Source organism: Pan paniscus, chromosome 7 (assembly GCF_029289425.2).
Source record: "Pan paniscus chromosome 7, NHGRI_mPanPan1-v2.0_pri, whole genome shotgun sequence".
NCBI classification, from domain to species: Eukaryota; Metazoa; Chordata; class Mammalia; order Primates; family Hominidae; genus Pan; species Pan paniscus.
The window spans coordinates 94,988,401-95,060,489 of record NC_073256.2 but is presented as its reverse complement, the minus strand read 5'-3'; the positions used below and the strand labels follow the sequence as shown (position 1 = coordinate 95,060,489).

The following is a 72,089-nucleotide window of genomic DNA, read 5'->3' as shown; positions in this document are numbered from 1 at the left end:
TGGCCTAATCACCCACTAAAGGCCCCACCTCAATTCCATCACCTTAGTGGTCAAGATTTCAACATGCAAATTTTGGATGAACACAAGCATTCACACCATAGCAGCTTAGAAATGATTTAGATTAAAAAAAGATGGTGGTTGTGTAATCACTGGCACCCAGCCTCTTTGCTAGGAGTAACTTGAGGAAGGAATTTGATATTATTTTGAAGATGAAACTTAACCTTCACATTCATGAATTAGTGAAAGTATCAAGTATTGCGAGACCACAAATGCTTTGATGCAAGAAAATCTGCTGCAAAGAACTCTTTCTAAAAGTAATGTTTTGAGGTGACTGTTGAAATTATCCAAATGTGTGTCTCCTTGGGATAGTCAAAGCTATGGTTTGAATTGTGTTTTTCCCCAAATTTGTATGTTAAAATCCTAACCCTCAAACCTCAGAATGTGACTTTATTTAGAAATACAGTGATTGCAGATATAAGTGTTTAAAATGAGGTCTTTAGGATGGATCCTAATCCAATATGACTGGTGTCCTCATAAAAGGGGAGAAATTTGGACACAAATACACACACGGATAACACCATGCAAAGATGAAGGCAGGGATAGCCAAAGAATGAAGCCAAAGAATGACAAACATTGCCAGCAAACCACCAGAAACTGGGAGGAAGGCACGGGGCAGATTTTCTCTCACAGCCTTCAGAAGGAATAGACCTGGATACACCTTGATCTTGGACTTCTAGCTTCCAGAAATGTGAGACAATAAATTTCTGTTGTATAAACCACCTAGTATGTGCAGTTTGTTATAGCAGTCCTAGCAAACTAATATACCCAGTTTAGAAAGCTTCATACTCATTGATTCACTCTATTGGAACAGCCATGGGACTGAAAATGTTGCAGCATTTCCCCAAGAATGGACATACGCAAAGGGCTTAGGACAGGTTGGGACACAGTTTAGGACACTTATTATCTTATTCCCCTAAGATAATGATCAGTATAAGGAAAGCAAACAAATAAAGCAGCTTAAACATACATCTAGAAAGTGAAATGATGTCATAATATAGTTTTTTTCACTTAAAACATATATTGACAGTATCTTAAAAAAAGTATTGAAAAAAATACTTCTTTGACCTCCTGATAAGGAACTATCAAGATAATAAAAGATAATAAAGGAGAATTCAGCAGCGCTGTATAATTCCACAACCACAATTTCATCAGGAAAGGAAAGCGTAGCATATATAACACTCAGAAGATAAAGAAAGTGATGTTTATAAATTTTTTTCTCATGTTTTAATCTCTACACCAATAATGGCAAAAATGCAAGGGTCAGGGAAGGTGGAAAAAGGAACAAGGAAATACATTTGAGGTCAATAAAGGTGATTCTTTGCAAGGTCACTATCCAGCCTTCTAGAAAATCAAGCCAGCAGAATTCTCTTTGATCTGCGGTTACTTTGTACTGATTCAGAAATCAGCGATTTTCACAAATTATTTGAAAAAGCAATTTTGGGAAGATGGAGAAGCTTGAATAGATTTTCTGACATAAAATTATGGCGCTTTCAATGACCTATTTTCTTTGCCAGGTTGGTCCAATCTCTTGCCAGCTCCTCCATATTGTTGCCTTTTGTCTTCTTTCATTTAGAATCAGGGGACTGTTCAGTCCCTTCACCTCACCCCTTCACTTTCTTAAGTGAACTAGTGAGTAAACTAGAAAAGGGAGGTGAAATATGTTGCATTTATCTTAGGTCCCTGAATTATTTCATCTAAGTAAAACCTCAATATGATTTTCCTCTACATGACATTTTCCTTAGCCAATTGATGGCATCCATTTGTCCGCAGGGATGCGTTGTGCATGAGAGTGAGAACAAATTGTTACAATGAAATTAAAAACATTCAGAACAGTATTGTGCATCAGGAAGACAGATTTGAAAGGCTTTCCGTATATGGAGAAGATCTTCTGTATTCCATTTGCTGTGTACCTCAGCATACTGGTGGATTAGGAATGGGTTATAGGCATGTGAAAAGGTTTATTTGCTCAGAATTGCTGGGTGTCAGGAGCACAGGGGTTAAAGTAAGACCTGGGGTCTGGAATGCACGTAGGCAAAACTCGTTAGGATTAGACTTTCAGACCCTAACCAAGACAAGCAAACATGGACCTCGAGTTATACAAGCTGCTAGATTTATTCCAGCAGGCTGAGCAGCAACCTGGAGAGCAAAGAATGTCACCATGGAAACCAAAGGAATTAAAGGATAGTACGTGGATTCAAGATTTACTTTACTCTTTCTCTTTGAGGTCACAAAAGCCACAAACCTCCATCAGGAGAGGAGATGTGGAATCTGTGAGATTACATATTCTACCTAAAAGCACTATTTAAATTATTGTACCTGGCTAGTATTTCCAGATTGGGCAAATTAAATGTAGCATTTTCCCCCTACTATCCAAGATTTGTGACTTTTGAGGAAAATAAGAACAGTCGTAAAGAATGAAGGAGACATATTCTTTTTGCACATCCCTGTTACAGTGTGAGTATATCTGCTAGTCTACTTAATTTTGTTGACTTTGCTCAGTTTCTTGCTTGTTTGATTTTCAGGATGAGATGGACCAGGAATTAGATGCCAGTGACCAAAGTGAAAAGGATATGAACAGGAACATTCTGTTCTCTCAACGGTTTCTCCCACTGACTAGCTAGCTCTCTTCCCTTCTCAAGAGAACTGATAATCTGTGAGTGCTTCTGCAGTCATGAGGGGCTTTGGGTCTCTGCAAAACTCTTTTCTCAGGTTTATTATAATTGTGGGTACCGATTTTTCAGTGCTGTAGGCTCCTGGGTCCACTGAAGGCAACCTGGTGGCTCAAAGAAAATTGATGATTGAATCAGTGGTATTGTTCTTCTCAAATGATAATATAGGTCTTAAAAATTCCAATGTGACATAGGTAATTTTATAAAATACATTAAAAATGAGTCACTGAGGTTGAGAAAATTTCAGCCTGTTCCTGAAGATCATGGAGCATTGTTGGTAGCACTGATAAATGGCAAAGTTAGGACCTTAGCCCAAATTATTTGCTCCTAAGCTCATTGGGTTTACACTTTTGCTTTTCTTTAGATTCATAACTATTGCATTAAAGACAGTTATCTTACACTCTTCTAATCTTAGGAAAAAAGAAAAATGTTTGAGACAGATTGGTTAAGCATTCAAAGCCAGGGTCTTGCACTGGATACTGTATAACCATTAATTAAAATGATCCAGTTTTGTTTAATCAGAGTTTACATAGAAAGGAGTAATGATTGGGGAACGAGCTTTGCATTTAGATCATGATACATTAAACAAAAATGCTTCAAAGACAAACAAGGAAAATATTGAGGGTCTTTGTTTTATAAATGACAGTGCTGCATTAAGAATGCTTCTGAGTGTAGGTAACTCTCCTAAAAAAGAAAATCATGGGTGGTAGAAAATTAAAACTCTTAATTGTGTTAATTTCAAGATTCTGAAAGGTAGGAGACATTTATCTTTCAATATAAAAGACTGAACATATAAAAAGACATTTAAAGAAAAATGTTAATGGAAATAAAAACAGGTGGTATGTAAATTGCTAACAATAACCTCTGTAATTTGATGTATTAATATAAGTTTCAGGTGAGTAGGAAAACAGAACAGTTAGTAGAGAATATGCTGCATTTGTTAGCTTAACTGCATTGGGCTCCATTAGCACTGAAGAAAGTATTGGTTTCTATTTTATCTTTGGTTTTAAGAAAGGCTGTTTTTCCAGGCTTTGAATTAATGTTAATAGGACAACTATTTCACTGGATAACTACAAATTGCTTACTTAGGTGTTCTATGGTTCAATAACTAAGCATGGATGAATATGTAATTAGCTTTTAAACACTACCCTAAAAGGCAATATACAATTGCTGTTCCATAGAACATGCTCCCCAAAAATGCTAAATAGAGTGTGTTACCTGGTATTTGCCTCATTGCAGTGAATTTATCCCCCAATAGGCACAAAATCCATATAAATGTCTGAGAAGAACTATTTAGTGTAGTGGTATAAATGCAAAATCTGTTATGGCGACTAGAATACACAGAATATCAAGGAAACAGAGGAAACAGCCATATAGCTGGAAAGTCTTCACATAATTCAGCTTCATTTGAAGATGCAATATAAAGGACCAAATATAAAATGAATATTGTTTTAGAAATAATGTAGCAAACACTTAAGTAGGTGTTTGCTAAAACGTCTAGAAAAAGAAACTAGGAGCCGGGTGCAGTGGCTCACGCCTGTAATCCCAGCACTTTGGGAGGCCGAGGTGGACGTAAGGTCAAAAGTTTGAGGGAGACCAGCCTGGCCAAAATGATAAAACCCCGTCTCTACCAAGAATACAAAACTTAGCTGGGCGTGGTGGCGCAAGCCTGTAATCCCAGCTACTCTGGAGGTTGAGGTAGGAGAATCGCTTGAACCTGGGAGGCGGAGGTTGCAGTGAGCTGAGATCGCGCCATTGCACTCCAGCCTGGGCAACAGAGCAAGACTCATTGTCTCAGACAAAAAAAAAAAAAAAAAAGAAAGAAAGAAAGAAAGAAAAAAGAAAAAGGAGGGGTACCAGCTGAAGTTCAGTCAGGAAATTGTTAGAGTTTATTAAAAATTCTATCTAAAAATAAGAATGTCTCTGAAATTGTCACAAGGAAAATTCTTCCTCCTCCTGAGAGAATTTTTATGGATGGTGAGATGCTAGAAAAACTTTCTGAAACATGTTATAATTGCAAGAAAAACATAAAATAGAAAAATACATAATACAAAGTTGTTGTTTGAACTACCATTAACATAAGGAGAAAACTAAAGATTGCCCACTGATTGTTCAATTCAGTACTTGGATTAATACTATAGTGATGTCTTTTCAGCCTATTAATCAGTATTTTACTGGATTCAGGAAGGAGATTGCATGATCGTTTTATAGAAGGATCAATAATTCCTGTAACCCGTGGGCTCTGATTTGTGGCATCTTTGTACAAGCTAAGCAGGTTCAGGGGCTTTTGAAAAAATCTCTGCTTATCCATAATTAATAATAGAAAATGATCAATGAAAGATTGTTTCCAAATGCATTCGGTAGGCTTGTTAGTGAAATGACTTAAAGTAAGAAAAACTGTCGTATTTCCATTTGATTACCCAGCTATAGTCCCGGTTCACACATCTGTGCATAAAAGACTTTTTCATTTTATGTCTGCATAAAAATAGGTTTATTTTTAATTCTGAGGAAAACTTTCTGTTATTCTATTTTTTTTGGATTTTTACTTTATGATTATTTTCTTCATTGTTACTTGTTTTTTGCTTATTAAAATAAGCATGCTGTTGGCATAAAACTTAGAAGTACAGAGATGTTTATGTGGACTCCGCGTTGTACACCCTACTCTGGGAAGGTCACTTTTGAGTGAGGGTGGACTTGGATTGGGAGATTTAATAAAAAAGGATTATTGGAAGTAGGAAATGCATGAAAGGTAGTGAATAGAAATAAAAATAATTAGCTTGATATATTCAAGAGAAACTCTAAGGGTTTCCAGACTTAGTAAAGAGAGAGAGAGAGAGAAAGAGAGAAAGAAAGAAAGAAAGAAAGAAAGATAGATATGAGAGAGACAGAGAGAGAGAGAACAAGGAGGAGAAAAGGCAGAATTATTCCATGGCATTTTGGTCCCTAAGAATAATTTTCATTTATAGCTAAAACTGGGAATGCCCTACCCCCATTTCCCTGCAATGGATGTCTCCCTAGGCCCATGACATATGCACTAATTTTTACAAAATACAAGAAGTAATGAAAGGTTGAGCTGCAATAGTCTAATTAGCTCCACCATGAAGGAATGTTTGGGGGAAGAATTTGGGAGAAGTTTGTGATACAAACCAGGAACTAGCTCATTAGCATTATCTGAAAACTGTGAAGGAGCTTCTGGATACTAGCAATATATTTGCTTCTCTTCTTGTTTCTACAATTAAAGATTATCTTCGCTTCAGTAGCATTATGTAGAAGAATCATGGACAAGAAAAATGCAGATGTTCATTCTCCTGGTGCCTTTCATGGTTGATCTGGATGCTGAGCAATCCTGGCAACTCTCTATGAAAAATGCTTCTCTGTCTTTCTCATCACCCAGGAGGCTTGTATCTCTAGGAGCAGGAAAAATAAACATAAAAATCAATCAGTAGCTTCTCACTCAGAAGCAACATAAGCAATATTGTCGATGTATATTACATTTTTTTCTATGTATTTTTTACATAGCTGAGAGTATACTGTATTATGTAATCTTGTAAAAATGCTTGCTTTTGCATATATATGCATACCTGTGTATTTACTTATGTATTTTATATCATAAAGCACTCATCAAAACATGATTTTAGTGGTTGCATTTTTGCTGTTGTGAAAGACTTAGAGAGTTTATGTTAATACAGTAAAAATTTTCTAAATATTATTTCATATTGTCAATATTCTTAGCTTTCATAACTATTCTCATCTTAATAGAAGAATAAATCATTTCCTTGTTTCACAATTACAACCATGCTGCAGTGAAAACCCTCACACATTCTTCTACATATGTATATCTGTACATGACAGGTATTTAGATATGTGATTATTCGATTGAGGAGTATGCACATTTCTTGGATAAGTCCCATAGAACTGTGCTGAAAAGTGTTTATTTAAACTTCTCCTTCAATATCGTTGCATGCACTGTCACCACAAGCCTTACAAGTCGTGGAAGGTTCACTGATAGGATCATGGTCAAGAAGTCATGCCAAGAAGGAGCTTCTTTCATCTTCACTGTCTTCCTCCCCAAGTTCCTTTTTTCCAACATGCATCGGTCTCTCAAAATGCCTCTATCAGGTGCCCCTCCCTTCTCCTTTGGGAAACTCTATTCCTCCCCACAGAAAGAGAAAACTTATCTTCCTGATGTATTTCAGTATCCTGCAAACTTAAGTGGTACCTTAAGATGGGCACTTCGAGGGGGTCTCCTCTGCTTCATCATAACAAGCTCTGTGCAATGCAGTGGGCTCTAAAATTTCTGAGTGTTCAGTTCTAGTTCAGACTTTTCACTGAAATACTCCCCTGTAAATTAGCCATGACTGATTTTCTTACGAGGTATCATGTTTACTCAGAAATAATTCAGTCTGTATTTGCATTAAGGAAAGGAAGCTTTTCCTGTCCAAATGGCCTTGTCCTTGATCTTTTTAGCATAACAGATTTTGCCATAATTGTACAAAGCCTAAGCTCAGCTTGCAATACAAGAGAAACAACACTGGATATGCATGTTGCTACCCTGTAGGAATTATACCATCTCTGATGACATCCTTTTGTTCCAAATTTAAAGGGATATATGGGAGAAGGCAGATTTTATATTCATAACTCTACATGTGCACATGTAATTTAACTCTCACATCTTCAGATGGGATACTGAAGTCTGGAGTGGCTAAATAATTTGTTTAAGATCACAAAGGGAATTCAAAAGAGCAGGGGTTCATCTAACTCTCTGAGGCCATGAAGTTAATTCCTAGTCAAGAGCAATAATAATACAATAACCTTTAAATCATTTCACCGTGTGTTAGTCACAGTTTGAAATCCTTTTTACGTATTAACAACACTATGAAGTAGACTCTTTTATTATTGTCACCTGACACAATTCTTTAAACGGTATTGCTATAGCCATTTTATAAAGGAAAAACTGGTAACAGAGAGGTTATACATGTCATACATCTAGGAAGTAAGAAACCAGGATTTGTGATAATTGTCTTTGTGCTTAAACTCTGCATCGTATTATTTCACATTCACAGCATAACTTCTTCTGCTTTTATTTTAGAAAATTTGGTTTGTGGCTATCATATTGGACACCTTTAAAAAAACCTAAAAATTATTTCTGCAGTTCTCACATCTGCCATTTTTATAACTACTACCGTTTCCACTTGACAGACATAAGAGAATACGGAGAGTTAAGCTCACAGTCCTCTGGAGTCACCAAACTGTGACTAATGTTGAATGGACAGCCAGCTCACCTCCTCTTGCATCTCTTTCCTTTTCTCTGTCTCTTTTGTTGCTTCAATTGCACTAATGCCTTTTTCTTTTTTTGTAGTTCTATTCACTTCATGAAGAAGAAAAGAAAATACATTGTATTTAAAAAATACATTCTTTCTGTTCTAGCTAGTCCTGCCAAGGCCAATCTTTACTGCTTTCTAGTTGCCCATGTGGAAAACCTTTTTTTCCCCTTTCTATTCACTTCTATCCCTCTTTTCCATTTTACCTTTTAATAATTTGCATAGATCATTTTGACTATTTTTCTTTTGCTAGTATCATCCCCATTTGCTTGAGATTATCTAATTAGCATTTCTTATTCTCTTTTTCCTGTACATACAATCCTCGGCTTATGATGGTTTAACCCATATTTTTTGACTCTACAATGAATGTATCAGGAAAGTGACCCCATGTTAAGTCGAGGAGCTCCTTATGTCTTATTATGAGGTTAGACTTTCTACCAAAAGAATAGTACTTTTGCACCATTGTAAAGTCATAAAAACATATGTTGAATGGTAATAAGTTTGAGGTTGTCTGCTGTGTTGCCAGCTTCAAATGTATTTTCAATTTATATTTTCAACTTGTGAAGGGTTTATCAGGATGTGACCCCATCATCAGTCAAGGAGAATCTGCACATCTATTTTCTATTCATGTTTATATGGCTCCTAATTTAACAGCTGTCATTCATCGCTTGGTAGCTCATTGTATGTCCTATTAACTGGTACATGAATTTTTGCTTTTAGTAATTTTTTTCTCCAACCATTTCCTAGGTTTCTTCCTTTTAGCTTGAACAGAAACAAGAGCATGTTTACTAGAAACAAAGAAAATTATTGTTTCACATTTGTCTACCTAAGACAGGTTTCCAAGTTCCCTATGATGACTTTTCCTAGTTTGGTTCACCTGAAGAATTTCTAGAAACCTTCAAGACTCCTTTACTCATTTCCCCTCAGAGCCTTCTTTGACCCTCATTATTTCCTATTTTAATAGGATTCCATTATCTGTATGTACCTGTGTATTTGCTTCCCTGTATTATAATTGTTTTCCTTATCGTCCACGTAGTCTCATTCCCAGATTGAGAACTCCTTGAGGACTGATGTTTTCAGCTTTATCTTTGTATTCTCTAGCCCAGAAGAATCCTTAGGCAGGCCAAACCAAGCACATGATAAATGAATGAATGACTAAGGATAGAACAAAGATTAGATAAACTAATCTTTGCCCTTACTACTTTGGAGTTTCTATTATCCTGGGTTCTCTAGAGAAATAGAACCAACAGGACAGGGGTCCCCAACCCCGAGGCTGCAGACCAGTACCAGTCCATAGCCTGTTAGGAACTGGGCTGCACAGCAAGAGGTGAGTGGCAGGCTAGCAAGCATTACTTTCTGAGCTCTGCCTCCTGTTAGATCAGCAGCTGAATTAGCTTCTCATAGGAGCGTGGACGCTATCGTCAACTCTAGGTTGCACGCTTCTTGTGAGAATCTAACCAATGCCTGATGATCTGAGGTGGAACAGTTTCATCCTGAAACCATCCCCTCATCCCGGCACCCAACCCGCGACCCCCACCCACGAGCCAAGCTGTTCATGTAAAAATTGTCTTCCACAAAACCAATCCCTGGTGCCAAAAAGTTGAAATACTGGGGACTGCTGCAATAGGAGATTTCATGTGTCTGTGTGTATGAAAATTTCATGTACATGAAATCTCCTCTCTCTCTCTCTCTGTGTGTGTGTGTGTGTGTGTGTGTGTGTGTGTGTGTGTGTGTGTGTGTGTGTATGAATTGGCTTATGCAGTCATGGAGGCTGCGAAGTCCCAAGATCTGTAGTCGACAAGCTGGAGACTCAGGAGAGCTAATGATGTAAGTACCAGTCCAAGTCTTAGTCTGAAGGCAGAAGACTGATATCCCCCCTCAAAGACAGTCAGGAACAGGGAAAGAACAAATTCTCCATTATTGAACCTTATTTAAAAAAATTCAGATCCTCAATGAATTAAATGATGCCCGCCCACTGTAGGGAGGGCAATTTGTTCCACTCAGTGTATAGATTCAAATGTTTATCTCATTCAGAAACACCCTCACAGACACATCCATAATGATGTTTACCCAAATATCCAGGCATCCCATGGCCCAGTTAAGTTGACACATAAGTTTAATCAAAACAAACTTTATGATGAAAGTAAGATTATCACAGGTAACAATGATGAGAAAGTAGTATCTGGCAATAAATACCCATATCTAAAAACAAAAATTGACAAGTGGGACCTAATTAAACTAGAGTTTCTGTACAGCAAAAGAAAATATCAACAGAGTAAACAGATAACCTATAGAAACTACTAGAAACTCAAACAATTCAACAAGCCAGAAACAGATAACCCCATTAAAAAGACTAAAGAAATGAACAGACACTTCTCAAAAGAAGACATACAAAAAAAGACCAATAAACATATTTAAAAAATGCTTAACATCACTAATCATCAGAGAAATGCAAATCAAAACCACAATGAGATACCATGTCACACCAGTGAGAATGGCTATTATCAAAAAGTCAAAACACAGATGTTGGCAAGGCTTCAGAGAAAAGAACACTTATACACTGTTTGTGGAAATGCAAATTAATTCAGCCACTTTGGAAAGCAGTTTGGAGATTTCTCGAAGAACTTAAGACAGAACTACCATTTAACCCAGCAATCCATTACTGGGCGCATACCCAAATAAAAATATTCTACCAAAAAGACACATGCACTCCTATGCTCATCGCAGTACTACTTACAAGCAAGAACATGGAATCAACCTAGGTGCCCATCAATGGTGGATTGGATAGAGGAAATATGGTACATATACACCATGGATTACTATACACCCTTAAAAATAATGAAACCATGTCCTTTGCAGTAACATGGATGCTGCTGGAGGCTATTATTGTAAGTGAATTAATGCAGAAATAGAAAACAAAATACCACATGTTCTCACTTATAAGTGGGAGCTAAATATTGAATATTTATGACATAAAGAGGGCAACAATAGACACATGGGACTACTGGTGGGGAGAGAGAGAAGGGAATAAGTGTTGAAAAACTATTGCTACTATGCTCACTATGTTGGTGATGGGATCTTTTGTACCCCAAACCTTAGCATCATGCGATATACCAATGTATACCACAAACCTATACATGTACCCCTTGATTCTAAAATAAAAGTTGGAATTATTTTTAAAAAGCAAAGCAATAAAAATGAAATAAATAAATAAAAAATTCATGGACTAAACATTGCCTGCCTGACTTATAAGCTTGATGTAAGATTTTAAAATAATGTTTGTTTTGCTTATTATAAAAATTATATATGTACACTACAGATAATTTGGAATAAACAAAGCATTACAAGTAAGAAATAAACCTGCTTGTAATATCACATCCAGAAATTCTTTGTTAATATTCTGTTGCATTTTTTAGTTTCTAAAAGTATAAGTATACAAAGTTGGGGTCTGTTTTTTAGTCCCTACATCCCAATTACATCTTTTTAAAAATAATATTTTAATATTTATAAAGTTGGTTCTGGGCACTTCAGACTTTGGGAGATGAGTATCAGGGGAAGATACACAACTTCTTATATTTACTTTCTCACCAGGTTTGGGGGCATACATTTAAGTGTGGGTATTTTTCCCTACAATCCCAGATTCTATCTGGCTGTGACCTAGTGCTTTTGCACATAACTTTATGTAGTGCTTTCCTCCTGTCAGCTCCTGAGCATCCACTGAAAAATTACCAGTGTTCCCTGGGGGCATTTTGTTGTGCATCGTCTCTGCTGGTGATCGTTAACCAAACACTTGTGAATCAGTTTCAAAAGCATAATTTTTTAAAGCTCTTTTTGGTTTATTGAGCTCATGGGTAGACAGACAAAGCAATTCTGCTAGAGCTGGTGTTTACCATTTGTCATTCCACAACCTTTGCTTGGCCCTAATGCAGGAGAGGGACCACAGCCTGCCTGATCATCCTTGGTTGAGAAATGTAAACCTAATGACAGTGTTTCAGCATGTGCAATGAACTGCTTTTTAAGGAGACTAAAGTGATGGAATCAGCCTGTTTTTTCTTGAGTTAAAATCCTCATGTAAAATCTAAACTCTTTATTCAAACTTTATTTCAGGAACTCTTTATATTACTTTAATATAAAATATATTATTCTCTGTATTTTAATAATAGATGCTAATGCCTTTAGTGTGCTTATAATGTACCAAAAATGTCTTAAGCACTTCACTTAAGTTACTTCATTTAAGCCCACAACGCAGTCGTGAGGCAAGTACTATATGATGTCAGATGAAGAAGAATTGGGGAGGTAAAGCAACTCACATAGGTCACTGTTCTGGTTAGCAGAGAAAAAAACAATGACCTCTGATTCCAGTGTCCATATACCTAACCACCATGCTGTACTGCCTCCTACCAGACAGCCAAGGATGGAGAGAAAAACAACCCTTCTGTGAATATTTGACACTCCTTGTATAAAGCTGTTAATACATTTAAGCTAACCTAGTCTTGAAATTTAGGAAATGTGTCTTATTAGTATTGTATTGAGCTTAGCATCTCAAATCAATGACCACAAAAACTTTCAAGAAGGTAACAATCGAGTGATGTATGTAAGATGATATTAATAGAACAGGAATTTCTACTACTCATCCCTTGACAGAAACATCAGCTTGAGCACATTAATCATCCAAGCATGTAAACACCTTCACAATTCCTAAGGGATCTAAATGACAGATTACAGTATCTGGGTAGAGCACAGAGATAAGAAGATGCATTGAAGAGGAGAGAAAGTATAGTTTTACATTACCTATGCCACTTCTCCTCAACCCCAGGCAGCACAGGAAGGAAAGACGTACCATCTACTTGGGGAAAGAAAGAGAGATGAGCACTGGTCTTCAACACGAACCCCCCCAGCCTGAGGCTGCCCCAGTGAATGCTAGCTACTGTAGATTCAGTCTCCAGGCCTGCCCCAGTGGCAGGCTGGTCCATGTGGGATTGAATTCTGTAAAGTTGAAGAATACTATATTAACATACAAAAACTAGTAGAGTTTCTATGCACTAACGACAAATTACCTGAAAAAAGAAATAAAATCTGATTTGCAGTAGCAAAAAACATTCCTGAATAACTTATACATTAAAAACTATAAAACATTGGTAAAAGAAATTGCAGAAGACACAAATATATGAAAACCTATCACGTTTATGGATTGAAAGAATTAATATTGTTAAAATGTCTGTGCTACCCAAAACTATCTACAGATTCAAGGCATTCTTTATCAAAATTTCAATGACATTTTTCACAAAAATAGAAAACAATTGTAAGATTTATATGGAACCATAAAAGACTGCATAGCCAAAGTCATCTTGAGCAAAAAGAACAAAGCTGGAGCCTTCATAGTACTTGATTTCAAAATATACTGCAAAGCTATAATAATCAAAATAGCAGTGTACTATTGGAATGGGATAGAGAGCTCAGCAATAAATTCACGCATCCAAGGTCAATTGATCTTCCACAAAAGTGCCAAGAACACACAAAGAGGTGATGGAAAAGCTGGATATCCACATGCCCAGAAGAAAATTGGACCCTTATCTCATACTTCGTAAAAAACAAAATTAAATCAAAATAGATTAAAGACTTAAATGTAAGTCCTAAAAATGTAAAAGTATCAGAGAAACATAGGGAAAGAGCTTCTTGACTTTTACCTTGGCAATGATATTTTGAATATGACACCAAAAGCAGAGTCAATAAAGCAAAAACAGATAAATGAGATTGCATCAAACTAAAAAGATTCTGAATAGCAACAAAAAGACTCAGAAGAATGAAGAGACAATTACGGAATGGAAAAATATATTTGCGAACTCTACACATCCAATAAAGGGTCAGTTTCCAAAATATATAAGGAACTCAAACAACCCAATAGCAAGAAAACAAATAACCCAATTTTAAAAATGGACAAAGGACCAAAATAGATATCTCAAAAGAAGACATACAAATGGCCAACAAGTATATGAAAAAATACCCAAGGTTGCTAATCACCAAGAAAATGCAAATCAAAACCACAATGTGATAGCACCTCACACCTGTCAAAATGGCTGCTATAAAAAAGACAAAAGGTAAGTGTTGCTGATGATGTAGAAAAAGGAAATCCTTGTCACTGTTGGTGGGAATGTAAATTAGTACAGTCATTAGAGAAAACAGCATGGAGTTTTGTCCAAAAAAAAATAAAAATAGACTTAGCATATAACCCAGCAATCTCACTTCCGGGTTTACAGCCAAAGGAAATGAAATCAGTATCTCAAAGAGATATCTGTACTTCTGTGCTAATTGTAGCACTATTCAAAATAGCCAAGATACGATGTCAACCTAGGTGTCCATAGATGGATGAATGGATATATAAAATAGCATACAATGGAATATTATTCAGCCTTAAAAAAGGAGGAAATCCTGTCATCTGTGACAACATGAATGAACTTGGAGAATGTTATGCTAAGTAAAGCAAGCCAGGCATAAAAAGACTAAATATTGCTTGCTCTCACTTACATATGGAATAGAAAAAAGTTGAACTCATAGAAGCAGAGAGTAGAATGATCGTTGTCAGGGGCTGGTTGAATGGGAGAAATGGGGAGATGTTGGACAAAGAGTACAAAGTTTCAGTTATGAGGATGTATCAGGTCTGGAGACCTAATGTACAGCATGGTGACTATGGTTAGTAATACTGTATGATACACTTTAAATTTGCTAAGACAGCATATTTTATTTTGTTTATTTTTAAGACAGAATCTCACTTTGTTACACAGGCTGGAGTGCAGTGGCATGATCTTGGCTTGCTGCAGCCTTGAACTTCTGGACTTACGTGATCCTAAGGGAGTAGATTTTAAACATTCTCATCACCACATACAAGAAAAGTCAACTATGTGAGGTGATGAATATGTCAATTTTCTTCATTGTGGTAACAATTTGACAATGTATCTATATATCAAAACATCACACAATATGCCTTAAATATACATAATTTTTATGTCAATAATATTTCAATAAAGCTGGGGAAAATTTTTTATAAAGTTTTTAAAAAATTTATAAAATTTTATAAAAAATTCAAAAATATTTTTCTATATTACCCATTTGACCAGAATTTCTCTCTGTTAATTTTCATATTTCATTCTAAAGTAATGCTTTTTTTTCCCCTAGAGGATATATGTAGATGATTATTTCACTCGGTGACGATTACGTGCTAGAGTCTAACTGACTGAATATTTTTGCCTTTAGATATTCATTCCTTTGCATTCACTTATTAAATACACACTAATTTTGTGCCAACTGTTTGCCAGGCACTCAAGGTATTGGAAATACATTGATAAACAAAATAGATAAAAATACTTGTCCTCACAAAACTTGAGGCAGCAGAGGTGGATAATAAACAGCTGCTCAAGTAAATCAATACTTAACATAATTTCTGATAGTGATAAATGTTATGAAGAGAATAAAACAAAGACAAATGGGTGAATGTGTGTTGTCAGAGATGACCTCTTTGAGGAGACAGCATTTAAGCTGGTACTTGTGTGTCCAGAATCGGTGGGTTCTTGGTCTCACTGACTTCAAGAATGAAGCCGCGGACCCTCGCGGTGAGTGTTACAGCTTTTAAGGTGGCCCGTCTGGAGTTTTTCCTTCTGATGTTCGGATGTGTTCGGAGTTTCTTCCTTCTGGTGGGTCCGTGGTCTCGCTGGCTCAGGAGTGAAGCTGCAGACCTTCGCGGTGAGTGTTACAGCTCTTAAGGCGGCGCGTCTGGAGTTGTTCGTTCCTCCCGGTGGGCTCGTGGTCTTGCTGGTTTCAGGAGTGAAGCTGCAGACTTTTCGCAGTGAGTGTTAGAGCTCGTAAAAGCAGTGTGGACCCAAAGAGTGAGCAGTAGCAAGATTCATTGCAAAGAGTGAAAGAACACTGCTTCCACTGTGCGGAAGGAGACTCCAGCGTGTTGCCATTGCTTGCTGCGGCGGCGTGATTTTATTCTCTTATCTGGCCCCACCCACATCCTGCTGATTGGTAGAGCCGAGTGGTCTGTTTTGACAGGGTGCTGATTGGTGTGTTTACAATCCCTGAGCTAGACATAAAGACTCTCCACATGTCCACCAGACTGAGGAGCCCAGCTGGCTTCACCTAGTAGATCCCGCACAGGGGCTGCAGGTGGAGCTGCCTGGCAGTCCCGCGCTGTGCGCTCGCACTCCTCAGCTCTTGGGTGGTCGACGGGACTGGGCGCCGTGGAGCAGGGGGTGGCGCTCGTGGAGGAGGCTCGGGCGGCACAGGAGCCCACGGAGAGGGTGGGAGGCTCAGGCATGGCGGGCTGCAGGTCCCGAGCCCTGCCCCACAGGAAGGCAGCTAAGGCCCAGCGAGAAATCGAGCACAGTGCCGGTGGGCTGGCACTGCTGGGGGACCTAGTACACCCTCCGCAGCCGCTGGCCCGGGTGCTAAGCCCCTCATTGCCCGGGGCGGGCAGGGCCGGCCGGCTGCTCCGAGTGCGGAGCCCGCCAAGCCCACGCCCACCGGGAACTCCAGCTGGCCCGCAAGCGCCGCGCGCAGCCCCGGTTCCCGCTCGCGCCTCTCCCTCCACACCTCCCTGCAAGCTGAGGGAGCCGGCTCTGGCCTTGGCCAGCCCAGAAAGGGGCTCCTACAGTGCAGCGGTGGGCTGAAGGGCTCCTCAAGTGCCACCAAAGTGGGAACCCAGGCAGAGGAGGCGCCAAGAGCGAGCGAGGGCTGTGAGGACTGCCAGCACGCTGTCACCTCTCACTTGGATTACAGGACAGAAATCCTGGGGAAGAGTATTCCAGGCAAAGGAAACAGTAAGTGCAAAATCCCTGAATTGGGATTAACTTCCATGTTCTTGGATAGAAAGATGGGGGCAGTGAGCAAAAAGAGGAGTGTATAGTTTGGGGAGGTGGAGAGCAAGGCAGATGACATGGGGTTTTGGTCTCGGCCAGGAGTTTGAATTTGATTGTAATTACAATGGGAACCATCTGCTATATAGTAGGTTAGGTAGTAATATCATATAAGGAATACTTCAGTTGGATCACTTTAGGTGCTATGTAGAACCAAAAAGAAAGTTCACTTGTTAGCTGTTGCTATGTATTCCAAGAGTTCAAGAGACTCGTTGCAGCATCAAAAGTGAGTAATCACAATAACTTTCAGCTGTTTCTATGTATGGGCTATATTCCTTGAAGTCAGTGATTTGGTTCCAAGCCTTCTTTATGATCTCTAAAAATAAGGCAAAGCTAATAAAAACTGAAAATATTAAGTATATAGTCTTATCAGTGGAGTGTGTATTGGAGTTAGGGAAAGTTGAGTCATTATTTTGAAGGGACACAAGCACTTTACTATCCTTATGATTGTAATCAAACACCATATTCTGAGCTCCTGGATCATGAAGGTTCCTAGATGATCCTAAGGGTTATTGCTTTCTAGTAGTGCACATAATGATTCACAAGCTAAGCAGACAGAGACTTTATCACTTGATATCTTAAATAAACAGTTTAAACAGGCTAGACCTAGAGTCATGCATCCTACATTGGTCAAGCATCTAAAGACAATTATTTCTGAACAACCATTAGTATTAAAATTATATTTGGAAGTTAATTAAAGGTAGTTTCCTGGCTGTAGACGTTTATGAGCTATTTTTTTCTTTTACCCTGCAAATCTGTAATATGTGCCGGAAATTAACAATATATTAACTTTTAAATGCATAGACTCATAGTTAAAATTACACAAAAATCCACTTAATGAGCAACTTAAATTCATGAATCTCAGGTACATTTATTTTCTAAGTATATCACACCTTAGAAGATTTTAGTTTGTTTCTCTTGTATTCAAGTATGTCTTCGAGAAAGAAATTTCAGGCATGTCTTTGACACAGGAATTTTTTCATTGTTATATTCCCCACATCATATTATGACAGTAGGTAAATGATAGCTGTAATAATTTTAAAGGCTCTTCTCTATCTGCTATCATGAATAAATATTGTGCCTTATGTGAGTGAAATTTCTTTTTTTGTTTATGTTTGTTTTGTTTTTAATAAGGAAAGAAAAATTGGTTATGGTATAGGAGATTGAGAAGTAAAAAAAAAAAAAAAAAAAAAGACAATTCTTCTCTCATCCCTCAAAGCTTTCCTTCAATAAGTTCTATTGAGTGCCTGCTATGAACTAAGTAGTAACCTCTGTCCTTACAGTGTTTTCAGATTTATCTGAGGCATAAAATTATAAGTAATTATAAGACTATGTTTTATAACGCATCTGAATTCAATTTTAAAGTGATTACTGATACTAAGTGATATATAGAAAAGTTGAGTTTTCACAGAAGATGGGACTTTGAATTGTGTCTTACGGGCTTTAATTGATCTTAAGGTTTGCACAATATCTACACATTAATGACCTAAAAATTGGAAGTGACCATAGAGTTCACCCAAGCAAAATTTCCACCCAGCGAATGCCACTCTTAGGAATATCATTGACCATTTAGCAACAGCAAGAATCTTTGTGAAATAGGCATCTAAATTTATGAGGCAGAATTTCTACTTGAATGGAGTTCTAATGGTTAAAATGTTCTTTTATTGAATATAGATTTGCACAGTTGTAACATGTCTTAAACCATGTCCTTTTGAGAAACCTAAACCAAATCTAATCTATCTTTCCAGTAGTTGTACTTCAAAAATATTTGAAAGCTATGTTGATCTATTTCTAAAGCCTAATCTAGAACTTTTACCTGTATATATATTTTTTATTATACTTTAAGTTTTAGGGTACATGTGTACAACGTGCAGGTTAGTTACATATGTATACATGTGCCATGTTGGTGTGCTGCATCCAGTAACTCGTCATTTAACATCAGGTATATCTCCTAATGCTATCCCTCCCCGCTCCCCCCACCCCACGACAGGCCCTGGTGTGTGATGTTCCCCTTCCTGTGTTCTCATTGTTCAATGTGTTCTCATTGTTCAATTCCCATCTATGAGTGAGAACATGCGGTGTTTGGTTTTTTGTCGTTGCGATAGTTTGCTGAGAATGATGGTTTCCAGCTTCATCCATGTCCCTACAAGGGACATGAACTCATCATTTTTTATGGCTGCATGGTATTCCATGGTGTATATGTGCCACATTTTCTTACCTGTATATTTTGTTAATGACTCTCTGAAATTTTAGTGCAAGGAACTTAATATGGTGAGATTATTCTTGTTTTTAACCTGCGTATCTAATTTAGTTCTAGCTGTATAATCTGTTCATTGCCTTCTTATATAATTATGATAGATATTTCTTACTTTTGGGTGTATTCTGGCAGTATAGAATTCCATTTCACATGTATCTTATCTGTATTTTTCTATAAACCCATTAGCTACGACATAATACTTTTCCATATTATTTTTGTGTTGTATAAATGATTTAGGAAGAGGATTAAAGTTTGTATTTAATCCACCTTCAACATAAGCATAGAAAGTGTTCCTTGCATATCAACAAAAGAGAAAAAGATACCAAGGCAAGATTTTTTTTAAAGAGCCATTGTTCAATTTTCTTTGCACTCAGTCTGATTTATTTCAGACGCTGCATAACCTAATTTGCACGACTGGATTAAATAACCTAATGAACCCTGACCCATGTGCTTGGGCATTAAGGATGTCAAGTACCCATTTGTGTTTTGTTTATGTCTTCCTTCCTGTTAAATGTCATCTATATTTGGAATCTTTCCAGTGTTGACTTTAAAAAGGAAGCATAGGTCACTTAAATGAGAGAGCAAGCGTACAGGAGATGCAGTAAATCAGACCATTACTGATTATGATTGGATCTTGAACATCTTCCAAAACTACTCTTTGCATTCCTTTCCAATCTCTGTTGGTCTGATTGATTTATGATGAAAATTATGATCTCATGTTACAGTCTTCCTTTGGTTTGTTGCTGGTATACTAGCATTCTGCAATGGCAGTTATTATGGGCAGTAATGAAGATGATTAAATTACTATAACCATTTGCAGAGGAGTTTGGGGTGGGAAACTTTATTTTCTTATAAAAGAATTAGGTCCCATTGGAATCACTAACGCAAACAATGAAGATTCACACGCCACTGACTGCAGTACACTTCTGTGGGCAGCTTTGGTCCCACCTAGTTCTCTCTTCTTTCTTGCTTGTAGTTCTCAACAATCACTATAGAATGTGCTGGGAATGCAACATCCTGAGGTAAGGAGAAGCTGGCCAGAACAGTCAGGGCTGTGTTCCAGTGTCCTCTAGAAACAAAATGTCTTCATTGCTTTATCCCAGAGTGTCCTGTGTTTCCCAGGGTATAAAACCGGGGCAGGCTGCTTTCTAGGGTCCCTCTGCTGTAGTGCAAATGAGGCATGTGCAGACATGGCCACCGAAGGCAGCTTTTCTGAGCCTTGGGGGACTGCCTCACAATGAACCTTAGGCTTCTGTTGTCGCTTCCTGTCTATCTGTAAGTAATAAACTCACTTATGTAACTTGTTTTGCCTGTGGGTGTTCGGTGTCACGAGACTTAGATGCCTTGGTAACCAGTGCACAATGAACCTGCTTCATGGCCAATTTTGAGCTATTGGCATTTGCTTTTTAAAAATCCCCCCAAAAGTTCTATAATCATCTTGCTATTAGCCAGTATCACAGGAATGCTACTGATGCACCTTTTTTTTCCAGAGATTTACTTTGCAGAGATTTTTTTTTAAAAGGATAATGCTATATTTACTTGTTAGAATTACATTTTGTCATATAAGTATTTTTTTTCATAAAAATCTCTTTAATTTTGTTTCCTAGTGAATCTAGCTTGGTGCAGATATGTATCTCTTAAAAACCAAGTTGCGAGTTGCTGCTACATGAAACAATGTCTCTATTATAGGGAGAACTGGATCATAAAAGTCTACAGTGATGGAGAAAACAAAAACACCTTATAGAATTTGGTGATTGGAAATCCCATTGATTCAGACATAAACAGAGGCTCAGAAGCCTCTCTCATGCTTATCATTATGGGAGGACAGGCACATTAAGTGGTGCTTTATGGTTCTCATGCACACTTGGAGAGAGTTCTACAAATTCTATCCTTTTCATCTTATTGGTACATATTGTCAAAGTACCACCTGAAATGCCTGGAATTCCTGCATAATTCATTTCTTGGATGTTTGTTGTCATTCCAGAAAACCAAGACCACCAATCATATCGCCTTGTTAAAGAACCAGGTTGGGCTTTCCCAACCAGCAGCAGCCATCCCTGTTTAAAGCAAAAGTTAAGTGAAACATCCGTAAAAGCAGTGATACTTATGGTAGAGTTACTGATGATAGCATATTTAGCACCTTAATGGGAAGGGAAACATTGAATATCTTCTTGTGCAGTGAATTTGAGAAAATATCATTCCTTTCAATAACTATCTAGAAGCCAGTAATACCTAGAATGAACAAGAATATATTTTTGCTGTTTCAAAATGTGATTAATATTCACCAAATGTCAGCTATGTATGCATATAATCAGATAAGACAGATACTCATAGAATTGCCTTGGAAATTATTTTGTATTATCTGAAAGACAAGTAAAATTTAAAATTCTAAGCAGAGCCAGAATAATTATTTGATAGTTATATGTAAATATATTAAAGAAATATGTAAATATGAGATAATATATTACTGAATATTAGCAAGTCATTTTTATTCAGGACACTTGGAGCTTTTGCATATAATGAAGTGTGTTGAGAATATTTCAGCTGAGTTAATAGCATGTCTTTAAAAAATATATGTTAAATATTTCTTTTATATCACACTCTGGGAATTGTTTTGCAAAATGAATTCAAATCATTAAAATTACTTAAATTTATCTGGGTATTTTAAAACCATCTAGAAATTTATTAAACTATTATAAGGATAATAAAACAGATTCAAAGAGAAGTGTCTAGTTGACCATGATTTTAAATCTGAGGAAACAAGAAAGATAATTTATTACAAGATAAAATTATTGTTTGAAGGCCTAAAAGGGAATATTCAGGTTTGTTATTAGGTATAAAGATTTGTTCTAGATATCACAATGTTATGATGCCTGCAACTGCAGAAACACTGATACAGCTGAAAACGGCATTTTATCATTGCTTAAAATTTTCAGAGTATTAGAAGAGATAGTAATAAGTAATACAATGTTACATTCTTTTTTTGTTTTATTTAACTATCCGCAGAAGGGATCCACATCACATATTATTTCTATTAGTCCGTTCCCATGCTGCTAATAAAGATATACCTGAGACTAGTTAATTTAAAGGGAAACCTGGAAAGAGGTTTAATTGACTCACAATTCAGCAAGGATGGGGAGGCCTCAGGAAATGCACCATCGTGGTGGAAGGGGAAGCAAACACATCCTTCTTCATATGTTGGGAGCAAGGAAAGGAGTGAGAGCTCAGCAAAGGGGGAAGCCCCTTATAAATTCATCAGCTCTTGTGAGAACTGACTCACTGTCATGAGAATAGCATGGGGGAATCCGCCCCCATGATTCAATTACCTGTCACTGGGTCCCTCCCACCACATGTGGGGATTATGGGAACTATAGTTCAAGATGAGATTGGGGTGGGGACACAGCCAAACCATATCATTCCACCCCTGGCCCCTTCCAAATCTCATGTCCTCACATTTCAAAACACAATCATGCCTTTCCAACAGTCCCCCAAAGTCTTAGCTCATTGCAGCATTAACCCAAAAGTCCAAGTCCAAAGTCTCATCTGAGACAAGGCAGGTCCCTTCCACCTATAAGCCTGTAATATCAAAAGCAACTTAGTTACTTTATAGATACAAGGGAGATACAAGCATTGTATAAATACACCTGTTCCAAATGGGAGAAATTGTCCAAAGCAAAAGGCCCCATGCAAGTCTGAAATACAGTGAGGCAGTCATTAAATCTTAAAGTTCCTAAATAATCTCCTTTGACTCCATGTCTAACATCCAGGTCATGGTGATACAAAGGGTGGGCTCCCACAACCTTGGGCAGTTCTGCCCCTGTGGCTTTGCAGAGTAACAGCCCCCTCTTAACTGCTTTCACAGGCTGCCATTGAGTGTCTGTGGCTTTCTCAGGTGCATAGTTTAAGCTGTTGGTGGATCCACCATTCTGTGGTCTGAAGGACCACAGACCTCTTCTCGCAGCTCCACTAGGCAGTGCCCCAGTGGGGAGTCTGTGTGTGGGCTCTGACCCAACATTTTCCTTCTGCACTGCCCTAGCAGAGGTTCTCCATGAGGGCTCTGCCCCTGCAGCAAACTTCTTCCATGGACATCCAGGCATTTTCATACATTCTGTGTAATCTAGGCAGAGGTTCCCAAATCTCAGTGCTTGACTTCTATGCACCTGCAGGCTCAACACCATGTGGAAGCTGCCAAGGCTTTGGATTTGCACCTTGGGAAACCACGGCCCTAGCTGTATTTTGGCCCCTTTTAGCCAAAGCTGGAGTGACTGGGATACAGGGCACCAAGTCCCTAGGCTGCACACAGTAAGGGGGCCCTGGGCCTGGCCCACTAAACCATTTTCTCCTCCTAGCTCTCTGGGCCTGTGATGGGAGGGGGTGCCATGAAGCTTTCTGACATGCCCTGGAGACATTTTCCCCCATTGTCTTAGTGAAAACATTCAGCTCCTCAATACTTATGCAAATTTCTGCAGCAAGCATGAATTTCTCCCCAAGATATGGGTTTTTCTTTTATATCACATCATCAGACTGCATATTTTCCAAACTTTTATGCTCTGCTTCATCTTGAATGCTTTACTGCTTACAATTTTTTTTCTGCCAGATACCTTAAATAATCTCTCTCAAGTTCAAAGTTCCACAAATCTCTAGGGCAGTGGCAAAATGCCACTAGTCCCTTTGCTAAAGCTAACAAGAGTCACCTTTGCTCCAGTTCCCAACAAGTTCCTCATCTCCATCTGAGACCACTTCAGCTGGACTTCATTGTCCATATCACTATCAGTATTTTGGTCAAAGCCATTCAACAAGTCTCTAGGAAGTTCCAGACTTTCCCACATCTTCCTGTCTTCTGAGCCCTCCACGTCTCTAGGAAGTTCCAAACTGTCGTACGTTTTCCTGTCTTCTTCTGAGCCCTCCAAACTGTTCCACATTTTTGAGTATTCTTATAGCAGCACCCATCTCTACTTGTACCAATTTACTGTATTAGTCTGTTCTCATGCTGCTAATAAATACATACTCAAGACTGGGTAATTTATAAAGGAAAGAGGTTTAATTGACTCACAGTTCAGCAAGGATGGAGAGGCCCCAGGGGAAACAAACATGTCCTTCTTCACATGGTGGCTGCAAGGAGAAGAATGAGAGCTGAGTGAAGGGAGAAGCGTTCTATAAAACCATCAGATCTGATGAGAACTTACTTTCAGGAGGATAGCATGGGGAAAACTGCTGTCATGATTCAATTATCTCCCACTGGATCCCTCCCATGACCCATGGGGATTATGGGAACTATAATTCAAGATGAGATTTGGGTGGGGACATAGCCAAACCATATAAGTATTAAAATTATAATAAATAGTAACTTAATTATACATTTTAAAATTACTAAAAGAATGTAATTGGATTGCTTGTAATACAAAGAATAAATGCTTGAGGGGATGGATACCCCATGCTCCATGAGGTGATTATTTCACATTGCATACTGTATCAAACACCTCTTGTACTCCATAAATATATACAATTACTATGTACCTACAAAAATTAAAAAAAGAAAATACTAAAAAAATTATTCAAAACTGTGATTTTAAATACTATTTATTGCTTTTCTAGCTAACATATCTATTTATTCATTTATTAATCCAATAAATAGAGTGCTCACTATGTATCAGACCCATTTTAGGCACTGGCCTTACAGAAGTGAACAAAACAGGGAGTTTCAGCTCTTAATGTGAACAAAATCAATTAACTATAAAAATCTTTAGTATAAAACTTGATGTTAAGGCTTCAGGAAACAACATTTTCCTTGAGAAGAATAAAGTGTCAGAATGCTTTTATATGTGGCATAGCTGACCTGCAATATTTTAGATCTTTTACTTCATATATATGTGTATATATATACATATATATAGATAATCTAAGCTGAAAATCTGACTCACAATTTCTCGTTTACCTAAAAACTATAGATAAACAGCTAGAAAGATAGATTGATAAACAGACTAAATATCCTATATCCATGTTCCTCTAATATTCTCCAGAAGGAGTTCAATAATTTGTTGATGGCCAATAATTAGGAAGGATATTTCAGTATGATGTGTGCTAAAACTGAAATGATTTTTGGCAGAATTGCTTTGGTTACCAGATGGATGAACTAAATGATTCTGTCCAACCAATTATATCACTTAGTTTTACGGGGGTTCGCTGTGAAGCTAATTGATCTTGATAGGTTTCTAAGGATATGTTCAAATGCAAATTGTTATAGAGCTTATTTAAAGTCATGCTGTTATACAGTTAAGCTTTTGATAACTTCCACCCTTAGGAGCTTCTGCTTCTTTGATTTATTGACATGAAAACTTTGACGTTTCTAGTAGGTACTTGCACAACCAGTGGAGTAAATGCATTGCTGCCTTCTGAGGAAGTCCTTTCCCTGCTTTCAGATGTCATTTGTTTTGTGATAATAATAATGGTAATAGGCTGGGCGCAGTGGCTCACACCTGTAATCCCAGCACTTTGGGAGGCCGAGGCGGGTGGATCACGAGGTCAGGAGATCGAGACCATCTTGGCTAACACAGTGAAACCCTGTCTCTACTAAAAATACAAAAAATTAGCCGGGCGTGGTGGCAGGCGCCTGTAGTCCCAGCTACTCGGGAGGCTGAGGCAGGAGAATGGTGTGAACCTGGGAGGCGGAGCTTGCAGTGAGCCGAGATAGTGCCACTGCACTCTGGCCTGGGCGAAAGAGCAAGACTCTGTCTCAAAAAAAAAAAAATAATAATAATGGTAATAACAGCAATAGCTAATATTTATTATTTTTAGATAATCACACTACTAATAATAGCAGTAGTAATCCTCATTTGTTGACCTATTCTGCCAGGCTCTATGTTAAATGTTTTATGTGTATTATCTCAGTTAATCATCCAACCAACTAAACAAGGTATTTCCTATTGAAAACTGCAATGCAAGGAGAGGGTAAGTCACAAAGTTAAGCAGACAGTAAGAAGAAATCAGATTTGGAGCAGATTTAAACAACCTCAAAGTCTTTATCTATAACATCATGTTCAAAATGAATCCACAACCCTTTTACCAACCCTAGTAGAATCTAAGGTTATATCAATCTTGTTTTAACCACAACCAAAATAATATCTGATGTTATGATTCTTTCCAGCAATCTTTATTTTGAGGAATTGTCACTAGAGGTCCTATAAAAGCACAACTGAATCAGTGGATATATAGACAGGATTACCTAAGAATAGTAATTATATAATTTTAGGATTATTCAGGCTTCATTTTAATATTGAGCCAGAAATATAGAAAAATACATGACTTTATTAAGTGGGCCTCATAGAACTAGAAATTATTCTTATTTCTTTTATTGTATGAATTACCAAGTTCCATACAATTTTTGAATTGTATGTGTACAATTAGAAGGCTGAGATAAGTAAATGGGGTAGCCAAGTTGAAGGGAAAAAATAAACAGAACAATAATAAAACTGAAACTAATTGTGACACACCTAACATACCATATGATCCTGAGATATGCCTGCAAATTTGACTTAAAACTTCCCTAAAAGGCAAAGAAGAGAGAAAATAGAGTTGTCTACAAGATTTAAAGTTTCCAAAATATGAAAATCGAAGCAGTATTCCAAAGAAGCACAGTGTTTCCAGATTCTGAAATACGAGCAAAATTTCTCCTCCAGGCTCTAGTAAAGAGGACAATGTTCTTGTTAGCATTCTGACCCTAGGTTATAAAAGTTTGTTCTTAAATTGCCCTCTAATGTTTAATGAAACAATGCTGCTTAAATTTGGATTTATCTGTTACCCAGTGAACTGCTCAGCTAAAAATTATTCCATAAACAGCGTTTCTTCTTGTCTGGCTTCTGACAAGTTTTGAACTGCAAAGAGTTTAGGGTTGTAGTCTCTGGTAAGGATCTGTAATGCCAGAGTTCTATGTACTAATTAAGAGCAATTCCACTTGCTTTGATATAGGTTTAAAGTTTGTGTTTTGGAGAAAAAGCCATGATCCTAACCAAGTTGCTCATCCAAATGGATGGCTATAGCCCCCTTGAGTGGAACTAGGTTAAGTTAAGTAAAAGGATAGAAAAGTTATAGAAACATGTTATGTGGACCTGGGTTGAAAATCTGGTTGAATATTAGTAATGTGAGACTTTAGGCAAGTTACTACACTTTCTGTGGACATCGGTTGCCTTCCTGAAAATTGGAGACAATGGTAATTATTTCATATGGCTGTAATGAAGAGTAAGGAGATATGGCAAAGACAGAACTGTGTGTACTATGCCAGTATTCTTTTACAGAGAATTTTTTGAAGTTATAACTCTTCCTTGTTACTCATACTTTACCACTTGGTTCTTGGTGTTATTGTATCTGCTGTATCAAATCAAAGTTAGATATAGGTTGTCATGAATAAATAACCATATACACATTCATATCAATGTCTTGCTTAAGGCTATGTGAATTGGGAAGTAGAGGTATTATCCAGTTTACTTGATCAGTGGAAGCAGATGTGCTAACACGTGTGTGTGTGTGTATGAAAAAGAGAGAAAGGAATTCACATGCAGGTATCCAATTACTCTTAGATAGAAAACCTGAAGTGAGGAAACAATGTATGTGTCTGGGTGGCTCTGAGTGCCCTGCTGCAGCTGTGTCACTCCCCGGGTGGATCCTGGACATAACTGCTTGCCTCTTGGAGAACCCCTGCAATTGGTATGCCTATATCAACATGGTGCTGAAATATTAGATTAGAAGTGACCAAGGGAGATGCCTGGGGAATGATCCTGTCCTGGTTATCTATCGTTATGTAACAAGACAGAATAGTGAAGGGCTGTGCCTGCAACTGGGACAGTATAACTCCCACAAAATTCTATTGGTCAAAGGTATCACCAATTGTCACCTTGTCACCCAGTTGTTTCCAAAGGTACAAAAAGTACAGAGAGAGTAGGATAGATTCTGAGAAGAAGCTGAACATGAGATAATTTGAGTTGAAGTCTGGCTTTTACATTAAAGGTGAAGGTTAAAAGGCAGTGTTAATTTTGAAATCAGGAATTTGCTACTTCAGGCAGTCAGTCACCTGGTTGGTAAGACTGTACACCAGGGAATGGGGTAACTGACTAGAAAGCTGCCACATGCTGGTGGTGGCTCCTCTGTCTGAGCAGACTGTGAAGGGAAGAAATGCCTTCCCCACTCTGAGCCAGGCCATGGTAGGGTGACCTCTGATGTGTGGGCCCTGGTGCCAGCTGTAGGTAGTAGATTGGGGGAGACACATGTCTGTGATCATGACAGAAGAAAAGAGCCAAATTGCTAAACTGTCACAACCCTGTATTGGTTTCCTATTGCTACCATAACAAATTATCACAAAATTTTTAGGGGCCTAAAACAATACAATTTTATTATCTTACAGTTCTGTAGGTCAGAAGGTAAACACAGGTCTCACTGGGCGACACTCAAGATGTCAGCAGGGCTGCGTTCCCTTCTGGAGGTTCTAGGGAAGAATCTTAGGGAGAATCTGGTTTTGTTTTTTTTTTTAATCTTTTCTAGCTTCTTGCGGTACTTTCATACTTTGGTTCATGGCCTTCCCGAGTCTTCAAAGCCAGTGACGTTGCATGTCTCATACTTCCTTTGACTCTGACTTCAGCTGCAAAAGGTTGTCCACATCCAAGGGTTTGTGTGATTAGATGGGTCCTGAATAATCTCCTCATTTCAAGGTCCTTAACTTTAACCACACTGCAAAGTTGCATTTCCTTATAAGGTAACTTATTCTTGGGTTCCAGGGTTAGGATACAGACATATTTGGGACACAGGCATCTGCCTACCACAAACCCTTCAGAGATGAAGAAACCTTATTTTAGACTTTTTCTTCCTGCTTCTCCACTCCAATTCCATCCTTGCCTGTTAATATATTTCTGTGGTGCTAAGTTTCACCATTACTAGTGGCCAAAGTAGTAGCAAATTTTATGCATGGCTAAGGTGTGGCCAATGGTTCTCAATACTGGCATCAAGGGAGATGTGAAAGGTAACTCACATGTCCCTGGTGGGCAGAAAGGATGGTCAAAACGGATCCTCAGGCATTTGTGAGCACTCTAGAGAACTAGGAAGTATTTGAAGAAGAGCTTCTGGGGGAAAGACTTGGCTTTCTTGCATGAGTATTTGGAGCATCAGAAAGAACAAAATTTGGGAGATTAATTTAAATTTGAACTAATTCTCAAAAGTTGTGAAGCTTGGAACATACCAGTTTTAGTTGAATAAATGCATTGTTCTTTGCTGTAGCTGCTTTTTATGCTACACTGAAAAGACTGACTTGCTATTTACAAGAATAAACACCAGAGACACACAAATGCACACACACAGTCACACACATACACACACACACACACAGAGGAATAGAGAAAACCATTTCTAAAATGAAACCTCCATGGAGTTACTAGATTTAACTTCATTTTTTATTTCCCAGGAGGGAATCTGCAATAGTCTATTAATAGTATCCCCTGGCATATAACATTCTGCAGATGTTCTCTTAATGCTGATTTTTTTCCACACCCAAACATGTTATCAATTATCTGTATTTTCATTTTGGGAGGCTCGACCCAGAAAGACCGTTAACTGTAGTGCTGTTGTAGCATTTCTTCGCATTGTCATCAAGGTTGTAGTAATTTTCACATAAATCGTTTTGAAAAATTTAATAAAAGCATTTTTCTTGTGGAGTTTATTAAAACTCAGTATCTATCCTGAAACAAGGTATACTGGTATTGCACACCTGTATATCTTCGACCTGTGAAATTCTTAAAATCGGGATAATGAAAACAGTAACAGCGGGACCAATCAAAATGCAAAAGTGGGGAGAGCAAATGGCAGGAAAGAGAAGAAAATGATATGCATGTTTCTCACATTCTGTGAGAAAGCACTGATTAGCAGCAGGTCTCAACTCCGTAAGAGAATCCATTTTCTAAATTGTTTTGGGGAGCTCTGTTTTGAGCACCAAGTGAAACACAGCAATTTAAAAAGAGACTTTCATTTATGGAAATGCAAAGAAACAAAGCATTTTGTAAGTTTGAAATGATCGTGTGTTATTTTCTTTTGTTTCAGTTTTGGCAGGATTTTTGCCTGTGCTAATTTGACATACCCTCCTTAGATATGAACATATGTTAGAGAGAAAAGGAAGAGACTTGATTAAATACTTCATCTGTTCAATGAACCTTTCCTAAATGTGCATTTGCTCAAATTTTTAAGAGATATTAATTCAATATATGTTTTGGATTTAAATGTTACGCCTGATCAATAAAACAGGCTGTATTCTCCTGTCCTGATGAGCTTGAGTGTGACTCATGTTTATCTTGGTCTGTATCCATTTGCATCCAAGAAATACTAGTCTTATTCATCTTTTATGAGAGAACTCTTGGCAACAGGGGAGAAGGATACTGGATAATGATTGGTCACCAAAGTATTTCAACAGTTTGCTTCTTGATATAAAAATAAATAGGCTAAATTGACAACTTTATATGTATCTTATGGTGGCAAGACACCCAGATCCCTGAAGACATCATCCTTCCTTTCAAGAAAGGCCTGGGACAAACTTGAGGAGAAGGTTGGAGGCTCTGTGTTTTTGGTTGATTTCCTCTTCAAAGACACCAACCTCTATGGACACCAGTGATTCATTCATTATATTACAGTAGGTAGCTAGTCAGGCAACCGAGCAGGGCAGGAGAGGGCTCCCCCCAACACACACACCACACGCACCAGGAGTGTTGGGAGACCATCAGGTGATGCTCAGGCTGTTGTGAACTGTCTTTCAAAAGTAATAATTGGTCACAGCTGGTCCCAGGGAACGTCAGTCCCCTAATAGATAGAAAACACCTGAAACTGGTGATCATCATCTTTCCTATAAGATCGCAGGAGCTGAGCAAGCAGGGAGAGGTAATATAAGCCGGAAGTATGCCAACATATAAAACCCCAAGTCAAAAGGTTAAACCTCGCACTTGATCTCTCGAATTGCCCCGTGGCCCTCTTCTAAGTGTACTTTACATTCGTTTGTTCCTGTTCTAAAGCTTTTAAATAAGTTTTCACTGCTCTAAAACTTGCCTCAGTCTCTCACTCTGCCTTAATGCCCCTCAGCTGGATTGTTTCTTCTGCGGAGGCAAGAATTGAGTTTGCTTCAGACCTGTACAGAACCACTGCTGCTAACATATTTCGGTGCCCTGTGACTTGGAAATGTTCCACCGGTAATATACTTTGGTGCTGCATGTGACTCAGTAGTAAGAGACCTCTATGCCTTGCCTTCTTTGGCTGGAGGTGTTCAACCCCTGTACATGGCTTTCTTCTCCCCTTTCACTCTCCTGTTCACTATCCAATCCCCAGAACAATTCCTCTCAGGGATAAGTGACTCTGCTCCTTCCGGTGGATCTTCAGCTCACCCTAATGGGGCTTGCGGGGGCTGGAAGGACTGTGGGGTCTGCACCGAGTGGTACTGAGGCATTAATGGCCCTCTTAGGAGGCTTGCCAGGGTGGTAGGGCTAAAGCCTAAAACCCTAAAACCGTGCAATGTCTGGGGTTTTCTCTGCATTTTTCAACTAAAATCGGCTCTTTCCCAAGAACCTGCACTGCCTATTCTGTTTTCTGTGTGTGTGTTCTGAAATAGCCTTGCACACCAGCCAGACTGTCTGACTCAGAGGGCAAGTCGGCCTTTTCTTTGGTTTCACATCGCATGCTGCGTGACTTCCTTCTCTGCCTTAAAAACACACACTCCCTGTTATTCGTGAGCCTGCAGCTCTTAATTGCATTGTGTGACAGCAAAGACTCGGGCTCCCTTGCAGATATCCCCCGAGATTTATACTTGTTCTTACCCAACCAGCTCGGATGACCTCCAACCCTCCCCCTGTCTCCTGGCACATTGCTGGGACAGACATTAATTAAAACTCCGGCTCTGCCAGATCCTTATGACTTCTCATATGCTTTTCATTCCTGTTATGCCCTAGGGCCGAGTTTTCTGGTGGCTTTTGAAGCAGTTTGTCCAGCTGCATAGGACCTCACTCTGGCCTTCTAAGGATCCCACCTACTTGCCTTTTTTTGAGTTAGCACCCCTTTTGGATGAGGGGAAATTATTTGTTTTCCATTTGTGAGTTCTTACCCCAAGCCCCAAATCCTCCAGAGGTTAGTACTTTATGTCAAGAGGGCAAATAAGTGCCCTCTCGAATCCTAGGGCTGCTGTTTTTGTGAGCATATGAAGGCTTTCCATGAGTATTCCTATCACCTTCTCCCACTTCTTCGTGTAGCCTCTCTTTCCCTTCTCAACATGCATCAAGACCTTCAAGGTCATATTTGAAGGGAGGGAAGTCTAGCCCCCTTGGGGCAGTTAGCTGAAAAACAGGCTTCTCCTAAAGAACAGGGGAAACAGGAAGCTAAGAAAAGAGATAATTATTTTGTTGCTAGAATGCTCTGAGTGAGAGTCACTATAAGGTCATGGAAACAAGGATATAGGTGAACCTAAGGCTGCAGGTGCAAGAGACCCATAGGACAGAGATGAAGGGTGGTCCCAGGCTAACAGACCACACCATCAGAACAGAGATGAAAGGTTAGGAATACACAGTAAGACTGGTTCATTCTAGAACCCCAAGGATGAACAGGAGGCCCACTGTTCACTCCAGCATCTCCTCTGTTCTCAAGTGGGTAATTGTGATGAGATGGGACCAAGGGTAAATGGTAAGACCAGTTCATCCCAGAACCCAATGGATGATGGGGGTTGCCCCAACTCAGGGTAATAGGAAAGTAGAGGGAACACCTTCTTACCTTTTCTCCTCTCTTCTCTCTTTGTAAATGGGTAATCGTGTCTCCATACCATAGGACATGCCCCTCAGAAGCATCCCTCAAAACTGGGAAAAGTTTGATTCCCCCAAACCTTAAGAAAAAAAAAAAAAACACTTAGTTTTCCTTTATAATACTGTTTGACCTAAAAATGAACTTGAAGAAAATTACAAAAGTCAGCTTTGCAACCCAGTGCCCCTGTGCAGGAGGTCTTCAGATTAGCCTCCTCATTATTTTATAACTGAGATCAGAATAAGGAGGATAAGACTAAGAAAAAGGAGAAATGCATGAATAAGAGGCAGGTTCAATTATTGGCTGCTTTAGAAACTCTCCAGCACCCTCCAGGTGGCCCTAAGGACACTCCTCCATGTAACTGCCATTGGTGTGGGAAACCAGGCCACCAGAAGGCAAATTGTTCCAATGGGATAAATGGGAAAAAGTCCCGAATGGCTTGCTCCCTCTGCCACAAGCTCGGCTTCTGAAATGGGACTGCCCCGAGGGCCTAAGTTCCCCAGGGACAAAATCCCAATCCCTGATAGCCTTGAACTGAAGGACTCTCTGCTCTGGCTGACTTCTAAATCAGACACCGTCATCAGTAAGACAAAGCTAAGGGAAACTCCGGATGCAGCAAGTAAAATTATAAATTTCCCTTCTGGGTTGAAAAGCTGCCTACTCTGTGCTTATCTCCTTCTCTGAGCACAACTCTCCTCCAAATCCTGTTGGGTAATCAGGGCAAATGGCATCCCCTCCCTCCAAAAGAAAAAATTCACACCCCTTTATATTACTTAAGGGACCAAAAAGATTCACACCCCTTTATATTACTTAAGGGACAAATTACCATTTCCCCACCAGTCCTTGGTAATGTCTAAATACCCCACACCTCTTTGTGACACAAATATACTTTCCACGATGGGTGCTCACTTAATATTTACCCAACCTCTGAAGTCATCTTTCTCTATAATAGCCTTATTTCTCCTGGGAAAGCTACCTAAATCTTTAACCAATAACTTCAACCTGGTCAGTCCTACCTCAGGGGTTTAGAAATAGCCAACATTTATTTGGATAGCCTTAGTAAAAATCTAACCAAGCAATCTCTTGAGGGGGTATAAACTTCTACAGTATGTAGATAACCTTCATATCTGCTCCCCCTTCACAGGCTGCAGTTTAGGCTAACCCTGCTTATTCCTGTAAACCAACAAGGGACCTCTGCAGTTCAGAAGAAACAAGAGGGATCGGCCATCAAGCTCCAGATGATCCTCAGTGAGGGATACTGTCCTCTCAATATTCAAGAGTCACCCATCTACAGAAGATCCCTAGACTTCCCATCAGTGGGACATGACAGAGATAAAATTCTGCCCCTGTCTATCTTGGACCTGTCTGGATACTGCTTTCACCAGCTCATAGAGCCAACCCCACCCTGACAACTAGCAAGAGGCCAAGACCCACAGAACAACCACAACTGCCCTTCTATCAGCAGGAAGCAGAAGAGTGACCTTCACCCATTTTCCCCAAAAATTGGGGTCTTGGACTCTTGAGGGGGTGATGTTACAGTAGATAGTTAGTCATGGCATAAACAAGGCAGGAGAGGGCTCCCCCTAACACACATCAGGAGTGTCAGATGACCGCCAGGGGATGGTCTGGGTGTTGTTAACTGTCTCTCTAAAGTAACAATTGGTCACAGCCAATGCCAGAGAAAGGCCATATCCTAATAGACAGAAAACACCTGAACTGGTGATCAGCCACCTTAGGAGTTGGGTGAGTGGTGGGAGAAGTAACGCAAGACCCCAGAAGTATGCCAACATATAAAATTCCAAGTCAAAAGGTCAAACAATGCACTTGATCTCTCAAGTCACCCGCTTCGCCCTCTTCCAAGAGTACTTTACTTCCATTTGTTCCTATTCCAAAGCTTTTTATAAAATTTCACTCCTGCTCTGAAATTTCCCTCGGTCTTTCCTTCTGCCTTATGCCCCTCAGCTGAATTTATTTATCTTGAGGAGGCAAGAATTGAGTTTGATACAGACCTGTACAGATTCACTTCCGCTAACAATTACACTTTGCAAAAAATGCAAACACTTAAACTTTGCAAAACATGCAGTATTAGTTACTTGGTCCTGATCCAGATACTGGTTTTCATTTCACCTTCCATTTCAACTTTTTATCAGGCTGGAGCCCTCTGCTTTAGAAGACAATTTGACCAAACAATTGACGTCTTCCCAGAAAAAGATGTAACACTTAAGTCCTTATCAATACAAATGGGCTTTTAATTCCTAGCTATTGGTCATTTGACAAGAAGTAGACTAGATATGTTCAGCCTTGTTGCTTGCTCTAGAAGCAATAATTCAGGCTTTGAACCAATAGACCAGAGCTTTTGGCCTTGAGTAATAAGACTAAATGTTGTATATTGAGGGCCTGATCCATGACTCTTATTTGTGACTTCTCATATGGTATCTTATTTAATAATCTTCATGATAACCCTTGGAGATATATTTTTTATCATCCCTATTTTACAGATAAAGGAAATGAAGCTCATACAGGTTAAGCCAATTGTTCACACCACAACTGAATGGCAGGGACACATCTCAGTCTGAAAGTGTCTGACTCCAAAGCCTATGACCATTCTATCTTACACATTATTTTTCGAAGTAGCTGGGCATCATGTAGCATGGCTGGGAACACATGAACTTTTGTTCTGGTTTCAAATATTTTGTCTCATTAGCCATTCCCAGGAATCTACATATAATGTGTCAACAGACAGTGCGGAAATGCTGCAGAAACTCAAGTGTTGTCTAGTAGCTTCAGCTCGCCAACACATTTTGCCACAGGTGGGAAATTTAGGACAACAAAACTTCACCTGGCTTCTCATCTTCACAGTTCTCAGTCAGTGTCTGAGAGATAAGCCACCTAAGACCTTTACCCATCCTCCTTTCATACATTCTACTCTGTCCTCTTTTTCCCAGCCCTTCCCAATAGTGGTCTCTTCTGCCTTCTCTGAATATTATGTTTCATCTCTAATAAACTCTCCCAAATTCTTTGCCTTTTCTAGAATTCTTTCTCCCTTCTCTGATGAAGTAAAACATATTTATCTTCCCAAATAATTGATGTCATTCCTTATGCCTAAATAAGGCCGTTCTTTATCCCATGTGCCACGATCCAGAGTTCGGTGGCACCGTGCACATTTTCTAAGGTCCTGTTGCTGCTTCAAACTCTTATCCTTGCATCCTCTTACAAAACATCTTCCTCCCAAGATGCTCCCTCCTTCCAGCTTTGCCAGCCTTCCTCTTGGTGCCATCATTCATCTGTAGACATTGTGGACTCTGTGGACATTGGCCTCTAACTCATGGTCCTCGTGAGCTCAAGTCTCCATTTTGAGAAATTTCAGTATCTGTAATGGCAACCTAACAATTTCGTTAACTCCATAAAACTTCACTTTTACTTCACATAATTTACTGACAACTAAAGTTGTACCTGAACTTTTAGTATCATCTAGCATTTCTCCATGTCTGAAATTTTAAATTCTTATGTTCTACTCACTGATCTCACTCAACTTCTTATGCTTTCCAAACTCATGGGGATTTTTCAGGCTGTAAGGGTCCCCATCCCCTTCTCTGCCACCTCATCAAATGTATCATTTCTATTTTAGAGTCATTTAATGCCATACCATTATGGTCCAGCACTTAATAATTTATCCTGAATCTCAACAACTTACTCTTTCTTGCTTTTTGAATCTTTTAAAATCCTCCATTTAACTACTAAATACTGTTTGAGAAGATCACACAATCATGTGAGTTTATGCCATTTCTAGTTTGTGACTTCTCATATCAGTTGAGCCCTTCATACTGGTTAATTCTTTTTTCTTGTACATGGTCACATCTTTTTCCAACTCCTATCTTATTTTTCCCACTGAGTGCTGCCTCCTTGAAACTCTTTCCTCATTACCTTTGTTAACACCACAGTTTCCTAATTTTTATTTTATCCCTATGATCATCCTAAGCTAAAACTTGAAAATCATGTCTGTTTCTTCTGTCACCACTCTACAAATCAAAATGTTTGTAGCTTCTGCAAATCTCTCAGATATGTCTTTTCCTTTTCATTATCGCTTGCTGTGATAGAAAAAAAGGCTTGAAGTTTTGAATCCTGGATCTGTTACTTTTTGGTTGTATGATTGTGATCAAGTTATTCAACCTCATTTTTCTTATCTGTAAAATGAAACAAATAATAACAACAAAAATAATGATGATGAGGCTGATACCTATTTTATAGGGTTGTCATAATAAAAACCTAGGTCTGTCTGCTGCTAAGTCTGGGATTTTCATACCCTGCCTTAGCATCTGGTAATTAGGGTTTCTTCCAAAGCATAGTAGTACTACCCCCAAAAGGTCCCCTGGCCAGAATTGGGATGACATGAGCTGCATCTGCTGTGTCTAACTAATCATATTCTCTGTTTCACTCCAATGTTTTCCAATTGGTTTTGATACCAGATTGCAGCAAATAATGGATTTATAAGGTCAAATATTTTAAAAGACAAAAACATTAAAATACAAAAATAATTCACTTACAGTCTCACTGATGTTCTTGGTGCAGAAAAAAAACTACAGTTTTTAAAATGATGATATAATAGTTAACATTTTTTGAGTGCCCAGTATATGACCTGTATTGGGCATATTGGGTGGGCACTTGACCCACATCATCTAGTTTATCTTTCAGAGTTGTTGAATTTAGGTGTGCAGGCTCTCCATTCTACAAGGCCACCCCATCTAAAGAAACTATTCTTGTCGGAGGCATCATAAACATATGTATTTATTGTGACAAATTTTGATCTGATGACTGTACAGTGCCTTACATTAATAAAATCCAAATATTTCAGATATCTGAGATGAATATAGACTGTGCTGAAGAGAGGATGTCATTTTCTGGTAGTACAAATGCACTGCAGGGCCTCCTTATTATCATAGTCTTCATCATCATCTTCATCTTGATTGTTTCTTTTTTTGTTGTCCCGCTTTCACAGGTGAGAAACCTGAGATTCGTGGAAGTTAAAAGACTTGTGCAGCATCCACAGCTAGTAAGTGGTAGAATTGTCTGTTGGAATCTCAGCACTACACAACCCTGCACATCTTGCATGGCCCTTGGTTCTGTGCTCAGCATGTAGCAGTTGCTCGAGTGATACAAAAATGAGAGGAGCCAAGACGTTGAGTAGAATAAATTTTTTAAAATGACAAAAACTACCAGAATGTTGAATAACGAGACTTTGGTAATAGGCAAAAATCAGAGTTTCTGTGATTCTGATTCCATTTATTTTACCCGTGTCCACCTATCTCTAGGTTAATGGTAATAATATAAGATATAAAAATCTTCTTTTAAAAAGAAATTAAACTCCAGAAAAGCCACAACACATTAACTTTGTGAGAGAATCTGGGCACTGCCCATCTTCTAAGCCTTTTTATCAGGGTTGAAGCAGAGGACAATGGTGCTTTTTCCAGGACATGGATCATGGCAGCTTCAAAAGATGACCTGTTAAGGAACACTGGAAACAGATTGTGTTTGCAGCCCCAATGAAATAATATGAATCATATAGCTAAGCACGTTCAAAGAAAGAGGGGAAAAAATGCCCTGGAAGGTTAAACACAAGCATGAAACAGCCTGATCCTAAGACTCTTTGTCACTTTGGGCAATAAGAAATCCTGGCCAAGCAGAGCAGCTGTCCCATGATGTCCTCCCTGCCCGGTCTCTTACCTCTTTCAGATGTGAGATCTAAACACAATAGTTCAAAGAACTGGAAAAGTTTGCTCTGCAAGGCTTTTACCTTTAGAATAAAAAACTGCTAAGATTTATTCCCCTAGCTTTCTACTTTATTTGGAATTTTAGATAAATATTTTAATAAAGCAGGAAAAGATAATGATCCTGACATCTTTATTGCTTTAATTTCTGGTATTAATAGATAATCATAATGATTGGAATTTATGGCCCAGGATCTATTATGAGCAGGATGATGTGTTTTCAGGTGCTTACAGCCATAAGATTCTGGACCCTTTGCATATGTTAGGAGTATCCCTTATTATTCCTGTCAGAAGTTCAGAGATGAGTGTGTTCAGGCTGTGACACTGTTTCATTTTCATTAGATTTTATTTAATTGACCCGACTGTATTGGTGAGTCTCATCATGGCTGGCACTGAATATATACATGCATATGTATATATCATATAAAGGAGGCTTAGAGGAGTTCCCTGGCTTTGAGGGTACAAGATTCCTTCAAGAGTTAAAGTGGCAAAAGCAAATCATTCCCATTTTAAGCAATGAATCAAAGTATTTGAGAAATTTTATTTAGTTAATTCACTGTGAGTTTTCCTGTCCCTCCTAGAAATTAAATTATTTTGGGCAGGTGAAGAGAGGGCTGGAACGCTCATTAAACCTGATTCAAAGCCCAGCTTGAAGACCAGTGGTATGAATTGCTCTAGTATTTTTAGTATGTATTATGATGATATCTATCAAATTTTAAAACATACATAGCAATTATAATGAGTATAGAAATAAATCTAAAGAAATTAAATGAACTATTGGTTTAACATATAATATCCTAGCAATGGAGAAAAAAAGACGATCTAACATAAAAGATATACAAGTCCTTGAAATAAGGAATTCAACAAATGAAATCAGAAAAAGGAGTTCAAAGTCAACTGATTAAAATTTCTCTGAAATGAAGAAAAGACTAGATCAATCATTTGAAAAAACTCTTGATACACAAAAACAAATTGATTCAGAACTGTGAAAACTGAAGGGTACACTAGGTAAGTTATTGAACTCAAAGTAGAAAGAAATAAAATTCTTCAGTCATCTAGGCAAAAAATAAATATTTTTCATAAGGAAAGAATTTTCAGGTGATTCCATTTGTTTTCCATAGCATCCTTCAATGGAGTAATGTCTACAAAGTACTGAGGGACAAAAAATGTAATATAAGTTTATCTCATTCATCGAAGTAATGGTTCAAGAATAAAAGCCACAGAAATGCTTTCTCAAAGAGGAAAAGAAATATGATACTCAGAAGTCACTCTGGAAAAAAGAAAAAGCACTGAAATTCAGCCAAACATGAACTATATCAGAGAAAGAATTCAACAATGGAGCAGCTATGGCAAAATGGCTTAAGGTATTTAATCCAATAAAATATGAAGCCAAGACTAAATAATAAAATAAATTATGATTGCAGATCAGAATGTAAATGCCCCTTATTTGGACAAAGTAAAAATAATGCAAATATTAATATAAAAGACTCAAAAGTAAGAGGGACATGAAATGGAAAGAAATGCAAGAATGCCAATCAGTTTTCTCATCAGAGAAAGTTTTTTCCCTTTTTTCTTTTATTTAATTCTCTTGTCTAATTGCTTTGGCTAGGATTTCCAGTACTGTGATGTATAGGAAGGGTCAGAGTGGGCATCCTCTCCTTGCTAGAGTTCTCAATGGGAATGGTTCTAACTTCTGCTGGTTCAGTTTGATGTTGGCTATGAGTTTGTCAGACAGCTCTTGTTATTTTGAGGTATGTTTCTTCAATATCTAGGCTGTTGAGGATTTTTATCATGAAAGGATGCTGGATTTTTATTGAAAGCTTTGTCTGCATCTATTGAGATGATCATATGGTTTTTGCCTTTAATTCCATTTATGGAGTGAATCATAGTTGTTGATTTGCATGTGTTGAACCAAGACAAAGCTATCTGAACTGGAAATGTATTTTTAAATGCTGTAATTGTTATAATCTCAGTACTTCAAATATTATTTTCTTTTTAAAAAAATTTCAGCTTTTAATTTAGATAGAGGGGGTACATATGTAGAATTGTTACATGGGTATATTGGACTCAGGTAGTGAGCATAGTACCCAATAAATAGATCGGTTTTCAACCCATTCCCCCCTCCCCCCCCCCTTGAGTAGTCTGCAGTGTCTGTTGTTTCCATGTTTAAGTTCATGTGTGCTCAATGTATAGCTCCTTCTTACAAGTGAGCACATACACTATTCGGTGTTTTGTTCCTGCATTAATTTGCTTAGAATTATGGCCTCCAGCTCTGTCTATTAATGTATTGCTGCAAAGGACATTATTTCATTCTTTTCATGGCTGTGTAGCATTCCATGGTAACTATGTACCACATTTTGAAAATTCAGTCCACCACTGAGGGGCACCTAGGTTGATTTCTATGTCTTTGCTACTGTGAATAGCGTGGCAATGAACACATGAATTCATGTTCTTTTTTCATGTGCCTTTTTGGTATAATGATATATATTCCTTTGGAGATATACCCAGTAATGGGACTGCTGGGTCAAATGGTAACTCTGTTGAAAGTTCTTTGAAAAATTTTCAATCTGCTTTCCACAGTGGCTGAACTAATTTACATTCCCACCAGCAGTGTATAAGCATTCCATTTTCTCCACAGCCTCGTCAGAGAAATCTGTTGTTTTTTGACTTTTTAAGAGTAGTCATTCTGACTTGTGGTATTTCACTACAATTTTGATTTGCATTTCTCTGATCATTAGTGATGATGAGCCTTTTATCACATATTTATTGGTCATGTGTATGTCTTCTTTTGCCCACTTTTTAGTGGGGTTATTTATTTTAAGCTTGTTGATTTAAGTTCCTTATACATTTTGGATATTAAGTCTTTGTCAGATACATAGTGTGCAAATATTTCCTCCCATCCTGGAGGCTATCTGTTTACTCTATTGATAGTTTCTTTTGATGTGCAGAAGCTCTTTAGTTTAATTAGGTCCCACTTGTCAGTTTTTGTTTTTGTTGCTATTGCTTTTGGGAACATGACCATAATTATTTTGCCAAGGCTGACGTCAAGAAGAGTATTCTCTAAGTTTTCTTCTAGGACATTTTTACCGTTTGAGGTCTTACATATAAATCTTTAACCATCTTGAGTTAATTTTTGTATATGGTGAAAGTAAGGGTCTAGCTTAATTCTTCCACATATGGCTAGCCAATTATCATAGCACCATTTCTTAAATAGGGAGTTCTTTCCTTGTTGCTTGTCTTTCTCAGCCTTGTTGAAGGTCAGGTAGTTTTAGGTGTGCAGATTTATTTCTGGTTTTCATTCTGTTCCATTGTTCAATGTGTCTGTTTTTGGACCAGTACCATGTTGTTTTGGTTACTGTGGTCTTATAGTATTGTTTGAAGTCAGGTAGTGTGATGCCTCCAGCTTTGTTCTTTTTACTTAGGATTGCTTTGGCTACTTGGGATCTTTTTTGGTTCTATATGAATTTAAATTTTTTTTTCTAATTTGGTGAAGAATGACATTGGTATTTTAGTTTGATAGAAATAGCATTTAATCTGTAAATTACTTTGGGCAGTGTGGCCATTTTAACAATATTCATTCTTCTCATCTATGAGCATAGGATGTTTTTCCATTTATTTGTGTCATCTCTGATTTCCTTCAGTAATGTTTTGTAGTTTTCCTTGTAGAGCTCTTTCACCTCCTTTGTTAGCTGCATTCTTAGGTATTCCATTTTCTTTGTGGCTATTGTAAATGGGATTATGTTCTTGATTTGACTGCCAGCCTGGACATTATTGGTGTATAGAAATGCTAGTCATTTTTTACATTGATTTTGTATTCTGAAACCTTGCTAGAATTGTTTGTTAGTGTAAGGACCCTTTGGCAGCATCTTTAAGGGTTTCTAAGTATAGAATCATATTGTCAATGAAGAGAGGTAGTTTGACTTATTTTCCTATTTGGATGACTTTTATTTCTTTCTCTTGCCTGATTATTTTATCTAGGACTCCCAGTACTGTATTCAGTAGGGGTTGCGAGAGTGGGCATCCACTCCTTGTTACTGTTATCAAGGGGAATGGTTCTAGCTTTTTCCTTTTCAGTATAATGTTGGCTATGTGTTTATTACAGGTGGCTCTTGTTATTTTGAGGTATGTATGTACCTTTGAGGCCTGGACTGTTGAGGGTTATAATCATGAAATGATATTGGATTTTATCAAAAGGGTTATCCGTATCTATTGAGATAATTATGTAATTTTTGCTTTTAATTCTGCTTATGTAGTGAATTACATTTATTGATTTGCATATGTTGAACCAACCTGGTATCCTAGGAATAAAATCTACTTGGTCATGGTTAATTAACTTTTTGATATGCTGCTAGATTCAGTTTGCTAGTATTTTGTTGAGGATTTTTACAGCTAAGTTTATCAGGGATATTGGCCTGAAGTTTTCTTTCTTCATCATGTCTTTGTCAGATTTTGGTATTAGGCTAATGGTGGCTTCATAGAATGAGTTAGGGAGAAATCCCTCCTTTTGATTTTTTGGAGTAATTTCAGTAGGATTGGTAGCAGTTCTTCTTTTTATATCTGGTAGAATTCATCTGTGAATCCATTCAGTCCAGGGCTTTTTTGGTTGGTAAGTTTTTTAAATTGCTAATTCAATTTCAGAGCTTGGTATTGGTCTATTCAGGGTTTCAATCCCTTCCTGATTTGATCTTGGAGATTGTGTTTTTCCAGGAATATATCCATTTCCTCTAAGTTTCCTAATTTGTGTGCATAGAGTTTTCCTAGTATTCTCTGAGGATCTTTCAAGAAAAATAAACAATCTCTGGGAAATATGAGATTATGTAAAGAGACCAAATCTATAACTCACTGGCATTCTTGAGAGAGAATGAGAGAGAATAAACAACCTGGAAAATATATTTGAGGAGACAGTCAGTGAAAATTTTTCTAATCTTCCTAAAGAGGTTGACATGAAAATCCAAGAAATACAGAGAACTCCAGCTGGATACTATGCAAGATGATCATCCCCAAATCATACAGTCGTTAGATTTACCAGTCCATGCAAAAGAAAAAAATTTAAAGGCAGGTAGAAAGAAGTGCCAAGTCACGTATAGAGGGAACCTCATCAGGCTTGCAGCAGAACTCTCAGCAGAAACTTTATAAGCCAGAATAGGTTGAGAGCCTATTTTGGGCATCCTTTAAGAAAAAAAATTCCAAGCAGCAATTTCATATCCCACCAAACTAACCTTCATAAATAAAGGAGAAATAAAATCCTTTTCAGACAAGCAAATGCTGAGGGAATATGTTTCAAGTAGACTAGACTTATCGGAGGTCTTTGTGGGGGTTCTAAACATGGAATTGGAAGAATGACACCTGCTACCACATAAGCACACTTAAGCACATAGTCCACAGGTACTATAAAGCAATTATGCAATCAAGTCTACATAACAACCAGGTAGCAACACAATGACAGCATCAGAATCAGACATATCAATATTAATCTTGAATGTAAATGGGCTAAATGCCCCAATTAAAAGTCACAGAGTGGCTAGCTAGATTAAAAAAAAAAAAAAGACTCAACCATCTGCTGGCTTCAAGAGACACATGTAATGTCACCCAGAGGCTCAAAGTAAAATGATGCAGAAAGATTACCATGTGGAAAATAAAAAAGAGCAGGAGTCACTGTCTTTATAGCAGATAAAACAGACTTTAAAAATAGAATTTTTAATAAAAAGTAAGGACAATAAAGAGCATTACATAGTGACAAAGATACAATACAACATGAAGCCTTAACTATTCTAAATATATATATGCATCCAAATATTGGAGCACCCAGATTTATAAAACAAGTTTCTTCTTGGCCTACAGAAAGACTTAGACAACTACACGATAACAATGGGAGACCCCAACACCCCATTGATGGCATTAGACAGATCATTGAGGCAGGAAACTAATGAGGAAACCTTGGACTTAAACTCAACACTTGACTAATTGGACCTAATAGACATCTACAGAACACTTCACCCAACTACCACATAATACACATTCTTCTCATCAGCACGTGGAACATATTCTAAGATCAACCACATGTTCAGTCATAAAGCAAATCTCAATAAATTAAAAAAATGAAATCATATCAAGCACACTCTTAAACCACAGTGCAATAAAAAGAGAAATGAATATCAAGAATATCTATCAAAACTACACAAATACATGGAAATTAAAGAATTTTCTCCTGAATAACTCCTGGGTAAACTTTAAGGCAGAAACAAAAGCAGTGTTAACAGGAGAGTTTGTAGCCCTAAATCCCTTCATTAAGAAGTTAGAGCTCAAATTAACAATCTGACTTTGCACCTAAGGGAACTAGAAAATAAAAAAAAAAGAACAAACAAACCCCAAAACTGACAGAAAAAAGAAATAACTAAAATTAGAGAAAAACATAGTAAAAATTGGAATGCAAAAATCCATACAAAATATCAATGAAATTGAGTTGGTTCTTTAAAAAAAATTCAAATAAATTTTTCCCCTGAAACATAGAGGGATATTGTAGAATCATAAATGTTTTGTAATAAAATATTTATTTTGTATATAAAAATAAATAAATATAAAATAAAAATAAATAATACAATAAAAATAAAAAGTATAAAAATAAATAAAATAAAAAATATTTTATAATAAAATATTTATCAGATAAGACTGATAATTTTTTCTGTTTCTTCATTAAGTTCAAATAAAATTTAATTATTTTGTGTTTAAAGATATATATTTGAAGATCTCCTTGTTTTAGAGTTATTTCTATAGTGTTATGGATCTATGTAATTGTGAATTTATCTGCCATTCTGAACGTGTTGTATGAGTATGTATGTATTATATAATCATATATGTACATGTACATATACACACAAACACACAGGCAGATGAACAGACACAGAGAGCTGTTATTATAGAATAACAATGACTAATATTAGTACTATAAAATGCCCTCGACCAATGGCTGAATCATCTGCCTTGTATGAGAAGTATGTGCTCCAAGACTGCCTGGGGAGATAGGTCCTGACTGGAGACTGAATTAATAGTAATTTCATTGGTCAGTTTTTCTATTTTTTATTAGAAAATTTCTGATCTGACTACTAGAAGATCTTTCACTTTCACATGTTCCTACCTATACACCATAACTTTTCCTAGTAGATCTTTGTGACTAAGACATCTGACCACACATTCATAAACTCTAATGATGATGAAGTTTCATGCTCCTAGTCTCTCTGGCCACAGCTGTTTAAGGATGGACATCTACTCCAGCTTGGACAGTAAGCCTCCCGACAAGATTTCTGGTATTTTTATTATGCTCTTCCAGTTTTAGCCTGGTTGGAGCCTTGAATGTAATCTCATGAATTGTGAGGACCACCTTCTACCGTGACATCTAGGAAGCCAAGGATGATGGAATGCAGTGAGACAAGAGACATAAAAGTTGACTTATAGCATCTGTGTGTCCTTTACTGCTCCACTTTTAATTTGTTTCTCTTTTGTTCCTGGCCAACAAGGTGTTTGAGTTTGAACATTGTTATTTTTAAAAAGTTCTGCTTTTATTACTTTTTTAAACTTTTATTTTAAGTTCAAGGGTACAAGTGCAGGTTTGTTACATAGGTAAACTTGTGTCAAACCTGAGAAAAACAAGCAATGGGGAAAGGATTCCCTATTTAATAAATGGTGCTGGGAAAACTGGCTAGCCATATGTAGAAAGCTGAAACTGGATCCCTTCCTTACACCTTATACAAAAATCAATTCAAGATGGATTAAAGACTTAAACGTTAGACCTAAAACCATAAAAACCCTAGAAGAAAACCTAGGCATTACCATTCAGGACATAGGCATGGGCAAGGACTTCATGTCTAAAACACCAAAAGCAATGGCAACAAAAGCCAAAATTGACAAATGGGATCTAATTAAACTAAAGAGCTTCTGCACAGCAAAAGAAACTACCATCAGAGTGAACAGGCAACCCACAAAATGGGAGAAAATTTTCGCAACGTACTCATCTGACAAAGGGCTAATATCCAGAATCTACAATGAACTCAAACAAATTTACAAGAAAAAAAACAACCCGATCAAAAAGTGGGTGAAGGACATGAACAGACACTTCTCAAAAGAAGACATTTATGCAGCCAAAAAACACATGAAAAAATGCTCACCATCACTGGCCATCAGAGAAATGCAAATCAAAACCGCAATGAGATATCATCTCACACCAGTTAGAATGGCAATCATTAAAAAGTCAGGAAACAACAGGTGCTGGAGAGGATGTGGAGAAATAGGAACACTTTTACACTGTTGGTGGGACTGTAAACTAGTTCAACCATTGTGGAAGTCAGTGTGGCGATTCCTCAGGGATCTAGAACTAGAAATACCATTTGACCCAGCCATCCCATTACTGAGTATATACCTAAAGGACTATAAATCATGCTGCTATAAAGACACATGCATACGTATGTTTATTGCGGCACTATTCACAATAGCAAAGACTTGGAACCAACCCAAATGTCCAACAATGATAGACTGGATTAAGAAAATGTGGCACATATACACCATGGAATACTATGCAGCCATAAAAAATGATGAGTTCATGTCCTTTGTAGGGACATGGATGAAATTGGAAACCATCATTCTCAGTAAACTATCGCAAGAACCAAAAACCAAACACCGCATATTCTCACTCATAGGTGGGAATTGAACAATGAGAACACATGGACACAGGAAGGGGAACATCACACTCTGGGGACTGTTGTGGGGTGGGGGCGGGGTTGGAGGGATAGCATTGGGAGATATACCTAATGCTAGATGACGAGTTAGTGGTTGCAGCGCACCAGCATGGCACATGTATACATATGTAACTAACCTGCACATTGTGCACATGTACCCTAAAACTTGAAGTATAATAATAAAATAAATAAATAAATAAATAAAAGACACAGACTAACAAATGAATATACAAACATGTTCAGTTTCACTTTCATGCAAATAAAAGTTAACAAATTAAAAAAAAAAACTTGTCTCATGGGGGTTTGTTGTATAATCTTTGGAGTGTATGTATATTTGTGGTGCTTAGAATAAATAAATCTTTCTATAAAAGTCAGCTTGAGACAGTTTCTTTTCCCCAAATAATCCTTGTTGACATGTAGATTAAATTTTTCGGAAAAAAGAAACGTAATAATTTTTTTGTAGCATTCACACTAATGTAATGAGGTTTGTAATAAAAGTATCAGTGACTTCAATTCCTGCTATATTCTGAAACCAAAATGTTTTCTTACAATTACTTAATTTTTTCAAAAAATATTTATTGAGCTTACTATGAATCAAGCACTTGTGTAGGTACTTGAGCAAAACAGACAAAATCTATCTGCTCTTATAAAAATTATATTTTGGTAGAGGAATATAGTTTTGGGATAATGTTATCAAGTAAAATATTGGGAAATTTATTAGTTAATTTGTGTAATCAATTAAATCTTTCCTTAAATTTAAAAAATTGAAAAAGCAAATTAAAAGATCTCTCAATACAATAAGAAAATATATAACTTAAGATTGTAAGGTAAACTTGATGTAATAGAATAATAAAAAAATTTACACACACTTGTATCTTAATGAGGTTACTAAATGAAAATTATGCCTCCGGATTTCAGCTTTTGTTAATACATACAGAGATGAGAAGCTGTTTAGAAAAAATACCATTTGACCCAGCCATCCCATTACTGGGTATATACCCAAAGGACTACAAATCATGCTGCTATAAAGACACATGCACACATATGTTTATTGCAGCATTATTCACAATAGCAAAGACTTGGAACCAACCCAAATGTCCAACAATGATAGACTGGATTAAGAAAATGTGGCACATATACACCATGGAATACTATGCAGCCATAAAAAATGATGAGTTCATGTCCTTTGTAGAGACATGGATGAAATTGGAAATCATCATTCTCAGTAAGCTATCGCAAGAACAAAAAACCAAACACCACATATTCTCACTCATAGGTGGGAATTGAACAATGAGATCACATGGACACAGGAAGGGGAACATCACACTCTGGGGACTGTTGTGGGGTGGGGGGAGGGGGGAGGGATAGCATTGGGAGATATACCTAATGCTAGATGACGAGTTAGTGGGTGCAGCGCAGCAGCATGGCACATGTATACATATGTAACCTGCACAATGTGCACATGTACCCTAAAACTTAAAGTATAATAAAAAAAAAGAACAAAATCAGAAAAAAAAGAAAAGAAAAAAAGAAAAATTTATTTTCAGGTAAATGAGCAAAAAATAAATGTTCAATAAATATTTGCTGTGTAGATGAAGGGAATGTTTCTGGTTTCAAAGAGCTAACACCAAAAGTAGAGGAGAATTCATCATATTTTTAACCTTTTAAACTCTGTAAAAATGTAGACTGAATTTGTTAATTCTCTCTTTAGCTGTATCTAAAACTTATAATATCAATTTAGGTTGATAAATTCAGTGAGGAGAGAAAGAAAGAACATTCCCTACATAGGATAGGATGTGCAAAGGTCCTATGGAAAGAGGGTGTATGAGTACTTCAGTTAGCAAAAATAAACCAAAGTATCCAGAGAATATTCAGCAAAGGGAAGAGTATCTCAAGATGAGGCTGAAAGAATGGATAGGGCCACATCCTTATAGGCAGGTTGAGGTCTTTGGATTTTATCCTTAGACCAGTGCCAAAAATTTAAAGTATTCAAAAGCCATTCTGGTTGCAGGATGACAGTGAATCATTGACGGGCAAGATCAGGTGTATGTAGACCAGTTTAGGGGGTTATTATACTCCAAGCAAGAGATGACAGTAGCTTGAATAAGGCAGTGGAAGTAGGCATAAAGGGAAATTAATGATTTCTAGAGGTATTTAGAAAAGAACATCGACAAGAGATAATTAGAAAAAGGTGATCAGGATGGTTCTTAGCTCTCCATCTTGCACTGTTGCCATCTAGTAATATCCTTCATAGCAATAGGAACACTGGAAGAGGACATGGTTTCAGGAAAAGGGTTGAGTTTATAGTGTCTTAATAGTTTGAAGTACTTTTAAGATATCTGAGAAAATTTGCCAGGTAGGTGGCTGGAGATACAGGTGTGGAACCCAGATGATAGTTTTGGACTAGAGACCTAGTGTTGTGAGTTACCTTTGTATACTGGAGGGACTGAATTAGGTTATCCAGGGAAAACATAGAGTTAAAAGAGAACAACGTTCAGGCCTGAGACTCAATCTACTAAATTTAGTGTTTGAGTAATGAATGAGGAGTCAGCAGAAAAGATTTGAAGCTGCCAGGTGAAAAGAGGGAGTTTAGACGAGTGCTATGTGACAGGATTATATGAAGACAATACTGCAAGGAAAGTGTCTTCACTGGTTATTGCTACTGAGAATATAAAAAGAATTGAAAATATCTATTGGATTCACTGATAGGGAGATCACTCATAACCTTAGGGTAAAGTTGTTGGCATAATGAAGATGAAAGCCATATTAGAAAAGTTGACAAAGTAGAAGGTGAGAAAATGTACATAGTGAGAATAAACAACTCTTAAGAAGTTTGTTCTGAAAAGAAGGTAGAGATAGAGCTGTGGCTGAAGGAAGATTTGTGCCCTATGGATGAGAGAGTCTTGTATATGTTTAAATGCTGATGGCAAAGATCAGTTTGAGAGCATCTATTTATATTATTGAGTAAATTCTTATTTGCCTTTTGACATTTTAAACTTTTTCATTTGTCATCTAAGCAAGAGTAATAAAACTCTAGTTTTCTACAATTTATTATGATTTTTAAAATGTTTTCTTTCACAATCTTATTTTTTATTCCTACAGCAATACTCTTGGTTAATATTATTTTTATCTTTGCAGCACTGGCCATTCCTGTCGTCTTCAATATGAGTTCTTCCAAGCTTACGAAGTGCCTAAAAACAGTAAGCGCTAAATAAATATTTATTGAAGAAATGGTTTAATAATTATTATCTACAAGAGAAAATTAAGGCCTTTAGAGTTTAAGTTCTTCACTAAATTTGCACAGTTTTTAGGGGCAATGTTGGGTCAACTGACTCTATGTTTGGTGATCCTTCCATTTTAGACTGCAGGGCCATTAGAGTTAAAACCAATTTAAAGTGAGTAACTATTGGTTAGATGTTTTGTGGTCATTTTTGTCTTTTTAAGAGACAATTTTCCTAAAACCTTTAAAGGAATAGCACTTTCAAGCAAAACTCAGCAACTGTTGAGTCCTTTAAAACCTTATCCTGCCTGAATAATTAAATCGTGGCCGCTATCACAGAAACAAACAGGATTAGTCATTGCTTTGTAAAGCATGAATACCATTAAACAGATGCATGTTAAATTAGATTTTAGTAAAATTCCTTAAAGCAGGTTAGCAAACCCAATACAGGTGAAATAATAATTGAGGTATAACAACTAGCGTAACACTTCTTAGATATTTTCTACAATGCCCACCTGCTCACTTATTTCTGGATGATATGAAATAAACAAAACATTTTTTCCATTATGATTAAAATGTAAGGGAGTTGGGGGAGAGAGAGAGAGAGAGAGAGAGGCAGAGATGAGATAAGGCCATTTTAGTAGCCAAACAGGACATCTTGGGTACATAATCAGGCCCAAATTATGAAAAAATTAAGTATTAATCTGTATATATCTTATGATACTTCATTTATCATAATGGTGTCAATATTACTGAGCAAAATACCCATTGGTTCAGGTGTGTATTTTAAAGGGTAATTGAATTAAATTTATTTAAATACTCTATTTGTATTGTTTAAATTATGTTCCAGCAAAATAATGTCTAATAATGGAATAAACTATGACAAGGCATGTAACTCTAAGCGGCACTCCATTTTCCCACTCCTCTTCACACTTGAATACTGTTTCTCTACAAGATTCATTTTCAAATAATTAACTATTCCTTCTGATATTTAATCCCACATTTATAAATAATAAATGTTTGCTTTAATTATTGTCATTTTTAAATTTTAGAAATTATCTTGTAAGTTTGTTTAAGTTCCCTGTATATTATGGATATTAACCCTTTGTCAGATGGATAGATTGCAAAAATTTTCTCCCATTCTGTAGGTTGCCTATTCACTCTGATGATAGTTTCTTTTGCTGTGCAGAAGCTCTTTAGTTTAATTAGATCCCATTTGTCAATTTTGGCCTTTGTTGCAATTGCTTTTGGTGTTTAAGACTTGAAGTCTTTGCCCATGCCTGTGTCCTGAATGGTGTTGTCTAGGTTTTCTTCTAGGATTTTTATGGTTTTAGGTCTCACATTTAAGTCTTTAATCCATCTCTAGTTAATTTTTGTGCAAGGCATAAGGAAGGGGTCTAGTTTCAGTTTTTCTGCATATGGCTAGCCAGTTTTCCCAACACCATATATTAAATAGGGAATCCTTTCCCCGTTGCTTGTTTTTGTCAGGTTTGTCAAAGATCAGATGGTTGTAGATGTGTGGTGTTATTTCTGAGGCCTCTGTTCTGTTCCATTGGTTTATATATCTGTTTTGGTACCAGTACCATGCTGTTTTGGTTATTGTAGCCTTGTAGTATAGTTTAAAGTCAGGTAGCATGATGCCTCCAGCTTTATTCTTTTTGCTTAGGATTGTCTTGGCTATGCAGGCTCTTTTTTTGCTTCCATATGGAATTTAAAGTAGTTTTTTCTAATTCTGTGAAGAAAGTCAGTGGTAGATTGATGGGGATAGCATTAAATCTATAAATTACTTTGGGCTGTATGGCCATTTTCACTATATTGACTTTTCCTATCCATGAACATGGAGTATTTTTCCATTTGTGTCCTCTCTCATTTCCTTGAGCAGTGGTTTATAGTTCTCCTTAAAGAGGTCCATCACATCCCTTGTAAGTTGTATTTCTATGTATTTAATTCTCCTTGTAGCAATTGTGGATGGGATTTCACTCATGATTTGGCTCTCAGTTTGTCTGTTATTGGTGTGTAGGAATGCTTATGATTTTTGTACGTTGATTTTGTATCCTGAGACTTTGCTGAATTTGCTCATCACTTAAGGAGATTTTGGGCTGAGACAAACAACCCCATCAAAATGTGGATGAAGGATATGAACAGACACTTCTCAAAAGAAGACATTTATGCAGACAACAAACATATGAAAAAAAGCTCATCATCACTTGCCATTAGAGAAATGCAAATCAAAACCACAATGAGATATCATCTCACACCAGTTAGAATGGCAATCATTAAAAAGTCAGGAAACAACAGATGCTGGAGAGGATGTGGAGAAATAGGAACACTTTTACACTGTTGGTGGGACTGTAAACTAGTTCAACAAATGTGGGAGACAGTGTGGCAATTCATCACGGATCTAGAACCAGAAATACCATTTGACCCAGCAATTCCATTACTGGGTATATACCCAAAGGATTATAAATCATGCTGCTGTAAAGGCACATGCACATGTATATTTATTGCGGCACTATTCACAGGAGCAAAGACTTGGAACCAATCCAAATGCCCATCAATGATAGACTGGATAAAGAAAATGTGATGCATATACACTATGGAATTCTATGCAGCCATTAAAAAAGGATGGGTTCATGTCCTTTGCAGGGACATGGATGAAACTGGAAACCATCATTCTCAGCAAACTAAGACAGGAACAGAAAACCAGACAACACATGTTCTCACTCATAAGTGGGAGGTGAACAATGAGAACACATGGACATAGACAGAGGAACATCACACACTATGGCCTGTCAAGGGGTGGGGGTGCTAGGGGAGGGATAACATTAGGAGAAATACCTAATGTAGATGACAGGTTGATGGAGAAGCAAACCACCATGGCACATGTGTACCTATGTAACAAACCTGCAAGTTCTGCACATGTATCCCAGAACTTAAAGTATAAAAAAAAATTTTTAGAAATTATCTAGATGATCTTTTAGCTTCCAGTATTTCCTTTGAAAGTTCTAATGTCATTCTCACTTGTTGTCCTTTTCATTTGACTTTTAATTTTGACTTGTTTGTAGAAGCACTCAGAATTTTGAAAGTGTTCTACTTCAAAGGCCTGAAAGGTAATAAATTAGCTTTTTATTATGAAAGGTGAGGAAATAGCTTTAATACATTCTCCTCAAACATTCCACCCCCCAAACCTCCAGCATTTTCCACCTATTATTTACTAATATGGCTTTGTCTTTGTAATTTTTTATGGTCTATAGGGAGGTTTTTGGAAATTTAGTTCAGATTTTTTCTTGGCTGCATATATGTGAATAAAGAAAAATCTCAATAAGCTGACATCTAAAACAAGTAGGAAGAATATTTTTAAAAATATTTTCTGGTAATGTGGTGAACAGCATGTGTTGAAATTTATGATATAGACCAGAAGATTATAACCCCATGTTAAAATCATATGGGAACATTCTAAAAAAATATTCAGTTTCTATACCTCAAATTTTAATTCCACAGGTATCCAGAATACTGTGGCCAATTTTATATTTTAAAAGCTATCTAGCTGGTTCTTGTGAACAATTAGTCTTGTGACACCTGATCTGTCAGTTAATTCTACAGGCATAAAGAAAAAGGATAAATGTAACATATTATTACTTGTTTAAGATGATATTATTTGTTTACAATTCTTACTTACCTCCTGCCCTAGCTATAGCTTTCCTATGGGCAGAGTATACTTCTCTACCCTATTAATTTGGGAGCTTTGACCAATGGCATGTGGGCAGAGGTGGTAGTTTGTCATTTGGGAGGAGACTTGAAGATCCACTGCAAATGTCCACTTGAGTGCTTGTGTTCCTGTACTCTGCTATGAGAAGACCTAAACTACCAGTCTAGAGTCAAAGCCAGCCAAAACCAGCTGGCCCCTTAGCCTACCCACTGTAAACCTGTAGATCCATGAGTGGGCAATGCATGCTTGTATTTGCAAGCCACTGAGATTTTAGTCTGTCTGTTATTTACCATGACTGAAGCAACAACTGAAAAAATCACTGCCTGTTGGTTATTTTACTCTGCGTTTTTGAAGAGATAACTTACAGGGTTTCGGTTGTCTTAAAAAATAGATAAATGAATAAATAAATAAATAACTACTCTAGAAAAGAATAATCCACATTTCTCTGCCCAAGCGTAAAGGCCAAGAGAATAGATTTAGTCTCTTCTGTTCTGTCTGAGTCTGAGCTTCAGAGAGCTAGTGATGGGGGAAAAAAAAAATCTCTGGGATTTTGATGAGATTAACCTGCCAGAAAATTGCTAAAGGAAAAGGTTGTATCTTAAGGCATCAATCTTTTTTAATCTTAGAGTCCTACTGTGTAAACAAATTGGAAAATAAAAAGGACCACTTGAGTGTAAACAGATTTTATTATTTTTTAAGCTACTCCACAGCTATTAGTGCTGAAATATAGCTGCAGTTTTAATCAAACATTGGTCACATGACTTTACCCAAATTCCTACTTATTCATTAATGGAGAAAAAACAAGCAATCAAAGGAATATATCAGAAAGCACCCAGATGAAAACTTTCAAACTTTTAGATGCTGATTTATGTAGCCAGTTCTACATGGGTATAAAATTTTTTTTTGTTTATGATAATAATCATCTCTTGCCAATTTTTATTATTTGTTACATACTTTTATTATTTGCTATTTATTATTGTTTTATTATTGTTATTTCTTCTAGCCTTCACGTCTATCTCTGACTTCATCCACATTTCCTATATTTAAGGAACTGGTTTTGGTTTTTCAGTGCTTTTGTCTGCTTGTGTTTAATTGTTATTATTTGTAATAGGCAACTCAATGGATTGCAAATGTAAACTGAATCTCTTCAAGTCTCCAGCAAATCTCAGATTGGTGCTAATCTACCCTTTGGCTTTCATAGTTGGGAAATAATTTATCACCATATGATTTATAGGCTATAGATAAAAATAAATAATAACAGTGAATATTAGCAGTTACAGTTTGAAATTATTTGGTATTTGCTATTTTATTTGTGGCTCTTAACCAATGCACCTAGTTAGGGAATAAGAACGTATCATCTAACCTTAGATTATACACCAAGCTAGGTATTAGGACTAAGAAAGAAACACATCCTAAAATTCCTTTTTAAGTTTGTTTTCGATGAAGAAAACAAGAAAATATTACAGCAAGGAATCTAGAAAACTGTGCCCTTTGGTGTCTATCATTTCACCGCTTTAATAATGGTTAGCTTTTTTTATTCTACTGCATGGCCTATTGCCACAAAAATAGAACAAAAGTAATGGTGAAATAGCACATGTACTATAGGCTGGTTTAGGAAGTGTCTAAATCTCCTTCAGACTTCTGTTTCTTTATCTCTAAAATGCTTCTTTGGTAAGTCATGTCAGAATCTAATAAGATAAAACATCTAAATGGATTTGGACACATAGCAGACCTCACTGACTGTAGCTACCTTTACTTCTGTATTTTTGCCTAAAACAATTTTTGGAAATAAAAGGATGATGAGGCATATATGTTTGCAGAAACAAATTTCCTTAAAATATTTGGGAAAAAATCCTGTAGTTAAAGAAGCTGTCCATCATAGAATTAAACTGTGACTGTGTACAATTAAAATATATTTTCTTAGCAACAAGTCCACATATTGTTATTAGAATAACTAATATTACTCAGTGAGAACCATAAGGTTCCATAAAATTGTGATGGAAATTCTAAATCACAACTTCAATGGACTACATGTGATGTTTATTTTAAATGCAATTTAAGCAAAAGTTATAGAATATTATAGTATATGTAGTACTGCACATACTCAGACATTCAGAATTCAGTGCTCTGGCCATGCTGGGTGGTAGACTTTTTTTGTTTTTATATTACCAAAAAAATAAAGAATGAAGAATTTGTGAAAGAAGATTTCCTGCTGAACAAATTAGACTTTTTTTTTTTTTTTTTGACGAAGTCTCTCTCTGTTCCCCAAGCTGGAGTGCAGTGGCGCAATCTTGGCTCACTGCAACCTCTGCCTCCCGCGTTCTCCTTCCTCAGCCTCTCGGGTAGCTGGGACTACAGGCACATGCCACCATGACAGTTTTTATAGTTTTAGTAGAGACAGGGTTTCACTATGTTGGCCAGGCTGGTCTTGAACCCCTGACCTCATGGTCTGCCCGCCTTGGCCTCCCAAAGTGCTGGGATTACAGGTGTGAGCCACCGCGTCTGGCCACAAATTAGACTTTTAAAAAGGTATTTTGCACTTCTCTCTACTACCCTTTGAAACTTCACTAAAACAACAGCAAAAGATACAAGCACTGTAAACTCATAAACACAAATAATAATAGTAAGAAAAGAAAGAAAGAAAAAGAAAGACAGAAAAAGAAAGAGAAAGACAAAAGACAGAGAAAAGAAAGAAAAAGACAGAAAAAAGACAGAAAAAGAAAGACAGAAAAAGAAAAAGACAGAAAGAGAAAGAAAAAGAAAGAGAGAGAGAGTAAGAGAGAGACAGAGAAAGAAAGAGAGACAGAAAGAAGGAAAGAAAGAGAAGGAAAGAAAGAAAGAATCAGACAAGGTGAATGAGAGACTTTTGCAAATTCTGGAAAGATAGATAGTTTATGCTGTCTTTAGACAGGAGCTGAGTGTCTAAAGCTATAGTCAGTGAGGTCTGCTATGTGTCCAAATCCATAAAACTCATAGTTTTATGTGGAATAATTAGATTATGTGGAAATTTTAAAATTTTTAAATTTTAAAATTGTGAAAAGGGTGTGCGTATGCATGTGTGTTTGTTGTTTATCCAAAGTAGAATGTAGTGGAAATCTTTATTGTATTTTTGTTACATCCAGGATATCATAACTCAATAAATAATTGGTGCAAAATAAAATAAAATCCACAAAGATTTGGGAGTTGCATTATTAGACACGTTACTTCTTTTCACAGTGAGGGGAAACCTTATTGATATCTTCTAAAATTTCTCTGAGAAGCTAAGTGTCCATACAAAGCCATGGAAGTGTTAAAGTGTATATTATACATGATATAACAAATAAGATAATTTATTTGGAGTTGTTTCCACAGAATACGCTGTTTGATATTTCTGTACTCTTTATGGCAAATTAGTTTTGATCATTGTAGATGATTATATTCTTTCTGAGTCATTAAGAGCTATTACTGACATGTATCAAACTGTGTTGAAGCATTGCCATTATGTTTAAAACATATAATTTGTAGATAAAAGTAAAAGTCTGAAGCTTGTCAAATATCCTTTTATTTCATATTGAAAAGTGAAAGCAAATGCTTTAATGTTGAATTATTATAAGATAGAAAAATCAGTGGAAAAATTGATATTTAGTAAAAGAAATGTTATTTCGATAGTTGCAAGGGAACCGCGGTAAAGTCTATAGATGCTTCTTATATGTGGGTATTCTCACTTTCCTGAGAACACAGGAAGAATCAACTTCCCAGAACCCTTCAGGGCCATATGACTAGTTCTAGCCAGTGAAATGTAAGTGAAATTGATGCATCTCATTTCTGGCTGAAGCTTTTAAGAGCAAGCATGCCACCTCCTTAATCTCTCTTCCTCTTTGGCAGTGACTGTGGAGGCCATTTATTGAAATGGTGCTACTTGAAAAGTAGGCAGCTTGAGTCACCACCTAGAGAAAAGCAGCTCTGGAAAGATATTTGACTGGTGCAAAACTTTGTATGCATGAGAAATAAGCTTTTGCTGTTTAAACGCTTTTGCTGCAGCTGGTATTCACTTACCCTAACTAAAACAGTTAAGACTCATGCAAAATCTGAAGGTAGATTTAAATTTCATTTAACAGAACCATACTTTAATAGTACAGAGATACTCACTATTCAAATGAACTCCAAGGTAACTGTTCCTTTAATCAAAAATTGTTAAAATGTAAATGAGCACCACTCAATTTACATGACATTTAACTGATAAATCAAATCATAAAGTTATATGATAAAAAAATTAGAAGGTTATGGGGTGAATTTTACTCTTCATTGTTCAGTAGTAGAGTGCTCTCTATTTTTATTTATTTATTTATTTATTTTTATTATACTTTAAGTTCTAGGGTACATGTGCACAATGTCCGGGTTCGTTACGTAGGTATACATGTGCCATGTTGGTTTGCTGCACCCATCAACTCATCATTTACATTAGGTATTTCTCTTAATACTATCCCTCCCCCAGCCCCCACCCGCCGACAGGCCCTGGTGTGTGATGTTCCCCGCCCTGTGTCCATGTGTTCTCATTCTTCAACTCCCACCTATGTGTGAGAACATGCAGTGTTTGGTTTTCTGTCATTGTGATAGTTTGCTGAGAATGATGCTTTCCAGCCTCATCCATGTCCCTGCAAAGGACATGAACTCATCCTTTTTTTGGCTGCATAGTATTCCATAGTGTATATGTGCCACATTTTCTTAATCCAGTCTATCATTGATGGGCATTTGGGTTGGTTCCAAGTCTTTGCTATTGTGAACAGTGCCACAATAAACATATGTATGCTTGTGTCTTTATAGTAACATGATTTATAATCCTTTGGGTATATACCCAGTAATGGGATCGCTGGGTCAAATGATATTTCTAGTTCTAGATCCTTGAGGAATCACCACACTGTCTTCCACAATGGTTGAACTAATTTACGCTCCCACCAACAGTGTAAAGGCGTTCCTATTTCTCCACATCCTTTCCAGCATCTGTTGTTTCCTGACTTAAAAAGTTTGTCTATTTTTTAAATGTTGAATTTTGCTCTTTGATTTATCTGGAATTAGTTATCATGCTTACTTTGTGGGATAAATCTAAGTTCATATTCTCTGTACTGTAATCCAGTTGTCTCAATCATGTTTTTATAAAATATGCTTCATGTTTTTGTCTTTTTAGATTTCTAACCTCATTTTAAAGCAAATGGAAAGGAAAATTAATTCTGCAATTCACTAATAAATGTTTCTGTAATGATAGAGATTGGGGTTCCTTGTATTTCTTCCCCATCTACTCATACACCCTTAAAGTCATTCTTGTCATGAAGTTCTTGCTGTTGAGGAAATCCCTTGTTTATCTCGAGGGACAATCCATTTTTGGATTTGTAACAAGTTCCTCATAGCCTATAAAGAAGATTTTAGACCTAAGATATCATTTGAATTCTAGTTGTACCATTCATTAGCTAAGTGATCTTGGACATGTTTCTCAAATGGCTTGGTCTTCAGTTTCCTCTTCTCTGTAGTGGACTTAAAATGTCTGCTTAATTGACTGAGATAATGTATGTAAAATGAATCAATTCATATAAATGAAAATTATAATTTTTGCCTTTAGGGGCCTTAAAATTCATTTTTAGAAAGTGGATTTTTTTATGGTAAACACTGATGATAATGCCAAGTAATGTATGTTACTTGACATTAATCTAGATTTAAACACTGGCTCTACCACTTACAGTTCAGTATTTTCATCTGTAAATGAGAATCTCTATAAAATAAATCTGATAAAATTACTAAGAAAGTTCAATGAAATAATTTATATAAAGTATTTCATAATGCTGTATGGAAATGAATTTTATAGGGGATCAGGGAACAGGGCAGTCCCTAGGAATGGACTGTGGATGCCAAGGCAGGTGGGAGTGGAGCAGGAAAACCTTGAATGACAGCAGAAGTGCAGGCTCATGAGGTTAGGGAATGCACAGGTCACTTAATTTGGCATCTCTGTTTCATAGCCCCATATCTGATACACATCACCCAGCCAACAAATAAAGTGTTAAACGAATGAATACAAAAGATGCACATTCTAGACATTGCAAAAAGAATCATATCAGAAGGATAAAAGGATGAAATACATTTCAAAATATTTTCAAAATTAAAAGTACTCACCAAAACACATTTAAGTAGAGAAGGCAGGGATCCTTGAACAAAATATTGATTTTCTGGCAAAAGAGTAATTATCTCTGTTTTTACTTATTCTTACAAGTAGAAATGATTTATTTCTTCCTTTCAGAGATGTTTTATTCATTGGCATCAACTGGCGGCTACAGAATGCAATCCTGCTGCCTTGTGGATAGTTGCTACAGCAGCTAGGCAAGGTTACTGCATTGAAACATCTACAGTCTTTCTTTTGTAAGATAGTTAGGGGCTTTGGGTTGTTTATACAATGAATCTCCCAAATGAAAATGACAGAAATTTAGAGAGAAATGAAAATCTGTTCTCCATTTCAGAGTATAATTACCACTACTGCCCTCACTGACTTTCTGTTTATATCTGAAATCTCTTTGTATCAGCCATTAACAAGGTTAATGCTCATTCATTCTCTCTTCACTTTCCCCCACACAGATCTATTTTTACCCTAAATATGAGGACTAGAATACAAAGCCAAAGACATAGAGGATTGAATATATTCTAACATTTTAGCCCTGATTATATGCCAGAGTCGTAGGGCTATCAAATAACAGCAATAATCATGGTTAATATTTATTAAAATCCTGCAATAACTTTATACATACGCGTGCATAGACACATACAGATATACATATATATGTGCTTATAATATTTTAATCCTAACAACCATACTGCTAGGCTGATAAAACAGATGTTATTTTCCCCACTTATAGAAGAAACAAGCTATTAATTATTGCCTGAATTTCAGAGCCTGTTATTGGTCTATTCAGAGATTCAACTTCTTCCTGGTTTAGTCTTGGGAGAGTGTATGTGTCCAGGAATTTATCCATTTCTTCTAGATTTTCTAGTTTATTTGTGTAGAGGTGTTTATAGTATTCTCGGATGGTAGTTTCTATTTCTGTGGGATCGGTGGTAATATTCCCTTTATCATTTTTTATTGCGTCTGTTTGATTCTTCTCTCTTTTCTTCTTTATTAGTCTTGCTAGTGGTCTATCAATTTTGTTGATCTTTTCAAAAAAACCAGCTCCTGGATTCATTGATTTTTTGAAGGGTTTTTTTTGTGTCTCTATTTCATTCAGTTCTGCTCTGATCTTAGTTATTTCTTGCCTTCTGCTAGCTTTTGAATGTGTTTGCTCTTGCTTCTCTAGTTCTTTTAATTGTGATGTTAGGGTGTCAATTTTAGATCTTTCCTGCTTTCTCTTGTGGGCTTTTAGTGCTGTAAATTTCCACATCCACACTGCTTTGAATGTGTTCCAGAGATTCTGGTATGTTTTGTCTTTGTTCTCGTTGGTTTCAAAGAACATCTTTATTTCTGCCTTCATTTCGTTATGTACCCAGTAGTCATTCGGGAGCAGGTTGTTCAGTTTCCATGTAGTTGAGCGGTTTTGAGTGAGTTTCTTAATCCTGAGTTCTAGTTTGATTGCACTGTGGTCTGAGAGATAGTTTGTTATAATTTCTGTTCTTTTACATTTGCTGAGGAGTGCTTTACTTCCAACTATGTGGTCAGTTTTGGAATAAGTGCAATGTGGTGCTGAAAAGAATGTATATTCTGTTGATTTGGGGTGGAGAGTTCTGTAGATGTCTATTAGGTCTGTTTGGTGCAGAGCTGAGTTCAGTTCCTGGATATCCTTGTTAACTTTCTGTCTCATTGATCTGTCTAATGTTGACAGTGGGGTGTTAAAGTCTCCCATTATTATTGTGTGGGAGTCTAAGTCTCTTTGTAGATCTCTAAGGACTTGCTTTATGAATCTGGGTGCTCCTGAATTGGGTGCATATATATTTAGGATAGTTAGCTCTTCTTGTTGAATGGATCTCTTTACCATTATGTAATGGCCTTCTTTGTCTCTTTTGATCTTTGTTGGTTTAAAGTCTGTTTTATCAGAGACTAGGATTGCAACCCTTGCCTTTTTTTGTTTTCCATTTGCTTGATAGATCTTCCTCCATCCCTTTATTTAGAGCCTATGTGTGTCTCTGCATGTGAGATGGGTCTCCTGAATACAGCACACTGATGGGTCTTGACTCTTTATCCAATTTGCTAGTCTGTGTCTTTTAATTGGAGCATTTAGCCCATTTACATTTAAGGTTAATATTGTTATATGTGAATTTGATCCTGTCATTATGATGTTAGCTGGTTTTTTTGCTCATTAGGTAACATTTTAATGTCAAATAAAACAAGTAATCCCTTTCTCTTTGTTTATTCATCCAGATAAGATTTTAAATCATTTTGATGATTTCTCTAAGATTATGTTGAGTTTTTAAAACTTCGTTTGGATTAAATCTGTCATTGATTTGGAGACTGACAGATATAAAAGATATAAAACTTTTTTTTACATATAAGTTTGCAGATGTATCTGTAAGTATATTCCCATATTATTTGTCTACATGTATCTATCTAAATGTGTGTATAGATATTGGTATACATTTATTTGAAAATACATAGATGTATGTTTAGATATTTATATGCTTATATGACATTTGTCAAGGCTAAAATTCTAACTAAGTGTCATTATCAGAAAAAATAAAGTGGGGAAAAACATCAAGAAAAAAAAAAAAAGAAACAAGCTCAGAATGTTTTGGTGATTTCTTAAGGCAAGTCATGTTTTAAGTGGTGGGCCCAGAATTTGAACCCAAGCTCTAGTGTCCACACTCTTTCCACTAGATTCTGCTAACATAATATTCCAAAATGATAGACAAGGATTATAAAACCCACAAATCTCTTCCATTATTGTGATAGATATAATGGATGTGAAGATGCCTGTGTTGATTGGCCAGAAGGCCATGATGAGTCATTTGCAGATTCCGGGGTTAGAGTCCAGTCTAGCACCTGCTATCAGGGAATGGGGCACAGTTTAGCCAGGCTCAGACCCTGGACCAGATGCCAGAAAGTGGGCATTGATGGGTGGCAGCATGACCACCAAGCCATTACATCAAATAACCCAGAACATGCCCTGTTATCTTCTATCTGGATCCCAAAGTTCAAAGTCATTATCTACCACTACTCTAGAGAAAGCTCAACAGAAGTATTACATTGTCTAAACTCCATTTTAAATATTGGCAACATCCTTGATTTTAAAGACTGCTCAAGCCACATGCTATTTTGTAACTCACGGATTCCTAGTCATACTGAATATTTAAGTTAAAAATTAACCCTTTCTGATCCAATTATCTCATTTGCTTTGATGAAACAGGCTACTTTTCTTCCCCAGGATTATTGAGATATGATTGATGAATTTAAATTGTATATATTTAGGGTATATAATGTCATGTTTTGGTATATGTAGACACTGTTAAATAATTACTACAGTCAAGCTAATTGACAACCTAAGTGTCTGTCAACAGATAAATGAATAAAGAAAATGTGGTATACCAGTTAGAATGGCAATCATTCAAAAGTCAGGAAACAACAGGTGCTGGAGAGGATGTGGAGAAATAGGAACACTTTTACACTGTTGGTGGGACTGTAAACTAGTTCAACCATTGTGGAAGTCAGTGTGGCGATTCCTCAGGGATCTAGAACTAGAAATACCATTTGACCCAGCCATCCCATTACTGGGTATATACCCAAATGACTATAAATCATGCTGCTATAAAGACACATGCACACGTATGTTTATTGCGGCATTATTCACAATAGCAAAGACTTGGAACCAACCCAAATGTCCAACAATGATAGACTGGATTAAGAAACTGTGGCACATATACACCATGGAATACTATGCAGCCATAAAAAATGATGAGTTCATATCCTTTGTAGGGACATGGATGAAATTGGAAACCATCATTCTCAGTAAACTATCGCAAGAACCAAAAACCAAACACCGCATATTCTCACTCATAGGTGGGAATTGAACAATGAGATCACATGGACACAGGAAGGGGAATATCATACTCTGGGGACTGTGGTGGGGAGTGGGGAGGGGGGAGGGATAGCATTGGGAGATATACCTAATGCTGGATGACGAGTTGGTGGGTGCAGCACACCAGCATGGCACATGTATACATATGTAACTAACCTGCACAATGTGCACATGTACCCTAAAACTTAAAGTATAATAAAAAAAATAAAATAAAAATAAAAAAAAAAAAAGAAAATGTGGTATACATACATGATGGGATATTATTAAGCTGAAAAAAGAAGGAAATCCTCTCACAGCATGCTTTAAATTTATGCAGCATTATCCAGAGACTTTATTCCCTTGTCTTAGCATTCCCCAGCTCCTCAAATCTGGAGCTTCACTTGTAGCCTTCATCCTGCTCCTGTGTCAGTCAGTACTGAGATCTGCCACATTTTATGTCTTATAGCTAAGGATCAGGGCTTAGAATTAAGTCAACTTGCCATACACCAAAATCTCTTTGTTGTCAAAAATACATGGAATCCAAAGAAAAGACCTGTCACTGATGTTGCCCCCAGATCTCCTTTCTTTTTCTATCAGTTAATGGCTGTCATGTAACATGTCTTCCTTGAGCTTAGAGATTTAAAACAACTGTCTATTAACTTACAGCTCTGAAGGTTGGCAATTGGGCTTGGATGTACTGAATGGTAATTTGCTGGTCTCCTCTGGGCTCATTTATGCATCTGCATTCAGCTGGCATTTGCTGGCCTCACTCACATATGTGGCAATTGACTCTCATGACTGGGGGCTGGCTTACCATTGAAATGGATACCTCAATTCTCCTCCACATGATCTCTCTTTCATTTGTAAGTAACAAGTTCTGTATCAGTTATACATTGCAGGATAATAAATTATCTCAAAAAGTAGTGACTTAAAACAACAATGACTTTATTAGCTAAGTATAGGTTATTAGATAAATCTATGATTTAGCAACTGGGCCTGGGCTCAGCTGGGTGGTTATTCTGCTGCTTTCAACTAGACTCACTCATGTAGGTATGGCCAGCTGATTGTCAGTGGCCTAACGGATTACCTGGCAGTTGGCTAGGGCCAGGTTTTTGTCTGTCATCATTTAGCAAGTTAATCAAGGTGACTACTGGATTCCAAAAGGCAGCATGAGAGGGCAGCCCCAATTTAGAAGAGTTTTTCAAATTTCTGCTTCTGTCACATTTGCCATTACTCCATGAACCAAAGAAAGTCACATGGCCAATCCCATGTTTAATGAGTGGAGAGGAACTCAAAGTCACAAAACAAAAGAATGTGCATCCTGGGATGGGAAGCATTTGTGGCCATATTGCAATCTATTGTAGCCTTTTCACCTTAATTCATTCTAAGAGGTGGCACTTTTGCTTTGGTTCTAGTTCTTTAGTTGTCATTGGTCACAATGATGAACCTTTCAGCTTCCTGTAGTGAGTTTTGACAAAACCTTTAGCCAATCATTTCCTTGGCCTGTGTCATTTTTGAGAATAAAATGTTTTCCTATAATCCAGGACACAAACAGTAGAACTGCCCTGTAGGCACAAAACTCTTGGCTCTTGTTACCTTTTATCACATGCTAGATGGCCACATCCACAGTGTTTTCTGTGGTCTAGGCAAAAGGCTGGTAGGGGCAGGAAAATAAGCTAGGGAGAAGCAGGCAACCACTGAGCATGGTCCACTTTCCACATCTCCCTATTCTAGAGGGATCTCTTTTAGCTATAAAACAGATCTGAGTTGGGTGAAAAAAGCCACAGGAAATGATAGGGAATATTTATCGATTAGTAGAAATAAAACTCATAGAAAGTAGTGTATCTGGCTTTATTATAAGTCAGTACCCTAGGCCAAAACAAAGGTATAGAATCAAGTTTTGTGAGAAAGACTTGGAAGTGGTGTTTGAAAGTCTATTAACTCACAAAGTACGGACACAGCTACCGGCTGTACTATTAGATGGATGATTACTTAAACTCAGGCTGACTGCATGCCTAGAGACTATCTTAACAGCAGCTCAGGTATTTTCCCTAGTTTCTGACCTGGGTAACCCACATATCCCCTCAGCTCTCAGGGAAGTCATTCACAGTTGGATATTCTGAGATCACATCAGTTATAAGTGAGTGCAAGTGACCACTCTTTTCCTTTACCCCAGTGTGTGGTACAAATATTAGCTTTTTTTTTTCTTGGAAAATTTTGTGGAAAAGGTTAGGAAGCACTGATATATTTAGTTCAACAAAAAATTTGCAGACTACCTTTTACAATATTTTTTACACACTTACAAAGATTCTTTGCTTGACCAAAGTTTAGTCCAGCTTCTTAACCTTCTCCTGGGCCCATCTATGCACTTCTTGTAAAATCCAATTTTAGCAAAGAGCCCTGCTAAGTTAAGTCAGTTTAGCAAAAACTCACAGCCCTCCGTATCTTATCACACACAATATCAGATTAAGTCTCTGGTTCTCCACCATCCTCCAGGTGATGCCTCGTCACCTTGCCTGTCTTCAGCAAGAATCCCTTTAGGTTGATTTAGCCAGAATTTCTCTTACTCCTAATGTTTTCTTTTAGTAATTTTCCATCCACTGACCTCCACCCTGCTGCTTAGCTATACATTTCCACTTGTTCATGCTATATTCAGAGTTGAGCCCAATCTCTCTCCCCCATTGCAAGACTGTTGCAGTGGTCCCTGAATTTATCTCGATGGTCCATAAGAAAGTCTTCCTTACTGTGCTTTAACAGGTGTCATTGAATATTTTTTCTTTAACACACATTTATGTGTTTGTATATTTGTACACACACTATTTACATATATATGGTCACTATATATTATATATACTATACATAATATACATCACATTTTATATATATACATATATATGTATATATGATCTTCCTATTAACATGCAAACTCCAAGAGAACAGGGATATTCTCTATGTTATTCATCCCTGTACTCTCAGTTCCTTGAATAGTAGTAGCTGGCAATTGCTTGGTGCTCATTATAGATCTGTAAACTAAAGCATTCAGGTATATACTAGAGGTACGATCATGAATATAACATGACATCTGCACTTGAGAAGCTTGCAGATGAGAAGAAAAGTTTTCATTTCATATACTCTGGCTACATATCTATCTTTGGGGACCGTACATGAGATAGAGGAGAGAATGTGATTTATAATGATTCTCCTGATACTCCCTAGTGTTTGTAATAAAACCTCAATATAATTTCCAGGACTAAAAGGCTCCTCTTGGCCTTCATGCAGCAGCATTCATGCAGCTTTCCTTGAGGCTCAGGTAGGCATGTAGAAGATATTCCAGTTTACGTGCCTGATGATCATCTTGTATTGAGTTAAGAGGAATGTACAAGGTCTATTTTATTACAGGTTAAAGGTTGTGCTTTCTCCACCATTACAGAATCATTCACACAGAATCATTCGAGACAGACCAATTGCCTGCCAAGTAGAATGACTGAGACTGACTGATCTGAGCAGAAATTATAGTCTATAATGGTTTTTCTGCTTCATGTGCAGAAACAGCCTCCAGCTGGACCTAGTTGAGCCAGACTAAATTGCATTTGATTCATTGACTTTGCTGCAATTGGTCTATATAACAATATGGCAGAGACCCAGAACTACAATCGTTTTGTTCACATGGCATTAAAATAATTTGTAGTAAGTAAGAGAGACTGAATCTTTTGGTCTCATTCTTATTTGCTCTTCTTATTTCGAATCATAGGAATACCATTACATACTCACATACATATCAAGAAATTTTAACTGCATCTATGCATGTTGAATCATACTGTCATCTTTAGGGAATGTTTCATCTAAAATTTATTTTGTTAATTAGTTTATAATAGTAGTATATTAGATAATGTGATCATTATGTGCCATATATTATTCTATGTGCTTTTCAATCATTAGCTCTTTAAGTCTCACAGAAAACCTCATACAACTAGCCACTATTTGCACCGTCCTCATTAACAGCTGATGGCACTGGGGTTGGAGAGGTTAAGTAATCTGTCTAACATCAAAGCTACTAAGTAGTAGCTGGGATTTGAGCTCAAGCTAGAGCTCTTACCTATGCAGCTTACCCCTCCCTTCCTCTCTCCCTCCCTCCCTCCTTCCCTTCCTTGCTTCCTTCCTTCCTTCCTTCCTCAATCAGCACTTCTTGAGTATCCATTCTTTCTATGCACTTAAGTACAAAGACACATATTTCGGACCCTTAAAAACCTTATACGGAAGTGAGAAAATAATTATGTAAATAAAATTTACATAAAAATATAATGAATGTTCTAATAGATTAGAATAGCACTGTAATATAATGCTCTAAAATAATGGATAGGGTCATATAGAATTAGACCAATGCAATCTCTGTTATGTCAGGCTTAGTATCAGTTCTCTTCACCACTCTATTCTCAGACTGAGAAAACTATTTTAAACTTGAAAGTTATTCAAAAAATATTTGTTGATTGAAACATTGAAAGCAGTCTAACAAAGATGACAGTTGACTTGACCCTGGCCTATAGTAAATTCTCAAAAGTGTCAAAAAGTATTTACCGTAATTATCAAACATTTATCTACTATGGTGATTTACTATGTGCCAAGTATTCTTTTAAGCACTTTGCAAACGCAAACATAGATAAACCTCATAGCAATTATCAACCCCATTTTCCAGATGGGAACATAGTTCTGCTGAGAGGTTGAGCAATTTGCTACAAACAGAATGTGCCAGAGCCAGGACTCAAACATATGCAGTCTGGCTCCAGGATCTAGGCTCCTAACTACCACCCAATGTTTCTGAAGAGTGGCGGAAGGTCCAGGCCACCTTTTCCAGTGGCTTGCCACTCAAAACATACATTTTCCTTCTCTTTCAAAATGTTCTGTTCTTTTATCTTGATATGTATGAAAAAGCATTTTCATCTCCATTTTATTAAAGATGGAAAATTAGGATTCATGCTTTTGGCATATAATTTATATAAATACAAAAATGTGTTTTATTTGGCTTTTAACAAACCCCTGTTACAGTTGTGTGTACATACATGCATACAGAATTGTAGTGTGTGCTCCAGGATTTTTGATTCTATTATTCCAGTCTGGCTCCTACCTATCTATCTTTGGAATTTTTTCAGCTTGTCCACTTTTACTTCCACCTACAACATCATACACATAAAAAAAAAAAAAACTCAGTGATTAGGCACAGGAAATGTAAATGGTCCTCGACTTTTGGTTGACTGTCCTTGCATTGATTTAAATGCTGTCTGGCTGTATGACCCAGTGCTTCTGGGAAAAACACTTGGAATCAGAGAGAACTTTGCTTGAATGCAGGATTTTCTAATTCTAAGTATGTGACTTTGGACAAGTTATTTAAATTCAAGTGGTCAGTTTCTTTGTCTGACCAAATGACAATAATGCCCACTCTGTAAGGTTTCATGAGTCAATGTATAGAAAGTGCGTGGCACTGTACCTGGCTCAGTAAATGATGGTGATTATTAAAATAGTTCTAATCTTGGAGAATGATTGCTCTACTTCTGGACTCACATTTCTTCCAGTCATGTCTTAGCACATCATCCTTGGCTTTGCCCCTAAGAAAATATTGTTACCTCCCTCTGTCTTGGGCTTTCTAATAGGACTTTCAAAGGCTGGCTTCTCAGGTTTTAGCCACTTCAGCCCCTGTAACAATGCTATTTATTAACCTATCTTACTGATTGCTCACCATAAGAAGTAAAAATTTCTTGGTATGAATTTCATGGTTTGCTACATTTTGATCCCCTCACCTATATCAAAGTATTTTTACCTCTCTCACATATTTTATTTTCTTCATAGGTATACAACTCACTATTCATTGTATTCTATGTATTTTATGCATTCAAAAAATAGTATTTCCTCTCATTTGGGGATGTACATTTTGCCGTTTTTAATATTTTCTTTCGCATTTCAACTTAAAACCGATCTCCTATATTGGTATTCCTCCAATCATTCTAATTCACATCTATTGATCATGTATTAGTTAGATTTTGATTAGAAAAACATAGCCATTGGGAATGATACAGAATATGGGATTTTAAAAAATAGGAATTTGATCATACATGATTGTGACGGCTGGTTAAACACCTTATGTACATCTATTGGTTCTTCATCTGGTTCTGGGAATGAAGTTAGCAGATCAGACAGTGAGGAAGGAAAAATAGACAGGCAGAGGACATGGGCAACAGAACCCACAGAACAACAGAATCCACAGGACAACAGGACCTCTACAGGTCTCTTACCATCAACAAGCCCTTAATGATGGGAGACCTGAAGAAAGGCTGGTACTCTTCATCACAGAGTTAAACAAGCACTGGCCAAGATTTAGAGAAGCATAAAGGGATAAAGGGGTCCAGTTGGAGCTAGAAAAGCTATGAGCCTGGCTGCTACTTTTCCATACCACCCAGGAGAGCCAGATCATGGATGACAAGTGTGAGTGGCAACAGGGCCTAGTGCCAGCGTTGACCTTCTGAGCATAAACTGGACATGGCTGCTTCTGAATTTCAATTCTGCTTCTGAGACATCATGCATTATATCTATGTGGCCCACATTAACCAGGAACCATGAAGATAAGAAAACCCTGGAATGCTTAGGTGAATTGGTGCAGCAAAAATTATCTACATTCTACCCCTTGCAACATGGCATTTATATATACTGCTTTTAGCCATTCTTAATTTAACTGTCAAATAAAGACACAAGCAAAATAATGCTTCTGCCTAACACGATATAGCTATCCCTTCTAAAACTGAAAGACTCTTCCATATTGGAAGATATACATTTTCTTTTTCATCTTGTAGCAGAGTTATATTTCCCCTTTGGTAGTCTGTAACTTAAAAACATATTTAAGGTTAATTACTATTCATACTTCTTTATTCTGTTAGATAATAAAAATAGAAGAGGAAGAATAAAAAGTGGCTTATATATGTGTGTATATACAAAAATATATTCTGAATTACAGACTTACTCCTTATTGCGTAGCAGCAACCTAATTTTTCCTAGTCAGAAATAATCAACCTTCCAATTACAGTGACATCACCTTTTTAAACTTGTTGATTCATGACATGAATCCAAAGTGTCCAGGTAGAAGTCTCCAATTTAAATGTAATAAAACATTTACTTTGTCACCTAGTGGAAGCTCTATTTTCTTGGAAACTAAGACTTTTAGAACAACAAAACCCAGAGTTTAATGGCTGGGAAGCAAAGTTTTTCCTAGGTTACTTGCAGTAATAGTAAAAGATGCCACTTCCATTTCCATCCTTAATTCCAAGACTGCCTATGGAAGAGACAGCTGATTACTGTTCCTGCTTGCTAATTTGCTGCTTCCTGAGGACATGACTCAAACCCATCAGTGTTGTCACCTAGCTGGTGCTGTGACTGAGACTTCAAAATGCTATTCCACCATTCTACCAGGCCAGCTGCTTCAGGGTGATGGGGAATGTGGAAGACAAGTGAATTCCATGGACCTGAGTCAATTGTCACACTTCATTTGCTATGAGTTTCTTGTTCAGAGCAATGCTGTGACAAATACCAAGATGTGTAAAAGGAATTCCTTGGATGCACAGATGGAGGTTTTGCTGGAGGCACTGCAGGCAGGGATGGGAAATCAG

General features: G+C 37.2%; 1 protein-coding gene across 1 annotated transcript; it reads left to right on the top strand.

Annotated features, from left to right (window-relative positions):
- The first annotated feature begins 14,123 nt into the window (after positions 1–14,123).
- On the top strand, positions 14,124–50,713 carry LOC134730852 (RNA-binding protein MEX3A-like). Its single transcript, XM_063606529.1, has 3 exons — positions 14,124–14,148; positions 16,169–16,866; positions 50,652–50,713. The coding sequence occupies exons 1-2, from the start codon at positions 14,124–14,126 to the stop codon at positions 16,714–16,716; spliced, it is 573 nt and encodes a 190-aa protein (XP_063462599.1). The 3' UTR covers positions 16,717–16,866; positions 50,652–50,713.
- The last annotated feature ends 21,376 nt before the right edge of the window (positions 50,714–72,089 follow it).

Excerpts from the sequence above, each read along its gene's own strand:
- LOC134730852 (XM_063606529.1), top strand. The coding sequence starts at position 14,124 with ATGGCTGCTATAAAAAAGACAAAAG. Across the intron at positions 14,149-16,168 it reads TGCTATAAAAAAGACAAAAG|GAGCCCAGCTGGCTTCACCT; the intron begins GTAAGTGTTGCT and ends CACCAGACTGAG.